The sequence below is a fragment of the Halichoerus grypus genome, chromosome 2, assembly GCF_964656455.1.
Source record: "Halichoerus grypus chromosome 2, mHalGry1.hap1.1, whole genome shotgun sequence".
NCBI classification, from domain to species: Eukaryota; Metazoa; Chordata; class Mammalia; order Carnivora; family Phocidae; genus Halichoerus; species Halichoerus grypus.
The window spans coordinates 117,915,405-117,985,587 of NC_135713.1; the positions used below are offsets into that span (position 1 = coordinate 117,915,405).

Consider the following 70,183-nt stretch of genomic DNA (forward strand, 5'->3'; position numbering starts at 1 on the left):
TATGAAATATACAAGAGCCTTTCTTATCTTAGGGGGAAAATCCTTTATTTGATCCTCCTGCGCTTTTCAGCTACCATTCTGTTTCATTCTCTCTACTGCCAGATTTCTTAATTAAGTAGCGCACGTACTGTCCCATGACTTCAAGACTCCTTTGCTCTTCAGCTTTGTCTCCCAGCTTCCATCACTGTTCTTCTGACACAGCTGCCAGTGTGGTCATCAAAGACCACCTCGTTAACCACCAGTGGGCCTTTGCTCAATCAATCTCCTTGGCCCAGAGCACTTGACTCAGTTGACTGTCCACTCCTTGATTCCACATACAAAACCACCCCATCATCCCACTTCCTTATTTCTGTCAACTGTATCATTTCCCCAAGCCATTCAGGAAAGAAACCTTGAACTCAGGGTTGGCTCAACTCCCTTCTCTGCCCTCCCCCACATTAGTTTTGACTTTTATTGCAAATATTAGAAATTCACGGAAGCTGCCTTTTTGGAAAAGTTTTATCAGGATATGGTGGAGTGGGGGGACAGTTGTTTGGCTGCAGCCAGAACCCAGGAAAGACCGGGACTGTGGACTTAGGACTCAATCAAGTGAGTCTCCTCTCTCTAGCTTTTTTTCTGGTTTTCTCATGATCTGCACAGATACCCCAAAGGTGCTAAATACTCCCACACCTACCTAGTCCCCAGGACCCATAAAAAGTCACCATCTTTTGCATCAGGCCTTTGAATCTGTCTCCTCTCCAGCTTCCCTTGTACTTCATCTCCCGTGTTTGTTTACCTCCTGATCATTCTGTGTCTGCCATTGCCTCTTCCTCCTCCTGACCCGGAGTCTAAGCATTGCCCATGTTTCAGTTCTCTATCCATTGACCTCTTCTTGAACTCTCTTCTGTTGTTGACTCCTAAAGGAGAGTGGAGTGGTTAAGAGTTTGAATTCCAGAGTCCTAACGGCCTGGATTCAAATCCCCCACCACTTTCTAGCTGTGTGAACTTGGGAAAGTGACTTGAATTTTTTGAGCCTAAATTCCTCATCTGTGAAATGGGGATAGTACTGGTACCTTCCTGACAGGGTTGATGCGAGGATTCACTGAGCAATCACATGTAAAGTGCTTAGTTAGCACAGCGCCTGGCACACAGAAAGAACTCAATAAATTGCAACAATTATTAGCCTTACCCTTGTTCTTTTTCCTGAGTTCCAACCTGACATCATCTGCTAGACTTTTCCATTAGATGTCCTGCTGTGACCTCAGATCCACCTGTCAGAATTCACCAGATACTGCTGGAAGATGCAGACTTCTGAGAGCTGGAGGGTGGAGGGGACCAGAACAAAGAAGGGTGGTCTCATTGAATCTTTGAAGGAACCCCCACATCACTTCAGTCAGGCCTCGGCCGAGAAAACCCTGAAGAACAGTTCCCCTGTGAGCCTCCAAACCCTTGGCTGGCTGACTCTTGGAATCCAGGAGAGCAGGCAGGGCTGCCATTAAGAGAGCAAATGAAGGGTGAGAATCCAACCTTTAAAAAAAAAAAGCCCCAGGGGTAGTGAGAGGAGATGTAGCAGGATCAGTGGAGCTTTGAGGTGGGTGTGAAAGGTGAGAACAGCACCCTCAGGGCGCTGAGGCCGGCTTAGGCAGGGGCCTCCCTCCAGTGCTGGGGATTTGGCAGGGCAGAAGCCAGAGGAACTCCTGTTTTTAGCTGAGCTGTTGCAGGTCTCCTTTGCCGCCCTTGTGAACATTCCTCATTAAGCTCAACACGTGGAGCAGAGTGTACAGCTTTCACCTGCCCCTCAGCCCCTTGCTCCCACCTGCCTCTCTCCTTCTGGGTGGCAGGATTCCTACGGACAGCAATGTGGCCAGTTGCTCTTGCCCACTGCAGCAGGGGGGCGTGGGCAGGGAGGGTAACTTCAGAGCTGTTTGCTCTGAGCCAGGGTGGCCAAAGAGGTAAGAGCTTTGACTCTAAAGCAGAATGTGCCCCTGTTTGAATGCCACTGTTGGAAGGAGCTGGTGAAACAGTATAGAAGACTCAAGATTCCCTCTGGCCTCAGGGTCTCACCATGTGGGTCGTTCACAACAAATAGAGGACCCAGGCCAGTCACTGTTCTGGGGCTGGGGGATGCCAGATGAATGCAATAGATGGACTTCTGGCCTCACGGAGCAAGCTCTTCAGAGGGTGGTAGACATTAAACATGACAAAACTGATGATACATTTCAACTAGGAGCGCTGCTAGCAAGGAGAAGCCCAGGCTGCTATGAGAACATAAAACAGAGGCTACATCTAGGGGGAGGGGAAAATCAGGGAAAGTGTCCTGGATGATGTGACAAGTAAATTCAGGCTCAAAGAAAGGTTAGGCTGGTTTGGAGTGGAGGGTGGGAAAGAGCCTTCCAAACAGCTGAAACAGTAGGTGCAAAGGTCCTGAGGCTGAAGGGAACTAGGCTGTTGGGTGGTTAAATGCAGCCAGACAAGGTGAATGCAGCCAGAGCTCAGTGATGAAGGCAGGCCACAGAGCTAGCAGCACGGGTTATGCAGAGCCTTGCAGACTATGATGAGAATGTGAGCCTTTATCCTAATGATAATAGTGAACATTCAATGTTATGTATAGAAGGGCTATGCTAAGTACTTTACATGTGTTTTCTCATTTACTTTTCACAAGGCCCCTAGGAAGCTGGTGCTATCATTCCCATTTTACAGATAATGAAACCCTGACCCAGAGAAGTTAAATTGCTCACGGTCAAACAGTTGGCTTGGCAGAGCTGGGATCTGAACCCAAACCTCAGGATCCAGGGCTTGCCCTCATATTGCCCGCCTGGCCCCGTCTAAGAGCTGCGTGCGGCCTTTGATCTGAGCCGCAAGTTCCTCAGGCCTAGGTTCTTCTTTCACCAGATGCATGTGCGCGATCCTTCTCCCCGGAAACCCACGCAGACTGCCTGTGGCCACAGGAGCATCGGGCCGCGCGGCTGGTGGTGGCAGCCTCTGAGTCGCCTCCCCCGCCCGGCGCCGGGCCGGGCCCCCATCTACGCAGTGGGCGCGGAGAAGCCGAGCGCGGCCGCAGTGCGGAGGGCCGCGGCGTGTGCGCGCTCGCGCTGCCTGCGGCGGTGAAATCCGGAGGTGATGGACTCGGCAGAGGCGCGGGGCGCCCCTCCGCGTCCGGCAGGGGGCTCAGTGTGCCCGCGATCCCGGGGACCGAGCGCCGCAGCCCCGCCGCCCGGATCACGTTCCCTCCAGCCTTGGGGGGGGGGGAGCGCGCGACAGCGTTCATTCCTGATTAAAAAATGACTATTTCTTAAATGGGCTTCATTCTTTATTTCTTTCTGTCCTCTCCCAGGGCCAGAAAGAGGCGGAAAGCGACACTGAGAATCCATTCCGAGCGAGCAGCCAAGAGGAGACTCGGCAGCTCCCAGATGTTGATGTTTTGTTTTTGACATAAATCTTTGCACTCATATGGGCGTTTTCATTGATTCATGTTCCCATCAGCTGAATTTCCTTTTCGTTATTTAATATAGGTTTTTGGGGAAATCTTGCTCCGAAGCTCTGGACGAGCATAAACTGTGGCAGCCGCTGCACCCCATCCTCCCTCCTCCAAACCTTGGCTTGCGGGGGGGGGGGGGGGGAGAGTCAGTGGCACCCTGCAGAAAAGGCCTGCTGCCTTGGGGGACAGGCGCCCTAGGCACGTGCTAACGTGACTGTTCCCCTGCTTGGGGCCTGCCCGAGGCTGTAAACCCCTTAAAGAAACAGCATGAGACAGTCAAATCACATTGAGTCTCCATCCCTTCTCCTTCCTGCCCACCCACAATACCGCGTTCCCTTCAAGCTAAAACACTTATTCTCGGTTTAACAATTTGGAAACCAGGAAACATTTAACAGTGGAGGTCCGCATGAAATACCTTACAGTTTCTCCTCCTTCCACGACTCATCCTGCACACCCCCACCCCAGTAGTAATTCTTAGTTAGGAAGAGCTTCAACTTCAGAGTCAGACTACCTGAGTTTGAATCCTGAGTCTATGAATTCTTGAGCAAGTTAGCATCTCTGAGCCTCAGATCCCTCGTCGATAAAATGGGGATGACTTCTTTTTTGGAGACATTTTGCAAATGAGGAAACTGAGGCCGAGAGTAGTTAAGAGGTTTGCTCAAGTAGATCAGAACCAGAACACACTTCTAGGCCTTTTTCATCCTCATCCTATCTCACGCCCACCCCTTGTCCAGCTGCTCCTTCAAGCTTCCCAGGATAGGAAGCTTGGCAGAAAGGGGGTACCCTCTTTTCCATGAGGCAGAAGAAAAGACTAGAAATGAGTGGTTCAGAATGTCTGACACCTTGGAACAGTATCCATTTAAACTTAGAACATAGGTCCAGATATGGAAAGGATCTTGAGGTCCTCTCATCCTGTCTCCTATCCTAATCCCTGCAGACTTCCCTGACAGGTGCAGAGAATTCACCCCCTTACAGGGCTATCTGTTCTATTTGAGGATGTCTCTAGGTATTAGGAGACCCACAGACCACTGAATGTAAGAAACCATGATTACCACAGACCAAGCCCCATAAGACCTATTGTTGCTAAGGCCCAAGGCTTTATCTCCAGTCCAGAGTGGAATGGAGGGATTGCTCCAAGTATGAGATTTATCACAAGGCACCATCCCTTTGTGAAGCACATACTGAATACACATTCCTTCCTGATGTATATCCCATCCAGTCCAAGCTTCTCTGCACATGCTACCTGGGACTCTCCTCATGGCTGCATATCTAGGACTCCATGGTTTGTCTCTAAGCTCACCCTGGGAAATGCATATTCTCTTAACCCTTCATCCATACATGCTGTTTGCTGGAACTCCCACCTGTGGTAAGAAGATACGATGATATGATTGACAGTCATAAACTTAGTGCAGAGTCAGAAAACTTGACTGTCCTGCTCAAAGACACAAAGGGGAGGAGGACTCTGGGGACGCGGATGAAAGGGGTAAGAGCGGGGAGGAGACAATTGCATCTGTCCAGGCCCCATGTGGGAGGCCTAGGCATCAGGCTCCAGCCAGTCCCTGAGACATCTCACCTACACCCTCATGGCTACATCATGCTTCCTGCAGTGTGGATGTGGCCTCAGAAGTCAGCATAGGACACAGCAGGATGGCCCAGGCCCAGCTCAGTGACAGTGAGGGAAACCATTCTGCTGACTGTGCGCTCTAAGGAACCGTGGAAGCAGCCAAGAATAAGAGCTGTCACCCAGCCAAAAGGCACTGGGATTAACCAGGAAGCCAAGAAAACCTGGCCACGGTCTTCCAGCCAGAAGATGCTAACTGGGGTGTGCACCTCTGAATGCTATGTCCATAGGTCTCAGAACAGGGATTTGGTCCCAAGCTTGGCCAGGAGCTCCCTTCATGTACCCCCCATGAAGAGCCCAGTATGCGGTCCTGGGGAAGGCCTTTCCAAACCAGAGTGTGCTGATACACTTTGTCATGTGGTAGATGTCCCGGAGAGAAGGGAGTTCAAACATTGGACTCACCACACAGACTCTGGGTTCCTGGGCTAGAGACACCTTAGGATTTTCCCCCTTTACCCTCACCCCTTCCAGCTAATCCAATTGAGTAATTCAATTCACCCTCTATCTGCTGAGGACATTCAATGTCCAGGTGCTTTTCAAATGCTGGGGATCTTGTGGTAAATGAGGGAAACATGGGGAAAGAGGTACAAAATAATTACAATTATGAGGTGTGTTACAAAAGGAGAGACTCAGGGATCTATGGGAGAGGATCAAAGAAGTTTAGCATAATTTAGTAAAGTTTCTCAAAATATGATAGCTGGGCCCACTTGCATCAGAGGCACCTGAGGTACTTGTACAAAATTCAGATTCCTAGGCCTCATGCCAGATGTACTGAGTCAAAAGTTCTGAAGGTGGGGCCAGGAATATGCTTTTTTAAAAAATTGAAGCAAAATGCAATTAGCCATCTAAAAGTATATGCTTCATTGACATTTAGTACATTCCCAATGTTGTGCTGTCATTACCTCTATCTAATTCCAAAACATTTTCATAATCCCCCAAAGAAACCCTATGCCCATCAAGCAGTCACACCCCATTCCCCTCCCAACTTCTCCCAGTAACCACTAATCTGCTTTCTGTCTCTATGGATTTACCTATCTTGGACATTTCATACAAATGAAATCATATTGCATGACCTTTTGTGTCTTCCTTCTTTCACTTAGCATAATGTTTTTGAGGTTCATTCATGTTGTAGCATATATCAGTACTTCATCTCTTCTTATTGATGAATAATATTCCATTATATGGATATACCACATTTTGTTTATCCATTTATCCATCAGTAGAGATTTGTGTTGTTTCTATCTTTTGGCTAATGTGAGTATTGTTACTGCGAGCATTCTTGTACAAGCATTTGTTTGAGTACTAGTTCTCAATTATCTTGGATATATACCTAAGAGTGGAATTGCTGGGTCATATGGTAATTCCATGTTTAACTTTTTAAGAAACCACCAAACTGTTTTCCACAGCAGCTACACCATTTTACATGCTGACTAAGATTGTATGAGGACTCCAATGTTGCTACATCCTTGCCAACACTTGTTATTTTCCTATTATTATTATTATTTAAAGATTTTATTTTTACATAATCTCTACACCCATCATGGGGCTCAAACTTACAACCCTAAGATCACAAGTCGCATGCTTTATCATCTGAGCCAGCCAGCCAATATTATTTTTTATTATGGACATTCTAGTGGGTGTGAAGTGGTATCTCAATGTAGTTCTGCTTTGCATTTCCCTAATGACTAATAATGCTTAGCATCTTTTCATGTACTTATTGGCCATTTATATATGTTCTTTGGAGAAATGTCTATGCAAGTTCTTGGCCCATTTTTAGGTTGGGTTGTCTTTTGTCATTGAGTTGTAACAGTTCTTCATATATTCTGTATATGAGAACTTTATTGAATATATGATTTGGGAGGAAAGAAAGAAGGAAAGAAAGAGAAAAATGTCTTCTTTTTTTTTGATGGTGTCCTTTGATGCACAAAAGTTTTAAATTTTGGTAAGTCCAATTTATCCATTTTTTCTTTTGTTGCTTGTGCTTTTGATGTTATACTCAGGAAGCCATTGCCAAACCCAAGGTCATAAAGACTTGCCCTTAAGTTTTCTCCTAAGAGTTTTACAGTTTTAGCTCTGATATTTAGGCCTTCTGTTCAAATGGAGTTAATTTTTGTATATAATGTGAGGTAGGGATCCAACTTCATTTTTTTGCTTTTTGTTTTTCTGTTTTGTTTTGTTTGTTCATTTTGTTGTGTGGATTTCCAGTCGTTCTAGTATTATTTGTTGAAGAGACTATTCTTTTCCCATTGGGTGGTCGTGTCAGTCTTGTTGAAATCAGTTGACCATTGATGTATGAGTTTATTTCTGGATTCCTAATTCCATTCCATTGATCTATATGTCTATCTTTATGCCAGTGTCACACTATTTTGATTACTATAGCTTTGTAGTAAGTTTTGAAATCAGGAAATGTGAGTGGTCCAACTTTGTTCTTTTTTGAGATTGTTTTGCTATTCAGGGTCTCTTGTGATTCCATATGCATTTTAGGATCAGCTTTTCCATTTTTTCACTGAGACAAAAGCTCTGAAGTTGAAGCCCAGAAATCTGCTGTTTAAATTTTTTTTAAGATTTTATATTTTTAAGTAATCTCTATATCCACTGTGGGGCTTGAACTTACAACCATGAGGTCAAGAGTCAGATGCTCCACTGACTGTGCCAGCCAGGCACCCCTTTAAATTTCTTTTCATTACGGTAAACACATATAAAATTTATTATCTTAATCATTTTTAGGTTTGCAGTTCCATAGTGTTAAGTAAATTCACACTGTTGTGCAACTAATCTTTAGAATTTTTTCATCTTGCAAAACTAAGCAAAATCTCCCTATTTTCCCCTCCCCACGACCCCTGGCATCCATCCTTCTATTTTCAGTCTGTATAAATTCGACTACTCTAGGTACCTTATATATATAATAGCATACAGTATTCTTTGTTCTGTGACTGGCTTATTTTACTTAGGTTCATCCATGTTGTAGCATGCATCAGAATTTCCTTCCTTTTTAAGGTTGAATAATATTCCATCATATGTATAGACCATGTTTTGTTTAGTCATTCATCCATCAATGAACATTTGCTTCTACTTTTTTGGCTGTTGTGAATAGTGCTGCTATGAACATGGGTGTACAATGATCTCTGAGACCCTGTTTTCAATTCTTCTGGGTATATACCCAGAAGTGGAATTGCTGGATCACATGGTAATTCTATTTTTAATTTTTGGAGAAACCACCATACTATTTACCAAAGTGGCCATTTTACATTCCCACCAACAGTACACAAGGGTTCCAATTTCTCCTTATACTTGTCAGCGCTTGTTATTTTCTGTTTGTTGGTTGGTTTTAGAGTGTGAGGTGATATCTCATTGTTATTTTGATTTGCATAGGAATCTGCTTTTTTAAAATAAACTTTTTACTTCGGAGTAATCTTAGATTGGCAGAAAAGTTGCAAAGACAGTAGAGAGAGTTCCTGTATATCTTTCTTTTTTTTTAATTTTTTTTTTTATTGTTATGTTAATCCCCGTACATTACATCATTAGTTTTAGATGTAGTGTTCCATGATTCATTGTTTGTGCATAACGCCCAGTGCTCCATGCAGAACGTGCCCTCCTCAATACCCATCACCAGGCTGACCCATCCTCCCAACCCCCTCCCCTGAGAGTTCCTGTATATCTTTCATTCAGTTTTGGTTTCTCCTGATGTTATCATCTTATATTACCATGGTAGTTTGTCAAAACTAGGAATCTTCTTTGTAATAAGCATGCACGTGCACACACACACACACACACACACACACAGAGGATTCTTATATGCACTAAAGTTTGAGAGCCAGTGCTATAGGGGTCAGGAAAGTCCTTCCAGGAATACATTTCAGCTATTATTTGAAAGATGCGTATAAGTGAGTAAAGGGAATGGGGTGTGATCCAGGCAGAGGGAACAAATTTGTGCCAGAGCCTGGGGGTAATAATGAACTTGGAGCATCTGAGGATTATCAAAATAGCAATAATAGTAATTTATTGACACCATATGCCAAGCACTGATAAGCACTTTCGAACATTATTTAACTTAATTTTTCACAATAGTTCTATAAAGTGGGGGACATTATCATCTCCATTTTATAGATGAGATAACTGAGACTTGAAGGAGAGAAGTAACTTGCCCAAGGCAACCCAACTATAAAGTGGCAAAGGCAGAATCTGAATTCAGATCTTTCTTTTCCAATTTCTTTTCTCCCACCAGCCCCAGTAAAGTTTAATCATGTGCTTGCAGCAACAAGCAAAACATCAAACCCATGTCTTTTCCTCCCCCTGATCTAGTCTTTCCACATTCTTCCCCAGGCGATTCATTCTTTAGGGCCCAGAGAAGTCTTCCCATTCCGAAACTGTTCCTTATAGTTATTCTCGCTCATCGACTTGATGGTTGAATTAATGCATTAATAAAAATAAGTAGCAATAGGAACAATTTGCAATTACATACTTATTTGTGTATTTGTTTAATGCCTCTCTCTGCCACTAAACTGTCAACCCACGAAGGCAAGATTCCAGACTGTTTGGTTCACCTAGTGCTAGTAGGTGCTTACTAAGCATTTATTGAATAAAGGAAGAAAGATAGGAACTCAAATGTTTTGGGGCCATAAAATGAGTGAGTTTTACTTTTTTTTTTTTTTCAAAGATTTTATTTATTTATTTGACAGAGACATAGCGAGAGAGGGAACACAAGCAGGGGGAGTAGGAGAGGGAGAAGCAGGCTTCCCACGGTGCAGGGAGCCTGATGTGGGGCTCGATCCCAGGACCCTGGGATCACGACCTGAGCCGAAGGCAGACGCCCAACGACTGAGCCACCCAGGCACCCCGAGTGAGTTTTACTTTTGAGAAAGAAAATCAAGTGGGTTGTAAGATATCATTTAAGATATTAACCATACTTGATTTCAGGGTAGTGAGTTGAAGTCCCGTGTTGGCCTCCACAGTGGGCACGGAGCCTACTTAAAAAAAAAAAGAGAGAGAGATATTAACCATAGATTCCCTCTCTCTCTGGCAAAAACCTCAATCTCACTTTTCTGTTATACCCCATTGAAAGTGCCAGTGGTTTTGGTTCCTTGGAAGGAGATATAGAAGAGACATTGGTCTGATCTAAGAAACACCTCCTTCCCTGTTGGCAGGTTTGAATCCTGAGATGGAGATGAGAAAGTCTCTATTCAAGAATATCAGGGGCGGGGCGCCTGGGTGGCTCAGTTGGTTAAGCGCCTGCCTTCGGCTCAGGTCATAATCCCAGGGTCCTGGGATCGAGCCCCCCACATTGGGTTCCTTGCTCAGCTGGGAACCTGCTTCTTCCTCTGCCTGCCACTCCCCCTGTTTGTGCGCTCTCTCTCTCTGACAAATAAACCTTTAAAAAAAATATCATCGAGAAGAAAATAGAACACCATCCTAACAGCTTCAGATAGTCAACTGTCTGAAAAGAGAGAAGGGGGCAAGAGAGAGTGACCTCTCCGACCCTTTTCCCACTCTGGGATTCTGCTCTCCACCATGGCACCAGAGAGCTAGCAGAGGGTGCTGCAGGTGAAGGCATAATTGCTCCTTACCTCCCCTGGTTCTCCCAGTGTTAAATTAGCTTTATATCAATATCACATTGGCAGCTGGGATGAATTATTGAAGCTCATTCACTGCAATGGGCCCAGGTTCCACTTGCTTTATGGAATGGAGGTGAATGCGAGCATATTGTTTCTGTCTGCCTTGTTGCAGTCAGTACATTTTCAGACTGTTGTTAATACGAAGGTGCTCAGCCCTGACCAGCAGATAATCCCAGCCTCTCTTCCTCATGAGATCAGTGGAGACAGGCATAGTGGGAGAGAAGGAGTGCAGGAACATGTCTGCTGGCCCCAAACACACAGGGACTCCTAATTATCACAATTTACATTGCAGTCCCCAAACACCTATTTGTAAACACACACCTGGGGGCGCCTGGGTGGCTCAGTCGGTTGGGCTGAGTCCTGTCCTTCAGCTCAGGTCATGATCCCAGGGTCGTGGGATAGAGCCCCACGTCAGGCTCCCTTGCTCAGCGGGAGGCCCGCTTCTCCCTCTCCCTCTGCCTGCTGCTCCCCCTGCTTGTGCTCTCTCCCTCTCTCTCAAATAAAAAAAAAAACTTAAAAAAAAACACACACCTAATATACATATACACACATAAACACATACAATCAACGTTCACACACATATATATGCATATGTACATTCAAAGTCTCAATAAAGGTAAGCTCACCAGGAGCCCAGGAACAAAAATATAGAGGGTGCCAACATTTTTTTTTTTTTTAAGTTTCCTTTTCTTTTTTTTTTTTTAAAGATTTTATTTTTATTTATTGGACAGAGAGAGACATAGTGAGAGCAGGAACACAAGCGGGGGGAGTGGTAGAGGGAGAAGCAGGCTTCCCGCGGAGCAGGGAGCCCGATGTGGGACTCGATCCCAGGACCCTGGGACCATGACCTGAGCCGAAGGCAGATGCTTAACAACTGAGCCACCCAGGTGCCCCGAGGGTGCCAACATTTTAAATACTGACTTTCTAACAGCCTGTGGAAATTTAAAGCCTCTCCTCCTTCCCCACCTTTAACACCAATGTTTTCCTAGCAGGGCTGTCTATTTTGCCCTTGACACTTGGCAGAGATGGATGATCTGGGATGTCCAAAGTCATGGGCAGGGAACCCAACTGCTGGGGCTCCTGTGTGCACGTGGGGAAACAGTCTTCCTTCACTGCTCTCCCCCAATTCCACTATGAGCTGGAGCATACCTGGATTTAAAGATATATTTCTGCTGCTTGGCCCAGATCTCAAAATTATTAGTTACAGCTCTGCATTTATCCACAGACACCTGCACTGACATTTACAATCACAAACATGCATTTACACTCCTACACACACACACACACTCACACACACTTATTACCCAGAGATAGGCCTCCTGGCCACATGGTTTGGTTTGAATGCTGTTGAGAATGCCTCCTGACCCTATCAGCTGGTCACATGCTTCTCAAAAATCCTACCGTTAATTATTTATCCCTTTGGGAGTCCCCAGTTAAGAATCAAATGCCTCTGGTCAAGACAACACACCATAAGGTTATCATCTAACATTTTGGCAGGAAGTCACTTTGCCCAGGGCACTTCCCCATCCCTGACTGGCAGACTCTTAATCCTCAGGTCTGATCTGGCCTTCTTTTCTTGCTCCCTCTTCCCCCAGACTAACAAGGGAGGTTAATTTCCCCCATTATCCACTCTCATTACTCTCTGACATTTTCCTTGGATGTACCTATTACAACTATAATTAAGTGATTATTTGTGTAATTACATTTGTATAGTTTGTGACCCCACTCAACTGAGAGTTCCAGTTGGTTAAGGATTGCCTTTCTCTCTGTTCTTTACTGTACCAGCAGTACCTAGCATAGTGCCTGGTACACAGTAGATGCTCAATAAAACTGAAACGAAGCTGGAGGGTTTGGAGAAAGGAGAGCAGAGTAGGGAAAGGGGCACAAAAGTTCGGAGCAGATGTTCCAAACTGCTTTGATCTTGGGCCTCTGAATATCACCAGTCTCTCCCTTCCTCACCTGTCCAAGTGACACCATATTCCCCTCCTCCTGGGCTGTGTTAAGATGCTCAATGGAACCACACAGGGACACCACTAGGATTGAAGGTGACAGACTGCTCAGCTGGAGGGAACAGGCTTGTGGGGCATCCTGGCCTATCTGATTCCCCACTTTTCCAGAATGTGACTAAGAGCTCATATTTCTGGAGCAAGCTTTACATAAGGAACCTCTTCTTCTTCTTTTCTTTTCTTCTTTTTTTTTTTTTAAAGATTTTACTTATTTATTCAAGTAATCTCTACACTGAGCATGGGGCTCGAAATCATGACCCTGAGACCAAGAGTCACATCCTCCGCTGACTAAGCCAGCCAGGCACACCAAGAACTTCCTCTTCTATATGTTTCCTGGTAATTAAGATGGAAGATGTTTGTTGCTGAGAACATATGAGATTGACAGTAATAACAAAAATACTACCAGCTACCATTTATTTGAAACTTACTATATGCCAGGCACTGGGCTAAGCACTTTACACATATTTATGTATTATTATTTCAATTAATTATCCAACCATCTTGTGAGATAAGTACATATTATTCCTATTTTACAGAAGGGGAACAATCTCAGAGAGATGAGATCATTGGCCTAAGGTCATACAACTAGGAAATGGCTAATCCAGGACAGGACTCCTGAGGCCACACTTTTACCACCAGCATGTGCTACCTTCCACTTTAAGCCCATAAGGAGATGCCAGTCTAGTCCTTATCCCTAGACCTTCATACTCACTCAGTAGATATAAACTAAAGGCATTATGGACTTGAGATTGATTGGGGATCTTGGAAGCTGCCATTATTTCCTTGTCCCAGAACCTGGACCCGATTCTTGATTCCTGGAGTCATAGAAGAGGAGAGATGCCCAAACATCTGGAATTGCAGTAAGAAGCAGATAGAGTTAGCTGGAAGGTGCCAGTTCCGCAGAGTTGCCCAGCAAAACCCTCCTGGGCCAGGCACACCTGCTCAACAGATGAGCCCACTTTAGTCTTTTTCCTCCGTGCTTTTCTTCGTCCAGCAGTGATCCTGGGGGCTCATTTTAGAATGATGGTCTTGAATCAGGTGACAGGTGAGCCCAGTAAGGCCCCATAAACCAATCAGTGTGTGGGGGGGAGCTGCCACTGAATGTAGGCCCTCCTTTCTTGGGACTGCACTCAGGGCCCTAGATTACCATGTACAGCTCCTTGCTGGCAGTGAGAACTGTCTTGGACAATGGATCATGGTCTCTTCTTTTCCCCTCTCCTTAGTACACTGTCTTCAGCTTTGTTCCTCCAGTGATTAGCAGAGCCTGAGCTAAATTAGACCTGGAATCAGTTTAAGACTACTAAGGTCCCAGAGCTCATGTGGCTGAAGTTTGGTCTGTCACAGACACTTTCTGGCTCATCCTTTCAATTTGCATTGATCCCCGTGTTATCTCCTCTAGTTTGTGAACGCCTAAAGGGCAGAGTCCAGTTTAGTTGGAATATGGTCAACTGGCATGCATCCTGTGTTCCTACTTTCTTCTACTGTGTTACAGAGACTAGAAAGCTAGAATACATTTCTCTGACTCTCTTACAGTCACTTGTGTAACTGGAAGACAAAAAGGAGGAAGAGGCCTCCTTTCTGCTATTTTGGGCTTTCTGCTGGCAAGCAGGATCCTGTAGACATGGGGTTCTCCTGTAACAGCCATTCCAACTCCCTGTCTCTTCTAATTCCTAGATGGCAAATCTCTGGCAATGTGTTCTTTAGTTGTTTCAGTGGTGACATGTTGAGCTCCATCTTCCTGATCATGGTACATACATAGCTCTCCTTGGTACAGTTACTAGGAGTCTATTCCACAACTGTTTACATTGTTTTTGTAAGCACTGAATTTTCTATATTAACTTCCTTTCAGTTTAAAATACATAGAGTAGGGGCACCTGGGTGGCTCAGTCAGTGAAGTGTCTGCCTTTGGCTCAGGTCGTGATCTCAGGGTCCTGGGATCAAGCCCTGCATCGGGCTCTCTGCTCAACTGGTAGTCTGCTTCTCCCTCTCACTCTCCCTCTGTGCTTTCCCTCTCTCTCTCTCTCAAATAAATAGATAATCTTTAAAAAAAAAATACATACAGTAGTTTCTGTTTTTGCACTGAACCAAGCCCTCAAAGAACTGGGAAATGACATCTTGGAAACCCTGGGCAAAAAAGCCAGTATGGTGAAAGGGAGGAAGCCAGGTGAGCAGAGACAAAAATTCATTATCATAAATCAGCTTCTCTTACTGACAAACAGCAGGCTTTCCCATTCAGAGCAGAAAGATAGGTAGGCAAAGAAATAGACTTCTATTGTAAGCGTCGTATAGCTTACACACAGGGGATAGGCAAGCAAATAAGCACACAGTTCAAATATGACAGTTCAGGGATGCCTGGGTGGCTCAGTAGGTTAAGTGCTTGCCTTAGGCTCAGGTCATGAGCCCGGGGTCCTGGGATCGAGTCCTGCATCGGGCTTCTTGCTCAGCGAGAAACCTGCTTCTCCCTCTGCCTGCCACTCCCCCTGCTTGTGCTCTCTCTCTCTCTCTCTCTCTGACAAATAAATAAATAAAATCTTCAAATATGACAGTTCAGAAATCTGCTATAGACCAACTGCTGAATGTGAACTCGTATGTGATGTGTGACCCTTAGACACATACGCACAAACACACACACATGAGTATAACTCAGGATTCTCTCTCCTCATTTGAAAATTCAACCCCTTTATTCCCTATGATGGCCCCAAATGGGGTTAAGAATCATGTAGAAGGTGAAAGATGCATATGTGTTAGGAGGATAAGAATCAAGATGAGGTGATAGGACTGCAGTGAAAGAAGGAAGAATGGAGTGGGAATAATGAAGGAAGAGCTAGAAGTAGGTGGGAGGGTATAATGAGAGCGAACTTAAATTGAAAGGAGGGATGGAGGTGAATGAAGGGGTGTTTTAGGGAAGATAAGCAAGCAAACCAACCTCCTCACTCCTGGATAACTTCATCTCTATTGCACAGTGGCCTGGAAAATACTAGGCATTAGATATACATTTACTGAACTGGAGAACAAAATTAGGGAAGATGGAGGAGGCAGGATCACACAGGATGGGTTATGTGTATATTAATAACCACTAACATTTACTAAGTTTTACCATGAGCCAGGCACTCTGCAAAGCACTTACATGCATCATCTTAAATCCACACAAGCACTCTATGAATCAATTATTAAATTATCCCCCATTAGTAGATGAAGAAACTGAGGCTCAGATTGTTGAAGTAACTCATCCAAGGTCACACAGGTAGTAAACAACAGAGTTAGGATTTGAATTCTAACTTGTCTGACCTCAAAACCAGTGTTTCTCACCACTACATCATATGTATTCCCCTTTAAGTCAGGGGTAGGTCCATGCCCCCCAGCCCGGCCAAAAGTTTAGTGGGGACCCCAAAGGACATGGTCCCAGACCTGGCCTATAAGAGAGAAGAGGGCTAGCAAAGGAGGGATGGGGGCAGGTGGCTGGGGCAGGGCCAGGCCCCCTGTCTGGGGAGGGGCCATATTAAAGCCTCATCTACACAACACAAAGAAAAACAATTTGAAATTTAATCATCTCCCAGAATTATGATCCCTCCCCGCAGCAGGGAGCACATTAGCAGAGCTGAGAAATGATAATTCAGCAGCCCCCAACCCAGCAGGGAGGGAAAGAGAGGAGGGGGGAGAGAGCGGGAGGAAAACTGAAACAGAGGCATGGGGAGAGACTGGGGGCAGGGAGAGGCAGGGCCTGACCTCTCATGGTTGTTTCTTCTGCCAGGGTTGGAGACAGAAATTCCAGGGGAGTCGCCTGGTGGCACTTAACCCTTCAATTCTGCTAAGATAGGGCAGGGGTCAAGCTGCTCCTCAGGTCAGTTCTCAGCACTGATGGATCCCCATGTCCAGAGCTTCACCCAAGCCCACCCAGGCCAGGTGTGGTTTGTGGTCTTGGCCTGGGTGGAGGAGAGCTCCCAAGCCCCCAGAGTCCTGAGCACCCTCCTGTCCCATCAAGGCGAGTCTGCAGTCTGTCAGGACCCGAGGTGCTGGACAGCTCCCAGCCCCAGAAAAGGTTCTCTGGAAGAGAGCAGGAGGGATGGGGCAGTTCCCACTCTGAGGAAAAGCGTGAAGGCTGCTGGGAGCTAATGCGGGAAAGGGCTCGGGGTCGTGAAGGGGTCCCGGTGGAGATCTGGTGGCGATCTGGAGACTGGAGCCCTGGGGGCAACTTCTCCAGACACATTCCTTCCTTCTGAGTCGAGACCCCCCACTGCCCCACCACCCCCCCAGCCCCAGACAATGGCGCCTTCAGCCCCCAGAGATGAATGGGGCCTTTGAGAGCTGCACGCCATGGGGTCAGCAGCGGCCACTGGTCCCGGGGCTGCCCAGCCTCCAGAGCTTGGAGCCACTAGGCTTGAGCTAGTGTGGAGCTCTTAAAGGAAGGAAGGTATCCTATGATCCCTGTCTTACAGAGTGGTGGCTCTGGGAAAGAGTTGCATCCTGGATCAGGCAGTTCCCATTAAAGAAGGATTTTAGGGGATTGGGGAGAGAGGAATCTCCCTTCCCTTGCCAGGGGAGAACACAGTTGGATGTCCCCTCTTCAGGAGGCAGCAGAGCAAGCTGTGTTGGGGACAGAACCTACCAAGCTTTTGCTACCTCCTTTCTCTTTTTCCCAAATCAGGGTCCCATCTTCCCTTTGGACAGGGCTGGCCCTGGGTCTGGTCCCTCCTCCCTGCTCCTGTCTCCCCTCCCCTTCCCACACTGCACAGACTACCCAGTTTCTATGGAGACAGGCCCAGGATGGCTCTGCTGGGAGGGCAAGGCCAGTACTGCTGGGAGTGGAGGAGGAGGGGGTGGAAGGGAATAGGAATTGAAAGTAAGGAGCAAGAGGTGAGTTCTAGCTATTCCCAGGTGGGGACACAGACCTGTTGAAAAACCAAACTTTCACTGTTGGGGGAGAGGACATCAAGAAGAGCAGCCAGAGATATAACTGCACGATGTGATTGAGGCAGAGTCGAGGAGCTCCTTGTTCCTCCGGTTCTCAGTGCTGCAGACATCTAGAAGGCCCCCTCAGAGAGGAAATGAGTGGGTGAAGGAAGGGAGACGGGTAATACCAAGACCTCTGCCCCTTCCTATTTCACATGAGGCCCTATCATTTTACCTCTCTCTGGGGACATGTTCACTTGAGAGAAGGCCCCCAGGAAACCAGAAGGCAGGAAAGAGGAGTAGAAATGGAACTGGTGTGGGTGTTCAGGGCTGCTCAGGAATCACCTTTAGGCAGCTGGACCTAGAGGTGGCCAGAGGCCTAGGAGTGTCAGATACTTTTGTGGGATCCCTCCCTAGCACCTCCACTGAGGTGTTGGGCAGCAGGCCTGAAAGCTGCAGCTCCCTCCCTCCATCCATCCAGTCAGGATGCTGGGGTATGAAGAGAAGAAAGTAGAGGTGGCCAAGTAGGGGTTGGGTGCAGAGACGTGGATGAAGCCTAAGGCAGGAGGGGCCAGGAGAAGGGTGGGTCAGTGGGTGTACATGTGTGTGGCCAGGGCAAGCAAGGAACTTCTTAGGGGCTTGACTGTCAGCTCCTGGGAAGAGAGCCCCAGCCCTCACCCCCTCCCCATGCTCCTACCTCAGGCAAAGCTGCCTACTGGGGAGAGACCACTGGAAGTCTCAGAGTCCTGGGAGAACGTGTTGTTGGGGGTCTCTTGGGAAGGGGCCTCCCAGGTTATCAGGAGTTTCAGCAAAGCTTCCCTGGAGAAGAGGGGGGAGTAAAAGGGGTCCCTTGGGAGCCTCGGGTTTCCTGGACCTGCGCCATGGGCTCTCTCTTGGCCATAGCCCCTAGCACAGCCGGTTTGGTGTTTGCTTATTTTGGTTATTTTTTGATCAGATATTTTGGCGCTGTGCACACTGCCTCCTGTTGCCATGGCAGCCGTGACAGGGGCTGAGGCACCGTGAGAAAAATACCAAAATTAATGAGTGAGCGAAAGTGCAGCCGAGAGAAAAACAAGGTTAAAAAAAGAGTTAAAACAGTAATGAAAACAGGCTTCCCAGCTCCACAGCAGAGCAGCTGCTGAAGCCTCCCCAGAGCGGCAGCCCCCGCCCAGCCTCAGGCTCCTGGCATCTCCCAGACCTCAAGGCAGAACTCGCTTGCCTTCCCCTACCCAGCCATCCACCAGTGCAGCAACAGACACTCAGAACCATCCCAAGCACAACAGTAGATCAGCTCCAACAGCAGATCAGTCCCATCTCAGGTTGCATGCTGCCTCCCAGAACAGCATCCCAGGGAACAGCTTCTCATCTCCTAGGCAACAGAGTCTGGGCTACAGCCCCCACACAACAGTGGTCCAGCTATATTACTAGGAAATGGCCTCCCGGCTACACGTGAGCTTCAGAGCTATGGCTGCGGGCATAACAGCCTCCCAGCTAGACTCCTGCACACAGTAACAGCACAGCCACCCTTCTGGGCAACAGCATCTTAGTATAGCCAATCCCTGGTACGCTGTCATCACAGCTATAGCTTCGGGACCAATAGCGTCCCAGCTACAGTCGTATACACAACAGTGGCTTTGCTCTGATCCCAGGTAACAGACTTCCTCCCAGGTACAGGCTCCTAGCAACAGCCTCTCATCTCCTAGCACCCAGGCAATGGCTCCAGCTACAGCTCTACCTACGTCATATTTTCGGAGAACTGCTTCTTTGCTGTGGCCATTCTCATGGGTGCCAGCCTTACACCTAGAGCTCCAGACCCAGTGGCATTCCAGTTACAGCCCTCCCCTCAAAATGCACACGTGAACACACACATGTACACACACACATGGCTTGGCGACAGACTCTTCAGTAATCTGGTTGTTGTTCTGACTATAGCCTATGCACACCAGGTGAGTAGCATTGCCACAGTATGTGAGCTGCCATCAGAAACAACCCCCTTTCTGTTACAGCGCCTGGCCCTACAGCACCCTAGTCCTCTTAGCCATAGCCCATCCCAGGTACACATATATCACAGCAAGAACCTAAAGCCACAAGAATATCAACCACTTCCACACGTAGCATCCCCCAGGCTCCAATCCCTGGCAAGAGTCTCGGCTGGAATCTCAGGCACCATCAGTTTCGGGAGCCCCCCAGTGCTCAGTGCTCTACTTGCCAACCAGGTCCCAGTTTGGTATGAGGCCAGGAGCCTGGCTTCTCTCCTCTTCAGATGCCTCCTCTTAGTCCCTGCCCTTTGCCTGCCCTCCTTTCTGGGGGAGATGGTACCATTCCCATATCTTCATTGCCCCAGGCTCAGGCCCACTCCCCACCCAGAGCCCAGCCTGGCAGCTGGGGTAGGAGGAGATGGGGAGCAGGGAGAAGAGTAGACACACCCTGTGTTGCTCTGGCCCAGTTCTGCTCCTACCACTTGGTGCAGGATTTGGGTTTGATGGTGGTGGAGCAGGGAGGATGGAGGAGAACATCTGGGAAATTAGCATTTCCTGCCCAGCTCTGCGGCTGCCTATCTTGTTCAGCCCTGAGCAAGGAATGAGAACAGAGGAGCCTTTGAATGGCTCCAAGCAAGCCGACTGGGGAGGGTTTGCTGCAGTGGGCAGTGGGCACATGCTGGGGGCAGGGAGGATGGGGCCGCTCCTCTGTGGAAGATTTCTTCTCCCTGGGCCACTGATTTCTTCCTTGGAGCTGTGCTCAATGATGAGGAGAGTGTGAGTTTTGCAGGGGACAGAGATCCAGAAGCCACTTACAAGACGGATCCTCCTTTCACTAGCGCACCCCATCTCCCATCCAGAGCCTCCCACCTGGGCTCCTGGGGTTGAGGGCTGGGAGTAGGGACTAGAACAAGGCCCAGGTCAGAAAGGGAGGCTGGCTGAGGGGGGCTGCTCTGTAAGAGATCTTGGGCAGTCCTTGCTTGCCCCCTTAGCTGGCCAGAGATCCCACCTTACCCTGAAGAGTGTTCCACAGAGAGGTGGGGGGTAGGGGAGAAAAAGGAAAGAGGGAATGAAAGAGTGGTAGGGATGGGAAAATGGGGGAGGACAGGAAAGAGACAGAGGCTATGACAAATAGAGGCCCAGCAACCAGTCATCCCGTAATAGGCCTTTCCAAACCCAGTGCCAGGCCTTGCCAGGGATAGCCTTCCTCATTCTTCCGTCCTAGAACACCCTGGCTAGGCCTATATGTGGTAAAAGGCAGGGGGTCATATGGAAGTGGGGCACTTTGGAGCCTGGGGTACCAAACCCTGAGCGCAGGAAAGGGAGTTCCCAAGCTGCTCAGAGGCCTCTAGATGGCGCCAGAGAGCCAGAGCTGAGCTGGAGAAACTGAGAATCGGAGTGTGTAAGACACTGCGTGTGACACCGTGTGTGACTCGGTGAGTGTGAGTGTGACAGGGAGCGTGTGGCACTGTGAGGGCGTGTGACACAGGCCGTGACACTGCGCGGCCTCGTGGGGCAGGGACCCGTATGAGTCTGTGAATGTGTGTATGTCACTGGTAAATATGGGGGGGCCACAGCTCCATCCCGCCCTGAGGGCAGGTGACAGGGGGACCCTCGAAAAGCCCGAGCTCTGGCGTGTCACCTCATTCTCACTCTTGTATATTTCCCCCATCCTCATTCTAGAGGAGCCCCCGAGTCCCATTACCCTCCTCCTCCCAAGGTCCCCTCCACAGCCCCACCCCCACGGCTTGCTGCGGCCACCGAGGCTGACCGCTCTGCGGCTTCGGCCAGAGGGGGAGGGGTGGACTGCCCCGGAGCGCAGTGGGGAGGGAGGGCCACACGGGGTGATCTGGGGGTCTGCGCGGGAAGAAGGTGGATGTGGAGAAGCAGATGCCCTCCAGGGAAGAAGGCACAGGGGAAGACATTTCCCCTGCCCGACTTCCCAAGAGGCAGGGTAGGGGACAGGTGTTTGAGTGAGGTTAGGAACGGAATTCAGGAGGGTCCCAGATGGAGGCTCGGGTGGGATAAGTGCAAGGTGAAGACCCAGGGAGGGGGACGGCCCGTGTATCCGGGTCCCGGGGAGTGAGGGGATAGCGAAGGGGGGTCGTGGCTTTGGGGAGCGGTGCTCGGGGTCCCCTCCCAGAGGGACCAGAGCGGTCCCGAGCTCCACCTCCCGGCCGGGAGGGTGGGGGGAGGGCGGGGAGGCGGGAGGGAGGAGGGCAGGCGGGCCAGGAGGGAGGGGGGAGGGAGGGGGCGGGCCGGGCTGTGCGCTCCGCTCGCTGCTGGCTCCGCCGCCGCCGCCGCCGCCGCCGCTGCCGCCGCCGCCGCCTCACACACTCGGGGAGCGGGAGCGCGGCGCGGACGCGAAGCCGCCGGGGCTGCTGTGCCCAGAGCCAGCCGGAGCCGGAGCCGGAGCCTGAACCGCAGCGCCAGCCCGAGCCGTGCCGAGCCGCAGCCCGGGCCGGGGCCGGTGGCGGCTCATGGACAGCAGGGCCGGCGGCCGGCGCTGCCCCGAGGCGGGTAAGGATCCGGTGGCGGTGGAGGCAGCGGCGGCGGCTCCGGGTCGGGAGCGGCCATAGCCGGCGGGAGCTGAGGGAGGGGCGCTCAGCCGAGCGAGGCCACGGGGGCCCAGGCGGTGCTCCGCGCGCCGGGGCTGAGGTGGGGGTGGCTGGGAGCTCGGACCGGGGGTTGAGGTCGGGTCATCCCGGCCTCCAAAGTCCGCGGCGAGAAGCGGAGCGAGGAGAGGGGCTGCTGACCCGGACCTCTGCCTCGGCGTCCCGCACCGCTGCGCGTTTGGAGCCGCGGGGAATAAGGGGACTCTAGGAGCGCGCCGAATGGAGGTGGTTGGGGGAAGCGCGCAGCCCCCACTTTGAGGTGGGGGGGCTCCCCGAGGACGAAGCAGGCAAGGACCCTCATACACAGCGTACACACACACTTGTTGGGCGACCAGCTCGGATCACTCGGGCGCTTCCAGCTCCCCGCGGGCACCCGGAGGGCCAGACCACGGACATATGTACACGCATACATACAGCCGTACATACGTGCGCACACACATACCTCCCGCACACCAGCGCCCACTGGGGTACCGTCACTAGCTCACCATCCGCTTCAGCGTCTGCACGCTCGGCAGCACCGACACACAGCCCGTGGCCATAACAGCAACAGAACACAACCGGGTGTGACATTCGGCGACATGAGCACACAAACACAATCCCGTGCCCTCATGGACGAGTGTCGCGGCCACAGTTCGCAAATGAACACTCAAAACCTAACCTCGCACGTACATATTCCTTTAAGGAACACACCCTAACGTAAATTATGTTACCCACTCCTTGGCCAGAGCACAGATGCACAGCACAGGTCTCGCTTGCCCCCCTCGACTGCACCCACAGAAACACAACCCCAGTGTCTCAGCACACGCCTTGACGGCACACACCCTAACACAGAAAGTAGAACCTACAGCGGCGCCTCACGGGCGCCAACACAGAATCCACTGCTTCACACAGCTTAACACGGGGTGTCACACACACCTTGCACCAACACTGTCACGTTACACCTGCAGCCTATACACACAAACACACACACTCAGTCTCTCTCTGCCTCGGAGGCCAGATTCCGTCCGGGGAAGCCGAGGGGCGGTCCGGCGAGCCCCTAGCGTCCCTTCATCTTAATCACGACATTGTTATTGTGACTATCAGCACCGCGGGAACCCTAGGGGCTGGCCGGACCGGCTTCCCCGCCTGCGTCTCCCCCACCCCCACTCCGGGGCCGGGCCGGCCGGGTATTCCCGGAACAGGCTGGACTGGCAGGCCGCGCCATCCCGGCTCCCCTGGGCTTCAAGGCCCTAGGTCCCTTTGCAGAGGGTGCAAGCCTGGGGCGGTGTTTGTGACCCCCTTCGGGCCGTTTAGCTGCGTTCTGCGAGCCACCTGGGTCCCCAGCACACCTGGGTCCCGCACACCTGTGTCCCTCTCACACCTGGACGCCCTTTCCGCCGGGTGCCGGCTGCAGGCCAGAGTCGGGTGCGCGGGCAAGGCCCTGGGGCCCGAGGGGAGATCGCGGCACGCGCAGGAGCAGAACTGGTAGGCGAGATGGACTCAGCTACCCTCGGGAGCCCAGACTTCTGGCCTCAGTTTCCCCAGCAGTGATTGGCGACTGTTTTTTCTAGCTGGAAATATTCGGTGTAGCGTTGAGGTCTTTGAGGATTGAGCGCGGGGCAAAGACCCCTTTCCGCCAGCCGTGAGAGGGTCCGTTTCAGGAGAATGTCCCCACCCGGCCTGGCTCGCCACGCTTTGTGATTCCGGCTCCGGCTCCCTCCCCGCCCCCTCCTGGCGCCCGCTGCTCGGCTCCCGCCGACGCCCGCTTGCTGGGGACCCTAGGCAGAGGGCCGAGATGCGGAGGAGGAGGGATTCCCCGTGGCGGCCCTTGGGGCAGGGGGCGGAAGGGGCCCACTGGCCGAGGCACGTTCTCACCGCGCCCCCGCCTCGCCTTGAGCTCCCGGAGGCCCTGTGTCGCTGGGGTGGGGGTGGGGCCGCCCGAGTCCGAGGAGGGTGGAGGAACAGCCGTCCCCCCCGCCACACACACACTGCTGCGTCCTCTGGGAGGAGACGCCCGCGCTCTGGGTGTGTGCGGGGAGCACCCGCTGACCACAGCGGTGCAGACAGGGGACCGCCGGGGCGGCGACGGAGTCCAGGACATCGTGCCGGAAGACGGAGGGAGCCTTCCATTACCCGCTCTGAGCCAACCTTCGGTAGCTGCCAGGAAAGAGGGCGCTCAGAAGGTGTTTGTGACAGCCTAGAGGTGGGGGCTACTTGCTTGATGGGGAGGTCTAGGAGGATTGAAATCTGTAATTACAATTAGACCAGGGCGTGGAACGGAATCAGGGAAGAGGAGTGAGAGGGGCCTCCAGAGACAGGCAGGGGTAATGTAGTAGGGGAGCAGATCTGGTTTCAGTTCTGGCAGCTTTTAGTTTCCCCTCTCTGCCCCAAGCCAGTTCCCAGAAGGACTTCAGCTGGAAGAGGGTGTCTTGCTGGTCTGGCATCTTCCTGGCGGAGGGGCTGCTGCTGTGGCTACTTGGTCAGGGGATCTGGGCTAGAGAGAGATGGGAGGAGAGGGGTGGAAGCATGGGAGAGGGCCTGGGGGTGGGGGTAGGAGATGGAGGAGGCCCTTCTGATATGGTAGGGCCCCCCCCCCTCCGCCGACCATGAGCAAGGATAGCTGGTGCTGCAGAGTGAGATTCTTTCCACAATGTATTGAGCACCTGCTAGCTGTATCTGCCAGGGCCCGTAGTGGGTGGTGAGGATGCAGTATAGTGGTGAGATCTACGCCAACCTTGTCTTCCTAGGTCTTCCCAACGAGCAGGGGATGGGTTCGTTTGTTTACTGAACAGAGGAGCACCTACTGTGTGCCTGGTGCTGGAAATAAAATGCTCTGTTCAGTTATTTTATACGTATACTGGTCCTTCACAATATAATAGACCTGAATGCCACAGATCTCATCTCCCAAATAACTTCCAAGAGCCAGAATTGGTTATTTCCATTTCACGATATGGAAATAGGTTCAGAGAGGTGAAGTCACCCGGCCAAGGCCACATGGCTAGGAAGTGGTGGAGCAAGGGTTTGAACCCCAACATTCTGACTCCAGAATGCAGGTGCCTGGAAGCCCTGCAGAGGCTAATAGAGGGTTGTGAGAGAGAGGGGAGAGGAGCCAAGGGCTGGGCACTTGCTCACTGTGGGAAGCCTCTGAACAGCCCCACCCCACACAGCCCTGCTAAGGCCTACCCTACTCTCCCAGAGGTTGGCTTTGTCCTTTGGTTTTTGTGCCCACAGTGGCAGTGGCTGCCGCGTAAGAGTGCAGGGGTAAGGCTGGGGGGTCAGAGCTGACTTGGTCAATGGGACACAGATGGCTGCCTCCGGGTGTTTTAGCATTCAGCAGAAAGTGGACCCTGGTCCCTGAGGTGGGCTGGAAATGAAGGCTCCAGGTGAACCCTCACTGCTATCCTCCCCCCCGCCCCCAGCGTGTGGACACAGATGGCGGTTTCCTTGGGCTTCCCTGGACTCTGCCCCCTCATACCTCACTGCTCTCCTCAGGCCTGAGAAGAATGAGTCACAGTTCGCCCTGCAGCTCTGCTTCTCAGGGTCCTGGGTGCCTATGTCACTGGGCAGAGGTGGGGACACCCTTGCCAGGAAGGCAGCAAGGGCAGATAAGGAGCTAATGGCTTCAGAAGCTGCCACCTGGGACTAATGACTCTCCATAACCAACCATACCTGGGCAAAGTTCAGGGATGGTGGGGGCAGGGGTGAGGAAGGGCTGCCTCACTGCTGCTCCTGGCCCCTCTGACTCTGTCCCTGCATCCCCAGGGCCTCTGGGTGAGGGGAGGGGACAGCTTCAGGCTGGGAGGCTTGGGGTTGTTCAGGCCTTGAACCCTAAGCCCTCTCTCTTTCTTTCCTTGCCAGGGAAGTTTGGCAGCCCAGGGATGGGGTGGGGTTAGGGGGGGCTACTCAGCCAACATATTCTAGCCTCTGAGACTTCTGTGGATTTTCCTTCCCCCCCCACCCCCCATCCAGCCTTTTCCCCAGACTGGGATGTGAAGAGGCATTCTTATTTCTCAAATCTTGACTGCTTAGTACTTCTGTGACCTGAGACAGTTCGTGGTTCTTTCTTAGCCTCAGTTTGATCATCTGTACGATGGGAGGCAGTGTGATAATAAACTACCTGTCTGGGAGGGTGGGGAGGATTAGATGGGATAATGTATGTAAATGCAGTAAGACCTCAGGGAGTGTTAGCTGGGATGATGACGACAACCGCAGTGATGATGATGGCAAAGATGACAGAATTTGCACTTCTTTCTCAACTCCAAGGACCTAGTACGTTTCCGAGGTAGTCTTTCCCTCATAGTGCATCCTGTTTCCTCCACCCTACTGCCTGGGGGTTTCTCCAGGTCCCTCCCCCAGAATCAGAATTCCGGGTGGGGGGGCAGATGATACTCATTTTAAAGGAATGTTCCAGGTGCTTCATGGGCCTTAAACCATCTTCAACTCTTGCCTTCACTCTGGGTAGCCACCCCTCCAAACCCATGTTCCCCTAAATTCCTACCTCCCAGAAACACCCTTTTCCCCATACCTTCCTGGCCTTGGATATTTCTCTGTGGTTCCCTTTCCAACTCTGAGGTTGTATACCATAATACCTTTCCTGATTTCTCTGCTGGCTGGAGGTCAGGGATCTTCTAAGGGTGACAGGGTGAATGAGTGAGACAGAAAAAGAATATGTATGGGGGGGGGGGCTTCCAGTGTCTATGCGGCCTGGGAGGCCTGAGGGGTCAGAGCCCTGGGTTTTGACCCTGAGAGGGGGAAGGACGGGCTTAATCTGTAGCTCTTCGAGCTGCTACAAATCAAAGTCACCCTGACTCTGTCAGACCACAGACCTCTGAATTTATAGCCAAAATTTGTGAGCATTCATTTTTCTTGAAAAAATCTGCCCCATAGTTTCATAAAATTCATGAAGGGGGCTGTGATCTAAAAAGGTTAGGAATCCCTGTTCTGGAGAGTGAGTGAGGCAAGCAGTCACTGCCTTATTTCTCCTCTGTGTCAGGTTTAGGGTAATTCCCATACAACCCCCACCCTGCCAAGACTTATGCGTGGAATTGGTGTGCAGAATGATCCACTGTGTGTGTGCCATGGGGGGAAGGCGGGCTAAGGTACCTAGAAGGGAATGAGGTTCTCTGGAGACAGTCCTCTGGGGGTGTTTGGGTTGGAGCTTGAAAGTAAGATGAGCCTTGTGCCAGGTCCATGCAGGTAGATGGGAAGTGGCTAGAGGGAAGGATCCTCCTTCCTTTAAAGAGTTAAGATTGCAACTAGGAACAAGCACACACACTAATCTGATAATAGCCTCATATACGTTGAGCACTTTACTGCCAAGGAGTGACCAGGGAGGAGGTGCGGTTTGGGAGTGCTACGTGAAGGAAGTGAAGTGTTTGACTTCTGTAAGGAATCTGCATTCACTGAGCATTTGCCGAGAGTCTACTATGGACCTAAACAGAGAAGGATTAAATTTGACACCAATAGGTTCTTGATGGAGTAAGGGAATTAGGCAAGGAAATAAGCAGTGACCACCCAGAAAGTGCCAGGATAGGCTAAACCTGGGAGCTAAAGTAGTCCTTCAGGAGCTCTTACTGAGTGCCTACTGTATGCCAAGTCCAGGGCAGGGTCCTGAGGATGTAGGAGCAAACAAAGCAGAGGCTCTCTTCTCTGCTCAGTCTTGTAGGAAAGACAATTGACAAATGATTTCTCATATAACAGCTACATAACTACAATTGTAAGTGCTGTAAGGGAGCATTTGTTGAGTACTTCATGTGTGTGCTAGGCATTTAGCCCACATGATCTCAAACTCCCTAGGAAATAGGTGGTGTTATTCCCATTTTACAGATAAGGAAACTGAGGCCCTAAACCATTTTTCTCCTGCTCAGCACCCAGGAAATGGATAGTTGGGGTTCTCCTCAGACTGTCTGATGTCTCCTCCACCCTGATTCCTTACATGTGCCAAATGATTACAACCAAACAAAAATGACAAACGGTCATTGAGTTTGAGCTGTTGTGAGCTCCACGATAGCAGATTGAGTCTATCTTGTATGCTGCTGTGTCCCAGTGCCCAGGACCGAGCCTCGCACATTGTAAGTGCACAGTAAACAGTTGTTGAATGCGTGGTGCCCAGCTCTGTGAACATGCGTGGGTCGGGGCAGGGGAACGAGTGTAGGGAGTCTGGCCCTACCTTCAGGAAGTCTGGCATTTGGCTGGGGAGCCAGAGAACACAGGAATAGGTGCACAGTACTGGGGCTGAACGACACAGGCAGGTGGGCGGGGTCCGGGCAGCTCAGTGATTCATTGCCTTGGGATTGGGGCAGACAATAGTGGCTGTGAGTTGGAGAAAGGAGAGGTCACCGTGGGCTGGAGAGGCCTGGGAAGGCTTCCTGGGGGACCAGAGCCTGCCTTCAGTGGGGTAGGTGTGGTCTATGACAAGGATGGGTAGGATTTCCAGGTGGGGGGGCAGGTATTTCAGATGCAAGTGGGGAGATGGGGAAAGGAGAGTGAGCCTGAGCCCTCTGCTGAAAATGCAGGGCCTGACTTTGGATTTGAATAGAGGGGCTGGCCATGGTTTTGTTGGAGAGAAGGAAGGGGTCAAGACTGGGACAGTAGCAGGTCTGGCTGGGGTCTGCAAATGCATAGCCTCAAAGCTGGTAAGGGGGGAGATGGGTGGAAGTGGGTTATTGGGGTGATGAGTGTGCAGCTTGTAGTTGCCTATGGCATACAGCACTCCAATTGGAAGGATTTGGGGGTGGGCACGGAGAAGCAGGTCAGAGATGGGACTGGACCCGTCAAAGGGGGAGGGGCCAGGTATGAAATAGGGGCCAGATGTTTGTGGGGAGAGGGGTCAAATAGGAGCCAGATGTTTACTGAGAGACTGGGAGCCGAGCCTGGAGGGGAGTGGTCAGGAACAGGCTGGTGGTGGCATTGGCAGCTCTGTCCCAGTTAGACCTGCTGGGCTCGCAGTTGCTAAGGACAGGCCAGGGCAGCTCCCAATGCCAATTCCAGGGCTAGTCAGCCCTGACCACAGTCCTGATCCCAATCTTGACCTCTACACTCTTCTGCCACACACCTGTCAGTGTCTCCCCTCCTCCCAGTGGAAACATCGGGAGGAAGGGAGGAGGAGGCCTGGGAACCGAGCCGGGGGCAGTGTGTGTTTGGGGGGAGGTGGGTGGCTAGCTCCTACTCTTCAGCTCTAGCTGTTTCCAAGCCTTGATGGGTGCCTAGTTTAATCTGGCCCTTCATGGGGATGGGGGCATTGGGCACTCTGGGTGATTACTGTCAGGAAAGAGGGACTTGACGTGTCGTATCTCATACGCATATACTGACTGGCATCTCAGAAGGAAGAGAAACGAGACATCTTCCCGCTCCCTCCAGCCATCCTGAGTGGCCCTCAGTGTGGGGTCCAGGGAACATAAGGGGTGCCTGTGTCTCCTTCCTACCATGTATATGGGGGGTGCTTCAGGGCTTACCCTTCCACTTGCTGTCTCTCCGTATCTCAGTATCAGGGTAATTACCATGGGTGACTAAGGCAGGGTGCTGGTGAGAAGGAGGTGTTGGGCAAAGCACAGAAGAGAGAGCAGGGAGGAGGGACTGTTAGGAGGGTTAGGGCGTTCCGTGGGCGGGAGCTGCTCTAGACCTGTTCCAGGCCCTTACCGGCTCCTCCAGCTGGGGCAGACGGCAGACGCTGCTGCTACACCCAGCTGTGGGGGTGAAACTCAGGGTTCTGGGTTCTGGCATCAGGGTTCTGGGCTGGGGCTGAGCTGTCTTCATGGGATAGCGTATAGATGGCAGGGGGAGAGTCAGGGCCTGGCTTGGGCAACCCTCAGGGCCAGGTCCCTTTTCCCAGCTGACCTCCTGTTTTGCCTCTTCTCCTTGCAGCCCTCCTGATTCTAGAGCCTGCCAGGATGGGGCCGCTGAGGCCCAGCCCAGGTCCCGGGGGGCAACGGGTGCTGCTGCCCCCCTTGCTGCTGGCGCTGCTGCTTCTGCTGGCGGCATCCCCAGGCCAGGCCACTCGGGTGGTGTACAAGGTGCTGGAGGAGCAGCCCCCCAACACCCTCATCGGGAGCCTCGCAGCTGACTACGGTTTTCCAGATGTGGGCCACCTGTACAAACTAGAGGTGGGCGCCCCATACCTGCGGGTGGACGGCAAGACGGGAGACATCTTCACCACTGAGACGTCTATCGACCGCGAGGGGCTCCGGGAATGCCAGAACCAGCTCCCTGGTGAGCCTTGCATCCTGGAGTTTGAGGTGTCTATTACAGACCTGGTGCAGAACGGCAGTCCCCGGCTGTTAGAGGGCCAGATAGAGGTACAGGACATCAATGACAACACGCCCAACTTCGCCTCGCCCGTCATCACGCTACCCATCCCTGAGAACACCAACATCGGCTCCCTCTTCCCCATCCCGGTGGCTTCTGACCGCGATGCTGGCCCCAACGGTGTGGCATCCTATGAGCTGCAGGCCGGGCCCGAGGCCCAGGAGCTATTTGGGCTTCAGGTGGCAGAGGACCAGGAGGGGAAGCAGCCACAGCTCATCGTGATGGGCAACCTGGACCGGGAGCGCTGGGATTCCTATGACCTCACCATCAAGGTGCAGGACGGTGGCAGCCCCCCACGTGCCAGCAGTGCCCTGCTGCGAGTCACTGTGCTTGACACCAATGACAACGCCCCCAAGTTCGAGCGGCCCTCCTACGAGGCTGAACTGTCCGAGAATAGCCCCATCGGCCACTCGGTCATCCAGGTGAGAGGTCCCTCCATCTAACTGTCAGGGTTCCCACCTTTAGAAACGGGAGCTCAGCCCCACCTGGTGAGAGTGCCCTTCACTTAGGGGTAAACTGCCAGGATACTGTGGCAAGAGCTCTTCTCCCCAGCCCCCAACCGGCGAGACCTTCCTATCCCAGCAGGTGATATTACTTTCCTCTATCAAGCTACTTAGTACAGGGGCGCCCGCGTGGCTCAGTGGGTTAAGCGTCTGCCTTCGGCTCGGGTCATGATCCCAGGGTCCTGGGACTGAGCCCCGCGTTGGGCTCCCTGCTCGGCAGGGAGCCTGCTTCTCCCTCTCCCTCTGCCCACCCTCCCCACCCATGTTCATACGCTCTCTCTCGCTCACTTTCAAATAAATAAATAAAATCTTAAAAAAAAAAAAAAAGGCTACTTCGTAAGAGTGACATAGCACAGGAACAGCAGTCCCCCCCTCCCCGAAGCAGACTCAAGTTGGAGAAACTTCGGAGAAGTGAAACCCCCTCCCAAGTCAAGTGATACCCTCCTCCCTAGCCAGGCGAGCCAAGTTGGAGCAAGAACAGTCTCTCCAGAGATGAGAATATCTTCCCAACCAGCGCCCTTTAGCCAGATGAGATTTTCCCGAAGCTAGAGGACAGAGCCTTTCTTTGCCTCTCCCTGACAGTCAGATGAGATTATTTTCACCAAGTGAGTCCGCAGAGTTCTAGAAAACTGCATTCAGATGTCTGTCTGCACACCAGCTTCCTTCCCTAGGCACAGGGTGCTCATGAGTATGGGGTGCTTGGCACAGTGCGGGGTCGGTTGCCTCTGCTGAAGTTCTCAGCACCCCTCTCCATGGGAACTGCCCCAGGGGCTGGGCAGCTTGGTGGGGCCAGGGCCAGGGAGGGAGCAAAGAAAGCGTCCCCGCAGACAGGTGGGCGTATCTCCCGCTGTCATCTCAGCCCTGGCCTCCTGCCAGCCCCAGCTCCTTTCTCCTTCCCCCTGGGCTGGAGCTGTCTGTCTTTGAAGTGAGGGAGCTGAGGAGGGCTCGGCCTGCCCTGCACACCGTTATGGTCCTGGGAAGCCCTTCCTTCTGTGTCCTTAAACTGAAGCGGGGCATGGGGAGGAGTGTTAGCCTTTTTTTTAGAGGCTGGTGGACTTGAACATGTAGAATAGAGTCTGAGGAAGAAAAGGGAGACAGACAGTCGGAGATGGTGAATAATAACAGCCTGGGTGCCAGGCACTGTTCTGAACACATTATGTATATTATGTCATGGAATCCTCACAGTACAAGGTAAGCATTATCCCCATTTCACCGATGGGAAACTGAGCCCACAGAGATTTGGAAACCTGCCTGATCTCACGCAGCTGATGTGTTCACATCCCACTCTGGCTATGTCCAACAGTCTGGCTTCAAAGCCTGTGCGTGTAATAGCTGTACCCCTTCCAGTGGGCCGAAGCAGGAGAGTGGGGCAGAGACGGGGCTCGAGAAGGGGCAGAAAAGAGAGGATGGGAAAGGGGCAGAAATTGCTGAGCAAGGCTGGGAGGGCAACAGGGACAGAAGTGAAGAGTCACAGAGACAAAGGGAGGTAAGATGGCAGGAGAGGTAGATAAGAAGCCGGGTGACCAGTCTAGAGACAGGGAGAAGTGGGAATCCTAACAAAAAGGTAGGTGACAGAGAGATAGACTGGGGGCAGGGCGAGTGATGAGAAGAAACAGAGTTTGGCTCTCACAGGGGTAAACAGGGCCGGGGATAGCTGGGATGCCCTGCCCAGGTGTCTCCACCGTCGAAAAGGTCCTGGTGCCCGACAGGAAGGAGAGAAGACTAGCAGTGGTTTGAGAACCCACTAGATGCAGTGCCCAGCACTGTGTTAGCACTGATTTAGCACTGAGATGGACAGGTGGATGGGCAGATGAAAAGAGGTATAAATGCTATTTAGGGAGCACTTGCCACGTACCAGGCAGTGTTAGGCATTTTTACAAGTATTATTTAATTCTCACCACAGCCCTGTGAAATAGGTTCTATTATTATCCCATTTTATACATTTGTAGACTGAGGCTTGGGGTGATTGAGTAATTGGCCTAAGGTCACATAGTTGGGAAGTGGTAGAGCTGGGATTTAAACCCAGGACTCTTCTGCAGTGCTCCTCAGAGATTCTGCCAAGTTATAGCTGTCCTGTCCTCCCCGTTTCCCCCCATACACCCACCCCTACTGCCAGCACATTCTGCCTGACTGTGACATAATTCCAACCCTCTGTTTCTCCCTGACCAGCGGTACCTCGTGGCCATTCCCACCAGGTTCCTGCTGCCCCATCACCACCCGTGTTTGTATAGACTTGGGCTGAGTGTGCGTCGGCGTTGGCGTGGGAGGGCGTGCCCACTGCAAAGGGACAGACAGTTCATTGTTTGATGCTGGGATCCCAGCCCGCTGCGAGCACGCTCTGGGGCCTGCACCAGCCCCTCCCTCTCGGCCGCAGGCTCAGCCGCCCAGATTCCTCAAGTTGGTGCCTAGCCAGCGCCAGCCAGGAGAGAAGAAGCTGCTGAAACAGGTTTCCCCGGTTTGAGAGAAGCAGTGGCCCGGGAGGCTCCTGCTGACCCCTATCCCTACCTGGCTGCTTTCAAAAGAAATCCCCTCACCTGTGGCCTCCAGGTGGGCCTGTGGGTCTCCACCCATGCACAAACACACACGTGCACAAACACCTACCTTCTCACGCATTAACATATACTCCCAGTCTCAGAACACATGTATATGCACGCATGCATATTATAACGCACACATGTCATGCAGACATGCCACTTCTACTCCTCACACCTTTGCAGCCCTTCGGAAGGGTTGAAGGCCAGTTTAATTGGGTGGAAAGGCTGCCTCAGTTGCTAGTTGGATCCTCATCCCCATGTTTGGGCACACTAGTACAGGAATGGTAAGCAGAGTCGAACTGTGCCCCGTCCCATCTCTACTAGTTGCTTGTAACACAGGGGAGGATCCGCAGGCTGCGTCTGTGCTCCTCAGGGAGAGATCAGTACTATCTGCCGCTTGTCGGGGTTGGGAAAAGGGCAGTCTATGTGCTGCTTTTGGGAAGGGTGCCGCATGAGATGAGTTCTGTCTGCCGTGCTCATGCAAAGGCAGCTCACGTGTCCCCTGATGTGCTATCCCGGGACTAACCCATCCCTGTTTTCCTTGTTTTCCTCCCCTGCCCTGTAGGTGAAGGCCAATGACTCGGACCAAGGTGCCAACGCGGAGATCGACTACACATTCCACCAGGCGCCCGAGGTGGTGAGGCGTCTTCTGCGACTGGACAAGAACACTGGACTTATCACTGTGCAGGGCCCTGTGGATCGTGAGGACCTAAGTACCCTGCGCTTCTCGGTGCTCGCCAAGGACCGAGGCACCAACGCCAAGAGTGCCCGTGCCCAAGTGGTGGTGACCGTGAAGGACATGAACGACAATGCCCCCACCATTGAGATCCGGGGCATAGGGTTGGTGACCCATCAAGACGGGATGGCTAATATCTCGGAGGACGTGGCAGAGGAGACAGCCGTGGCCCTGGTGCAGGTATCTGACCGAGATGAGGGAGAGAATGCAGCTGTCACCTGCGTGGTGGCAAATGACGTGCCCTTCCAGCTACGCCAGGCCAGTGAGACGGGAAGTGACAGCAAAAAGAAGTACTTCCTGCAGACCACCACTCCACTCGACTACGAGAAGGTCAAAGACTACACCATAGAGATTGTGGCTGTGGACTCTGGCAACCCCCCGCTCTCCAGCACCAACTCGCTCAAGGTTCAGGTGGTGGACGTCAATGACAACGCCCCTGTCTTCACCCAGAGCATCACTGAGGTCGCCTTCCCAGAGAACAACAAGCCGGGTGAAGTGGTCGCCGAAGTCACCGCCAGCGATGCCGACTCGGGCTCTAATGCGGAGCTGGTTTACTCTCTGGATCCTGAGCCAGCCGCCAAGGGCCTCTTCAGCATCTCGCCTGACACTGGAGAGATCCGGGTGAAGACATCCCTTGATCGGGAACAACGGGACAGCTATGAGTTAAAGGTGGTGGCAGCTGACCGGGGCAGCCCCAGCCTGCAGGGCACAGCCACCGTCCTTGTCAATGTGCTGGACTGCAATGACAATGACCCCAAGTTTATGCTGAGTGGCTACAACTTCTCAGTGATGGAGAACATGCCGGCGCTGAGTCCAGTGGGCATGGTGACTGTCATTGATGGGGACAAAGGGGACAATGCCCGGGTACAGCTCACAGTGGAGCAGGACAATGGTGACTTTGTTATCCAAAATGGTACGGGCACCATCCTCTCCAGCCTGAGCTTTGATCGGGAGCATCAAAGCACCTATACCTTCCAGCTAAAGGCGGTGGACGGTGGCGTCCCGCCTCGCTCAGCTTACGTCGGCGTCACCATCAATGTGCTGGATGAGAATGACAACGCGCCCTTTATCACCGCCCCTTCCAACACCTCCCACCAGCTGTTGACCCCCCAGACGCGTCTTGGTGAGACGGTCAGCCAGGTGACAGCTGAGGACATCGACTCCGGTGTCAATGCTGAGTTGACCTACAGCATCGCTGGCGGCAACCCTTACGGACTCTTCCAGATCGGGTCACACTCAGGAGCCATCACGCTTGAGAAGGAGATTGAGCGGCGCCACCACGGGCTGCACCGCCTGGTGGTGAAAGTCAGTGACCGTGGCAAGCCCCCGCGCTATGGCACGGCCTTGGTCCACCTGTATGTCAACGAGACCCTGGCCAACCGCACGCTTCTGGAGACCCTGCTGGGCCACAGCCTGGACACGCCACTGGACATCGACATCGCTGGGGATCCAGAATACGAGCGCTCCAAGCAACGTGGCAACATCCTCTTCGGTGTGGTGGCCGGTGTTGTGGCCGTGGCCTTGCTCATTGCCCTGGCAGTGCTTGTGCGCTACTGCCGGCAGCGGGAGGCCAAGAGCGGCTACCAGGCCGGTAAGAAGGAGACCAAGGACCTGTACGCCCCCAAGCCCAGCAGCAAAGCCTCCAAGGGAAACAAAAGCAAGGGCAAGAAGAGCAAGTCCCCGAAGGCTGTGAAGCCAGTAGAAGATGAGGACGAGGCCGGGCTGCAGAAATCCCTCAAGTTCAACCTGATGAGCGATGCCCCCGGAGACAGCCCCCGCATCCACCTGCCCCTCAACTACCCACCGGGCAGCCCTGACCTGGGCCGCCACTACCGCTCTAACTCCCCACTGCCTTCCATCCAGCTGCAGCCCCAGTCACCCTCGGCCTCCAAGAAGCACCAGGTGGTGCAGGACCTGCCACCCGCAAACACATTTGTGGGCACTGGTGACACCACGTCCACGGGCTCTGAGCAGTACTCCGACTACAGCTACCGCACCAACCCCCCCAAATACCCCAGCAAGCAGGTAGGCCAGCCCTTGCGGCTCAGCACACCCCGGCCCCTACCCCACCCCTACCATGGGGCCATCTGGACCGAGGTATGGGAGTGACAGAGCAGTTGCATCAGACCCGTGGGCTCACCAGCCCATAGGGGCCAACCCAAGCCAGTGGTGGGAGGTGGGACCAAAGATCTGGGGAGGCCGGGGCCTTGGTAATGACCCTTCTGCCTTGCCCAGGCACAGAGGGTTAGGCTGAGTGAAAATTGAGGGAGGGTGTGCTCTGTGGCATCCTCCTCCTTGCCCCCTCCCCACTGGGAGAGGCCTGTGACTGTCAGTTCCCGAGACACTAGACCAGCTGCTGGGTCTTGCCAGTGGGGGCTGATGGGCAGGTGAGCAGAAGGGGTGGAGGCAGAAAGGGGGAAGGGAAGTGAAGAAGAAGTATACTCCAAACCTGGGTCTCTAGCTGAGACCACCCATTGGTGCTTCTCTAGAAGGGAAACAGGGAGACCTAGGGTCCTATTGGGTAACCGGGTAGGAACTCTGTCAGGGAGGGGGGCCTCCCTATGCGTGCCTTCTGTGTGTGCTATGTTAGCCTCTTCCCCACCCCGGGCTCCTGGGGCTGGGCTCTGGTTCCCCTTCCCCAGTCCCAAACACTTACCCTGACAATAAAGTTCTCTATTTTTGGAGTTTTGGTTTCTTATTTTCCCGGAACTGAGAGAAGGAGTGAGAGAGACTGGAAACGGCCCTTTGTCCTTCGGTCCCTACCCAATTTCCCCATCCCTTCTCTTTGCCCCTTCCTACTTCCTAGACCTGCCCTGTACCCCAACCCTATCTTCATTTACCATCATCCCATCTACCCCCACATCTGGCAACACGTCCTCTCACTCTGTGTTTGTGAGGCCTTCTCCCTAGGAATGACATCCTTCACCAAGAAAGGGCAGGTGCACTCAAGTGAGAGGCACCCAGGTCCTGCCCTTTGTCCACTGGCTGGGACTTGACCCTTCCAATCTATTCACACTGAGCAGCCCCTGACAGAGCTTGGGCCAGAGCACCTGGTGAGGGTGAAATGCAGCCCGCCCACCTCAGGTGAAGGCAGAGAAGCCCTTGATTATACCAGCCACCTTCCCTTGGGGCAAGATCTTCCCAAGTCCCTTTCCCAGCTCCTTCATCCCAACATCACTCAATGCCCAGCAATTACTGGGCCCTGCCCTGCGTGTCCCCGCCATGATCACCAGCCTGGGCTACCGGGAGGGAGGGCCCAGGGAGGGGGAGGGAATCCTCAAGTTCTTTGGATTGGCCTGCTCTGGATCCCTACACTTAGGGTGCTCCCTTCTGACTGAGGCTGAGGGACCCTAGTCCTGCCCCTCCTCCCTTCCCTCCTTCAGCTCCTTGCACTGGCCGTCCTGGGCTGCTGGCTCTCATTCACTCTCTCTCTCTCCGTCTCTCACTTCTTGCTCTCCTGGGTCTGCCCTGTCTCTGGCTGTGCCTGAGGGGCACTGGGGCTAAAGCCTGGGTGAGGGGTCTCAGGTCATAGGGGAGTCTCTGAGGCCAGAGGCAGCGTGTCTCCATGGCGACAGAAGAGGCTTGAGACACTCCCAGGAGGTCCAAGGCGCCAGCTCTCTACTCTGATTCCATCCACAAACTCCCCAGTGCCCTGGGGGTACCCCCAAAGTAAACACTCCTGGGGGCTTTGGAGGGGTGGGGCGTGGGCAAGTGAAATCTAGTTGCTTCTCATTTCTCCTGGACAAATAAGCATCTCTAGGGGGACCGCCAGCAACTCCTGACCAACCATTCTTTCTCTTTTGTTCCCACCCTTGCTGCCGCCAAGTTGCTCTTCTATCCCTTTAGCCTCTTCATCTCTTTTTCTTTCCCAGGGTCTGAGGGATTATCCCTTACTCAGCTGCAACCCAACACATCCATGGAGCCACATTGAACACCTCCTCCCAACATTCAGACACAACCAAACCACAACACCATTGTCATCATCAAAACACATAGGCCAAGTTCCTACTGTGTGATCAGCATGGTACTAGACCCTGAGGGGAAATGGTCATATTCCTACGAGGTACACGGGTGAAAAGATGAGGCAATTGAGCATCTTAAACGTGGCGCGGGAAGTGCCATAGTGAAGCTTTTCCCAGCTGGTTCCACTATTCCTTCTGCTACTAGGTGCTTCTTTTTTTTTTTTTTTACTCCTTACACAAGGTGCAATGGACCATACTCAGCACTTTACGTGAATTAGCTCATTCGATGCTCATAACTCTTTGTGACATAAGTCATTATAATGCTCATTTTCCAGAAGTGAAAACTGGTTAGTGGTGGAGTCAGAATTCAAACACAAAGCATCAGGAAATGTGATTTCCAGAGTCTGCTGTTATCTATAATGCTTTGTAAGAGGGGTCGCCCGATTAAGTCAGTTTGGGGAGTAAGAGATGCACCATCACATTAGTCTATTAAAGGCTCTGCGAAGCCTGCAAGAAAGGGGGGAGACCTGTTAAACTTTGTATAACTCTGGGTTTTCCAAATTTATTTGACCATAGTGCCCCCTCCCTTTCTTTGAGGAACACAGTGTGGGGAAAACATGCATAGGACATGGGAGTGGGCTCCTGGAAGGAAAATGTCAAACTTGAGCCAGCTCTTCGTGATGAGCAGGAGTTGGGCAGGAGGATTCCCAGGTAGACATCCTTCTGTGTCTGGGTGATGGCATAGTGACGATATCATTGCCCATGCAGAAGCTGATTGAAGAAAAAGAAGAATTTGGTTTCAGACTTGTTGAATCTGAAGGGCCAGTAGGGACAGCCAATAGGAAATACCCAGCAAATGTGTAGAACTTCAGGAAAAGTTCAGAAGTCAGAGAAGGAGAAGGAGACATCAGAGAGATTTTGGATCTAGGCTTTTTAAGATCTGATAGTGATAGAATTATAGGGAATGTTTAGGGTTGAGTATGCCCCAACCCTCCATTTTACAGGAAAAAAAAAAAAAAAAACCACAGGAAAAAGGGCCCAAGTGACATGCTTAGTAGGCAGGACTGAAGCTTTAGATGACCAGGTGTAGGTTTTTGGGGGAGGGAGGGCTGCTGGCTACCATCTTGGAGAAAACTGGCAAGAGAAGCAACAGACTGCCCGGTGCCTCACAAACCCCTACTGGAGACTGTTCACTTCGACCAGGGGGACGATGCTCCTTTACCACATCCCAGCCCCAGGTCAGTTTTAGGGACCTCGTCTGTCATCACCCAGACCCTTTGGTGTTTTGGATCACAACATGGATCCCAAGAAGGGTTGCCTGTTCGTGAAGATGAGGTGGGAGCCAAGATGGGAAGGCACTTCTGAGCCACCTTCCCAACAGCTTAAGAGCTCCTCGTCCTGACAACCTCCCCCACCCCAGCTGCCTTGAATGGAATGAAGATTGTAATGGATCGGAAGGTATCAGGAGGATGGGTCTGCAAACCCAGGATCCCCTCTTCTGGCCTTCTTGATAACGTCCTATTGAGGGTTTTAGAGTAAAGACAAAGCACCCGCGAAGTCTTAGAGGATTGGAGGGAGCCTGGAGACTCAGCAGCAATAGGGCCTGGGCCTGAGCTGCTCCCACCCCAGGCTTCCAGGGGCCCTGGGTCTACACCTTCCACAACTCCTAATTTGTGGATGGCAGGAAAATCAGTGGCAGTCCCAGGTGGGTGTTTGGGTGACTGTTGGTTGTGCCAAGTGCAAGCTGAGGCTGCCAGGTTTCTGGGAGGATCGTTAACCCGTGGCAGGCACACAGGGCTGCTGGCTGGGAGCAGCTTGTCCCAGTTCTACTGCCCCTACCCCAACCCCCAGTCCAAGTTCTAAGTCCTGGCTCCACCAAGCTGCAGCGCCTCCCAGAAACTCCTTCCTATTTCCTAGAAGGAGTCTCCCTTTGAGGCCAGCCTTCCCAATTGCTGATGGATGCCAGGCCCCTCCCCCTATGCCCAGGTCCTCCTGGGCCCTGCCCTCTACAGTTAATACTCTGTTTCCTGATCTGGAGGATGGGGGACTTTCCATTGTTCTGCTTCCCCACCCCCAAGGGGCCCCGGTTTGTTATCTTGTTATCCTTGTTATCGGTTTGCTATCGGGCTCCCTTTCCTCCTTCCCTCCCACCTTTTTCCACTCCCAGGCCTCTCCGGAGGGGGATGAAGTGGGGACAAAGGGGCTCGAGTGGGAGGGGACGCAGCAGGGAGTCCTGAGGCTGCCTACAGCATCACGCAGCAGGGGTAGGAACAGAGGATCAGAAAGACATGGGGATCTCATTTGGATGGAGGCAATGGGAAGTTAAAGAGCAATGAGACAGGTGAGCAGCTGAAGTTCAGGGGTGCTATTTGGCAATTAGAGAACTGTACTGGTATTGGTGAGCTGTTTTGGAATGAGGAGTTCATACTGCTTTAAGGAAGCTGTTCTAGAAATCAGACGCCTGCTCGTGATTGAGGCTATGCTGGAATTAGGGGAGTTGGCTGGTATTGTGCTATTCTGGTGTGGGCTGTTCTGGAATTAAAGGCTGTGCCAATACTGGGAAGCTGTGCTATGACGAGTGGTTGTACTGGATTAGGCTTATTGTGGTGGCCTGGGGGCTATAATAAACCTGGGGCCTGTGCTGCGGTGGGACTTGCAGTGTGTGGCCTTGGCTCTCCGGGGAGCTGTCCCAGAATTAAGGGGCAGTCCTCCACTGGGGTCTGCGCTTTCTTGCGGGCTCTGCTGTGCTACGGGGCTGGGCCTCTTCTCCGTTGCTGCTGAGGCCTGGGGGCCCGGGAGCTCTGGGGCGGGCCTGGCTGGGGCTGGGGGTGGCTCTGGTGGTGGGCCCCCCCCCCCCGAACCCGGGGCAGGCTGGCCTTCCAGCGATGACACTCCTTCTCCCTACAGTTACCTCACCGCCGCGTCACCTTCTCCGCCACCAGTCAGGCCCAAGAGCTGCAGGACCCGTCCCAGCACAGTTACTATGACAGTGGCCTGGAGGAGTCTGAGACGCCATCCAGCAAGTCATCCTCGGGACCCCGACTCGGTCCCCTGGCTCTGCCTGAGGATCACTATGAGCGCACCACCCCCGATGGCAGCATAGGAGAGATGGAGCACCCCGAGAACGGTGAGGAGCTGCAGCATGGTCAGGGCACCCCGGGCACGGGTAGAAGCTGAGAATGGTGATGTGACTTTAACAATATCCTCCATTTATTGCGCTCTTGTGTGTTCAGCGGCGGTCACTGTGCTGAGTGCTTTCAGCTATGTATTCATTTAATCCTCACAACTACTCTCTGATCTGAGAACTTGACTGTTCTCTTTACAGTGCAGGAATGTGAGGCTCGGAGGTTGAGTCACTTACCCCAGGTAATACGCAGGAAGTGACAGAGCTGGGAGGGGTTCAAACCCAGGCTTCTCTGACTCCAAAGACCTTGCATTCAGCACCACATTATACCACCTTCCTGGGAACAGGGACGGGGAGAACCGTGGCCAGAGGCCTCAGGCAGTGGTGAGGGAAACTTGAGGGACCTTTGAGGTCATGAGGGTCCCTTAATGGGGTCAGAGGGCCTTGAGAAAAGGGAGGGGACCCTGGAAGCTATGAGGAGCTCAGAAAAGGGTCTGATGATCCCCTGAGGGGAGGAACCAGAGAGGGTCTGGCTGAGGAAAGGGAGTGGGGCGGTCTGGGGAGGGGAAAGGCTTGTCTGGGCGCTGTGAAGGGTGCTGGCAGAAGGAAGGTCTGGGCCAGAGCAGAGGTCAGTGTGGGATGGATAGTGGGTGTGCTTTCAAAATGTTTGTGTGGTGTAGTGCGTGTGTGTGTGTGTGTGTGTGTGTGTGTGTGAAGGCATCCATGGTAGCCTCTGGAGGGGGAGAGTGAATAAGCTTCCCCTGGGGACTGAAAGACTCCTGCTTGGAGCTGTCCTCGGGTCTTGCCCCCTCCCTCAGTCCAAACTGCCCCCCGCCCCCCGCAAAGCAGATGGAAAGTTCCACTCCCCACCCCTCAGGCACAGGGCCCTTGTGTAACATCCCAGGCCCTAGGTCTCAGAGTGCCTGCCACCCCACCCTGCCCCTCCATGCTCTATCTCATGCCCGTCTCGTCCTTTTTGTGCCCGCGCAGAGCCGGCTGGCCGGAGCAGGCCCTGAGGCGGAGTGCCAGGTATGTGGGAGCTGCTCTGGGGTCTGGGGTCTGTGGGACTTGGCCCAGCACCCAGCCCCGCCCACCCGGTGCCCCTGCTCTGCTCTATGCCACCTTGGGTCCCCCAACCCTGAGCTGAAGAGCCTTGGTGCTTTGAGGGTTAACGACAGAGCTGTCCCCTCCTCACCTTGCACTGGCAGGAGGCCAGGCCAGGGTGGGTGGTATCAGGGGAGCCCCTGCCCCAGGCAGTGCTGCTCAGTCATGTCCCTGAGGGAGGGTCACCGCCTGGTACTGTCCCTGAGCAAGGGCGGGACAGGGGCAACTATGACAGGAAGTGCTCATGGCCCAGCCGTTCCCATGGAGACCCCCGCTGCCCAGCAACCACACCGGCTACTGATGTCAAGCGGCCAACTCCTATTCCCATGGGGGTTCTGGGCAGGGAGCCGGGGCTAGGCCAGGGGTGGTGGTTGGCATAGGGGGCTGGAGTGAGGTGGGGAGGGGTTGCATGAGTGTGCTTGTGACTGTGTGGGTGTGTGCTTCTATGTGAACTCCCCACGCAGAAGCTCATCCCCTCTCCCTGGCTTTAAAAGCAGGGGTCACTGTGCTGGGGTAGGGTGGGGTTCCAAGATAGCTGCGAGCATGGTGAGGCTTGAGGGGGTTCAGAAGGAAGGTATTGGCCCACCTTCATCTGAGGATGGAGAAGCCCAGTGTAGATTTGTGTGTCCATGCCTATCTGAGGATAGGCGTGTGTGTGTGTGTGTTTGTGTATGTGTGTGTGTGTGCGCACGCGCGCGCGTGGCTGACAGAGATATTGTGCCCTTAAGTGAGGATGGGGGTTCCCTCACCCCCTAAGGATAGGTTTGCTTCTTTAAGGCTGTCTGGAGATAGATGAGGGAGTGCGTGGATGGATTGTGTGTTTGTGCACCTGTCTGAGGGTAGATTTGGTGGGTGTGTTGATAGGAGAGCTGGAGGGTGGCTGAGGATGGAGGAACGCATCTATTTAAGGATAGACTGTCTGAGAGAGAAGAGCCTGTGGTGGATGGCAGGAGGCTGAGTGTCTATTTGCAGGTGTGTATGCCCGCGAAGTCAGTGGGCAAAAGGGGCGTGCACCCCTGTTCTGAGGCAGGGCGTAGGTGCCTGTGGGAAGCCCTGGGGTGGAGCTGAAGACCGTCCTCCCCCTTGTCTCGTGCAGACCTGCGCCCTTTGCCTGATGTGGCCATGACGGGCACATGTACCCAGGAGTGCAGCGAGTTTGGCCACTCCGACACGTGCTGGATGCCTGGCCAGTCGTCTCCCAGCCGCCGGACCAAGAGCAGCGCCCTCAAACTCTCCACCTTCGTGCCTTACCAGGACCGAGGAGGGCAGGAGCCTGTGGGCGCCGGCAGCCCCAGCCCCCCGGAAGACCGGAACACCAAAACGGCCCCCGTGCGCCTCCTGCCCTCCTACAGTGCCTTCTCCCACAGTAGCCATGATTCCTGCAAGGACTCGGCCACCTTGGAGGAAATCCCCCTGACCCAGACCTCGGACTTCCCACCTGCAGCCACACCGGCATCTGCCCAGACAGCCAAGCGCGAGATCTACCTGTGAGCCCCCTTCTGGCCGGTGGCCATGCCCCTTCCCCAGCCACCGGCCGGGTCCCAGTTGGGCCCATTCCAGGGTCCTGCTCCTGACCCCTTCAGCGTGGACTTCCCGGCCAGGGCCCCAAGTGGGGGTGAGTACTGGCCTCATGACCACGCAGGCCATTCCCCCAAGCGGGGTCCAGGTCCTCTCTCCTCACTTCATCCCCCGGCCCCTGGGAGACTTTCTTCCCCTTTATGGGGCTCCCCCCAGCTGGTGCCCAAGAGGGCTCCTCTACAATGACTAGGCTCCCTTCCCTCGACTTCCAGGGAGAACCCCCCTCACTTGGGGCAGATGGTGGAGTCAAGGGTGGGCAACACACTTTTAACTCATTGTTTCCCACATGGCCGACCAGGGCGGAGACAGGATGTCCCCATTCCAGCCCTGCTTCAGGGCTGAACTGGGGAGCCCCTCTCCCTGGGAACTCCCAGAGGAAACTCTTGACCACCAGGGGCTCCCTGAAGGGCTTTTGTTACCAAAGGTGGGGTGGGGATGGGGGTGGGAGTGGGGCGGAGGCCTTGTCTTCCTATACTGCTCCTGGGCTGGCCCACCTGCCTGCCACATGCCCATGCCTGATCCCATCTGGGCAGCCCCCTTCCCTGCTGGTCATGCAGTGTCTGTATATAAGGACCTTGGAATGATGTCCCCATTTCTGCCTGATTTGCAACTTTTCTTGTTGATGTTGTGTTGTCTTGGGGGACCCCTCTGGGGGGGGAGGCTGCCCTGTGCCCCCTCCTCCCTGCCGCAGTGCCCCCCACCCCAGGCCTCTACTGTTCCATGTTGTAAATACCCCTGGGGCCGTAGTGGGATGGGGGTGCAGGCCAGGGAAACGATGGGTGGGTGGGGGTGGGGATGGGGGTAACATTCGCCTATCAGCAGAGCTGGGCTTTTATTTAATTTTTTTTAAAAATACAAATCTCTATTTTTTTGGAACTGTTGCGCTGTGCCCTGGGGGGGGAAATCCCTGCTCAGGCTGGCCCCCCCACATCCAGATGAGCATCACAGAGGGGCCCTGAGGCTGTGGGGGGCAGCTGGACAGGGGTGGGATGACTGTGCCTCTGGCCTGGTTGGGTGAGTTGGGAGCAGGAAGGTTTGCTCAAGGGGTGGCTGGCTGCTGCCTCTAATAGGGGGAACCTGCACCCTGCCCCCTCCCTGCCCCCCACCCCCCAGCCCCTGCCATGACTGACCCGTCAGCCTGTAAAACCACCATTGCCTTGATCTCAGGGGGTGGGAAGGGCTGCCTCAGGGCACCCTGGGCTCCAGGCCCCCTTCTTCCAGTTGGGCTTCCCTTTGCCAGGGTCAGGGGTCCCCTGGGGGAGGGGGTGGGCAGATTGGGGGGCAGAGAAGCCCAGTCAGCCATGATGAGGTGGGATTCCTTTCTGCACCTCAGGGGGCCAGGGTGTGAGGGGCATCCTGTGGAGCCCTCATCTCCCACTGTGGCCATCTCAAAGCCTCAGTCCCTCTTCCTTCCAGAAACCCCCACTGCCTTGGCCCATACCTCTCCAGCTCCCCAAGGGGCCCAGGCTGGGAGGCTGGAGACTCAGGGTATGGCCTTGCTTGACTTAGTCTAAGCTTGGGGGGCGGCCCAAGGGTGGGAGGGGTGAGTACAGGCTGCTGGGTCGTCGGGTGCCTTTGGGAGCTGTGCTGCTGGGCTCTTGGACTCCTGTAACCCCGGAGACCCCACTCCACCTCGGGAAAGCCAGGGGCCTGAAGAATCACCCTATTCTCTGCTCCTTGCCCCTAACTTGGCTTGGGGTAACAGTGCTGGGAAGGAGAGCATTGTTAGGCTGGTAGCCTCAGCATACACGGCCCTTCTATTGAGGGCAGAGGGTAGAGTGGGCTGGGGTGGCAGCAACCAGGTCTGGGGCTTGGCCAAAGGCTCCTTTCCCTGGGGGAGGCCCACAAGTGGGCTGGGGGCTTGATAAAGAGACAGCCCCCTTCCCCCCGCACAAACAGGGCAGGTGCAATAGTGGTAGAGTTGGTAACATGATGTGCCCAGCTGGTGGGGCAGTGGCCTCAAGGGCTGTCCTGGGTCCTGGAGGTCAGGGTTCTGGCAAGAAGATTGTATGAGGCCCATTTGCTTGGTGGAGAGGGTGGTCCAGAAAGGAGGCATTCCTGGAGTCAGTGGACTCCCCTGGAAGCCCCTGGTGGCCTGGGCACCCTGCCCTGGTCTTGGAGACCCCCGAGCACTGAGTGGAAGGGCAGAGGAGCATTTTGCACAATGGAGAAGCCAGAAGGAAGGGGGTAGCCCAGATGGCTGGGAGGGCTGAGAAGCACAGAGGAGGAGCCCTTCCTACAGGCGAAGGCAGAGTCCCAGCCCCCTGGTTGGGGTCAGGGCACTGAGTCTGTCACCAACTGGGCACTCGAGAGGTGAAACCAAAGGTGGGCAGGGGACGGGTGACAGCACTGGGGACCACCCCTATTGGTCCTAGGTCTGTGAAGCCCTTCCCCAATGCCTTGTGTCGCGTACAGTTTTATGTACAAATAGGCGACATTTGGCCAGAGGAGACCCCCCCTCAAACCCAGCCTGACCCAGTCAGTGTCTTCCTAGAGGGGACCTAGTTGGTCCCCAACTCCCTACTTCAGAGCATGTCTCTTGGTAGGGGGAGGGTACATGGGGACATTTCTCTCCTGGGGTCCCTGAAGCGTGTCTCACATCCCTGGGGGAGGGTCTCTGGGGCATCTCTCACCTCCGGGGGCTCCCTAGGCCCTTTCTCTCCCTTTGGGAGTCTCTGGAGGGACATGTATTCCCTCTGGGGACCATGGGAGCATGTCTCCCCCCTATCCAGGCTCTCTGGGGAGCCTGTTTTCCTCCCAGGGTTCCTGGGAGTACTTAAGGCATGTCAGTCTTGGGCCATCTCTCTTCCCAGGGAAGGGGGCTATCTCTGAAGCATGTCTGGGAAGGGATGTTTCTGGCCCTCCCTGCATCTCTCCTCTGGGGGTGTCTCTGACCTGCAGCACTTTGGGATGAGACTGGGCAGCTCTGAGTTGTCTTTTCTCCTGGAGGCTCTGGGAAACCTCTCTCCTGGGGATCCGGCCCCTGGAGCCATTTCCTCCCTGGGTGTGGGCTATCTCCTGGTGTTGGGAAGGCTTATGTTGGCCATGAGAAAGTCTCTTAGGGGGCGTCTCCACGCGGGACTTCTCTGGGAGGGGGGGACTGTGTCTCGCCCATGGGGTTCCCGGGCGGGTGTGTCTGCCCGTGGGGAGAGGGAGACTGTGTCTCCTCGGGTTATCTGAGTGGGGAGGGGGGCCGTGTCTCTCTCGTGTGTTGGGGGGTGGGGTTCGGGGAGGGGGGTTTTGGGCTCGTCGGGTGCCCACACTGGGGTCGTGTTTCTCTTGGTTCGTGCCACTTCCCACCGCCTCGCTCCTCCCGGGAAGGGCCCCCGCCCCGCCGCCACTCTCCCCCACCCCGCCCCATCCCTGGCGCTGCGAGCACAATCCCGTTGATTTGTAATGATTTCTGTCTCTTTCTGTCTTTCTCTTTCTCTGACCTCCCCCTCCCCCGCCGCGAGCATGCGCAGGCACCGCCCCTACCCCCTCCGGTTCGGTTCGTTTCCGGTTTGTTTGCTGAGCTGTCAATGGAAGACCCGTGTAATTATTCCCGAGCTTTACAATAAAAGTGTGAAAACCGGACCCCACCTCACTTCTTCCGGGCCCTCAGGCCTGCGTCCCGGGGAGATGGGGGGGCTAAGTCTGGGGTAGAGGCCTTGGAGGGGGCCAGGGGACGCGGCCGAGAGAAGAGGGACCGAGACCCATTGGGATTAATCGGTGCCACTCCGGAATGGGGGGGGGCAAAAGGACGCAGAGCGAGGACAGACACCTACTCCGTGCATGTCAAAGTGCCTCCCTCCCCCAGCCGCTGCGCTGTGCCCGCCCTGCAGGGCCCCACGCGGAGCGGAGGTGCGGACTAGGGATGGGGAGGGGGGGGCGATGAGGAGCGCTGGGGAAGGGTACGCTGTGCGGCTGCCTTCTTCCAGGGGGCTGGTATCCTTCCCCGTTCCCCTTTCATTTGGCAACAAGTATGAACTGCGGACTGAAAGGAGAAGGGGCGGGAGACATCTGTCGGTCGCTCTCTCCCACGCTCAGGAACCAGGGTTGGAGGTCGATTTAGGGGACCTGAAAAGGTCTCACCCTCGTCTCCGACTGCGCTCCCCTCCCCCTGCTTCCGGGCCCGAGCGGCCCCGGCCACCTCCGTCCGGCTCCCGGGTAAACACCGGCTGGGGAGAGGTCGAAGGACAGAGTCCGGATCAGCCGGTTTCCCGGCCCCGCCTCCCGGGGCGCCCCTCCCCCCTCCTCCCTCCGCGTGCTTCCGCTCCGCCCGCGTTCCCCCTACCCCCGCCAGCACCGAGTAGGCCCGGCTCCTCGACCCCGGGGTCGGTTCAGCGGCTGGGATTAGCCGAGCGCAGGGACTAATCCTGGATGAGCCTCCGTGTAAACCCGGATCGACCGCGGGTACAGCGGAGGCCGCAGACGCCCCTGCATCCATTCATATACGCGGGGCTTCGCAGGGCCTGACGCCCCTTCTCCCCCCCACCCCGCGCAGGTCCCCTTACTACATTCAGAGACATGTGGTTGGATCTGCTGTGAGGGACGGCTGGGGGTGGGGTGGGGGGCGGTGTAAGAAGAAGACGCCACCAAGATCAGTCTTGAATCTGGTGTTCCAGAGCCTGGGGTCCCGGGGAGGCGAGGAAGGGCTGAGGCCCCTTTGGCAGCCTCTGAATCAGGTCAGCTCTCCAGTTCAGTGAGCAACCCACGGGCCCCCCACCAATCCTCCAGTTAAAGAATCACAAACCCTCCCACCTGACAGGGGTGACCAGCCCCTGACCTTGAGGCCTCACTTGATAGGACCTCGCCTCATCCCCACCCCTGACTTGGCCAGACAGCTGGGGGTAAGGAACTCCTGTTAAGGCCTAGCCCTGAAAAAGATGTCAGGGGTCAAGAGACGTGGGTATCCTGCCCCCGGTTGGTTCACTCCTTCTGTAAACAATTCCTGAGCCTCTCCCTTGTGCCTGCCCAGCACAGGGTACTGGGACACCCCAAGAATGACACACTGTCTCTCTGAGAAAGGCAGACAGGTAAATAATAACCAGATCAGGTGTTCAGCCCGGCCCTGAGCTGTAAATTCAGGCTGGAGAGCTAAAGGAGGTGCCTCCTCCAGTAGAGTCCGGAAGGCTTCCTGGAAGGGGTGGTGCCAGAGCTGAGTTACCAAGGACAGATCTGGCCCGAGGCAGTTGTGTGTGCAAGGGCCTGGGGTAGGAGGAGGAGAAAGTGATGTCGCTCAGGAGGGCAGGTAAAATTGGAGGGGGGGTGCAGAACTAGAAGGGCCTGCTAGGCAACCTACGGAGCGAAAGAAAGCGGAGCCATTGAATCCAAGCGGAAAGATTCTAAGCCTCTGAAAGAAGAGGTCACATTCACATTCTTCTCAGGTTTTAACTGTCCTCCCCGCTTCTCCGCACAGGTTTCTCTGGGGATGCCTAGGTTGGGAGTGGAGACACACCCACAGACAAACAGGAAGGGGAGCCCGTGCTTGCAGGTTAGGAAAGATGGTCCCCACCTCCTTCCCTCACACCTGGCATCAGAGACCTACTTTAGAAGTCTGGCTCGACTGCTTCCTAGTGGTCGTACCTTGGGCAGGTGACTGCCCCTTTGTTTCTCCATCTATAAAATGGGGATAATAATGCTGACCGTCACGGAAGATCCTTGTGGGGCTTCAGCGAAACAACGTGTCCATTCTTTGATTGAACACATACCTAACAGCTACGATGTGGTAGGCCCCGTGCCAGGTGCCGGCCTTGCGGCTCTGAATCAGACAGGCATGATCCCTACTGTCTCTTGGAACTTCCATTCCAGTAGAGAAGACAGACAATAAACAAACAAACAAATGAGATAATTACAGATTATGTTAAAGTGCTGTGAAGGAAACAAACAGTGGGACATGAAGGAAGATGACTGGAGGTGGGGGAAAGGAAGGGGCTGCCTTACTCAGTGAGGCCTGGGAAGCTTCTCTGACGACACCTGAAGATGTAGAGCTCAGAACAGAGCATTCCAGGTTCAGGAAAGTGGGGCTGCCAAAGCCCTGGGATAGGAGACATGAAAGGAGTTAGCCTGATTCCTCTAAGATGTTAAGCTTCCTGAGGGCAGGAACCTAGGTCTCTTACTTCTCCCACTCTTCTGGACAAATACAGGGTAAGGTAAATAGAAATGGAGGGGATTATTCAGCTTGATGGGCCAACCTTCCCCCGCTCCGAGGCCCTGGAGTGGTGTTGGGGGCTTGCTGGCCTCATCAGTAGGTTCATCTGCATAGCTTAATCTGCCCTCCAGCTGTTCTGTATGGGGGGGGGAGGGGGGCGGAGGGGAAGGCCTCTCTGCCCACCCTGATCCTTTCCTTGGACAGGAGGGGCAGGTTGGGGCCTCTCCAGAATCTGCCAATCCAGAGCCTGGACTGAACAGAGTTTAGTATCTGCCCCTGCAGGGGCTGAGGGAGAGGATGTGTCCCTGATGAATATGGCCCAGTGTTTTAGGATCATTGGGGCCTTTTGGGGTCTCCCCCTTGGCCTGGGTCTCCCTTCAGGGAGACCTGGAAGAAAGATTTCTTGCACATGGATACGTTTCACGCACAGCCCCCCCCCTCCGTGCTGCAGAGCACACACAGCTCCTCTCACACACTCACCACCCAGCTGCACACTGCGTCTCCATGGCAACCAGTAGGCCTGGTCCATGGATGTTAGAAATAAGTGCCAGAGGAAGAGAAGAGAGAGAGGCAGAGACAGAGGAGAAACATCAGAAATAAAGAGACTCAGAAAGACAGCCTCCCAAGGAGGATCCCACGCTTTCCTTGCAACCCCTGCCAGGGAGGCTTGAACGGACTCAGGGCCTGAGGATGGAGGGGCTCAAGGTAGGGACTAGAGAGTGGGCCGGGGGCTGTCTGGCCACAGGTAATGGGGACACAAGTGGGCAATGGGGGGAGGAGCAGAATCAGGGAAACTTGAGTGACAGTCCGGAGTCTTGGGCGCAGAATACTGGGTCTGGGTAAAAGACATATGAGGGGGGTGGATGGAGGTGGGAGACTTCGGGGGAGCTCCTTTCCCTTCCTCCCGGCCTAATTGGCTGTTCAGGCTGAAACCGCCTCTTAGTCACTTAGTCTAATTAGAATTGTTCTCGAGAAGACAGTGGGGGAGGGGAAGGAGAAGCTGGGGTGTGAAGGGGGAAGGGTGGGTGGAGACAGAGCTGGGGGTGGGGGGAGGGGAGTAGGAGTTCCTTCTGTGACCTTCCATCCATTCCCTCACCATCCAGTGGATGGGCTGTGCTCTGACTGTCCAGGTTGTGGGTCAGTGTCCATCCGGGCCCTCTGTCCCCAGTACTCTCTCAAATGCCCCTGCTTTCTGCTCCGCCCCTGTGTCTCTGGCTGTCTCTTGCTCTACCTCTCACTCTCTCTCTCTGGCTCTCCCTCTATCTCCTCACCTTCCTTTTCCCATTTCCTCAGGGTCTCCCAATCTCTGGCCAACAATATTTGCCTAATAAACAGGTAAAGTATTTAGGAATTCTGGCTGGGGCTGAATCAGGGGGAGGACGGAGCAGGGGGAGGGAATTATATTGAGAGCAGTTTCATCTTCTGGGAGTAAGAGGGAATGGGGCACACACTGCCTGACGTGCCTCTCCTGTCTCTCTCTCTTTCTCTCTGTCTCTCTCACACACACACACACACACACAACACACACCCTGTCTTCCCACCCCTAACTAAGGTGAGACGTTTTTGGAGTATGTAGGAGCTTGGCTTCTGGAGCTGGACTGTCTGGGCTGCCTTAGACAAGTTACTTAACCTCTCTGAGCATCAGCTTCTCTAGCTATGAAATGGGGATAAGAAATCCTAAATTTTAGTGTGGATTTAAGGCGATGGTGCATGTAACCGGCTTAGCACAATAAATTATAAGTGCTCAATAAATGCAGCTTTTCTCATCGCTCCCAGACTCCTTTCCTCTCCCTTCTGGAGCCAGGACGTCTGCATCTTCTACACTTCCTCCTTATTCCGCTTCCCCAGTCTTCCAGGCTGAAAATGACCTCTCAGTTCCTAGATTCACCCTCCTGGCCTGCTCCCCGGGCTACACAGGGCGGGGGGTGGGGTGTGAGAAGGTAGGCTTAGATCCTGCCTCCTGGCCACAGGGTTAGGACAGACCCTCCTCCAGTCTGGGGTCCAGCCTTCCCTTCTCTGCAGTACTCCAAGAGGAGGAAAGGGGACAGCCATAAATGATGTAGGGGAAGTGTACTTGCTGAGGGGGACAATAAGGGATGAGCCATGTCCAGAAACCTAAATATTTCATGGGGCTGCAGCACTGGGAAGGGCAAAGTCCCCGAGCTGTGTTTGTGAATGTGCTCTGCTCGCAGCTCCACGTGGCTTGGAGCTCTTCCACATGCCCAGCGCCCTCTGCACGTGCTCCAACCCTCAAAGTGCTGCACCCACAGAAAATTGCCCCCGATGAACCCTTTCCTGGCCATGACCTCTCCAAACCCCCCTCAGCACATGCACATTTTATTTCTTACAGCTCTAACAGTTTGTGCAAGTTTGAGGCCGTATTGTGACATGGTCATGCTTTTCTCACCCATTCAATTTCCCCTTTAGATCCCCCAAGGATGGGTGCCCTTGCCTCTCATCTCCTCAGCATGATCAGGAAGACCCAGTAGTTGGAAAAAGCTGGTGGGGTGGGAGCAGGGGCAGAGGGGGCTGGGAGTGGCCGGGAGGAGGTCTGAGGAGGTTGACGGAGGAAGAAGGTATCTATTAGAGCAGGTGGGAATGGGTGGATAGCAGCAGGGTCTCCTGGCTTCAGTGTTCACTGCTTACGGATGAGCTAGGAGACTCTCCCCCTGCCAAATCTCTGCCTCCAGGTGGCCCCTGTTCGCCACTCTCTCTGACCCTTCTCCTGACTCCATATCTAAGTCGGGGATTAGAAGGTGCCCTTGGAGTCTCTGTCACAGCTCCCCCTTTGTTCCTTTCCTTGACCTTATCCCAGTCTATCATCATTTCATTTATTTGTTTACGTGTTCAATTTCTGTCTCTTCGACTAGAATAAAAGCTTGCAGGGGCAAGCATCTTGTTTAACTTATTTATCACCACTCAAAATGTTTGCTGAATAAATGAATGAATGAATGAGAGGAAATCTTCTTGGGGATCCTGTAGCAACAGCATGGAAAGGGAGCCAGAGGGTGGGAGGGTGGGCCACAGGTGAGTAGGGATATGGGCCACAAGGACTGAGCAGCAGAGGGGGGAAGGAGGTGTGGAAGGTGGAAGGGGTAGGGGGGATGGGGGATGAGAGGGAGGTGGGGGCGGGGCCGAGGGAAAGAGGTGGGTGTGAGGAGGGAGCTTGGGATGGAGGGAGATGGAACTACAGCCAAGGTGCATGGGATTTGGGGGAAGGCATCCAGACTCCCAGAGGGGCTAGAGGCAGGGGCTTTGGGGCAGGAGAAGGTCAAGCTTGGAATAGGGAGCCAAGGACAGGGGGTGCTCTCAGCAAGGCTGTGCTTGGAATTTGGGTCTGGGGCGTGATTGGGTGGAGTGCAGAAACTCACCAGGAACAGCTGAGCCTGGCAGTTTCCCAGGGCCTGCTGGTGCCATCGCTGTCCCTCTGACCCACCCTCACTCCCAAATCTGGCCCGGATGCCCAGCCTCACTTCCCCTCCCCATACTCTTCTAGGCCCATAAACAGGAAATGCCCCAGGGTGGGCTGGCCAGTGCTTCCCTCGGAGACCAGCCTGGGATACTCCTGAGTGGGGGCGGGGTGCACAGAGCCAGCAGAGAAGTCTTAACCCTTTGATTACCCACGTTATACCCAGGGAGGCCCCTTCAGAAGCCTCCGTCCTCCCAAACCAAAGGTGACAGCAAAATTCACTCATGAGCTTTAAGCCCCCACAGGAAGCTGGGGATGCACGGCTCTGCCTGGTCCCTTGGCCCTCCCCCCAGCTCAGGGGCTTCGTGAGAATGCCGGCTGGGGACAGCGGTCATAGCCGGGGTGAGGATGGGGAGACTCCCATCAGAATGATAGCGTCTCCCCCAGAATTGGCCAGAGTGGCTGTGTGTTGGGGGGGCAGTGGAGGAGATCGGAGGTGCACACCTGCAGTGGTTGTCATGGCAACCTGTCTTGGATCCCAAGAGGGTGGCCTCTCCCCCAAAGCCCTGTGCAGCCTGGAACTCAAGAATGGAGACACACACACACACACACACACACACACACACACACACACACACTCTGGGCTTTGCAGAACTCTATTTCTGAGAGGCCTATCAGCCTCCTCTCTCTTCTCTCTGCTTCCCTGGGTGAGGCTGAGACCAGGGATGGAGCCAAGAGAAGGGGATGTGTAGGGGCCTGGCAGGGGGAGGCCCCCCGCTACGGCTGTGTGCGCTCCGAGTGCGGTACTGTAGGGTTGTGTGTGCAGTGTCCCTGGGCTGCTGTCCCAGCGTGTGCAGAGGACATGCGTCTACTCAACTGACCCACGCCCAGTCCCGAAGCCAGACCACACAGAAGAGGGATTTGGGAGGGAGATGATTATTAACAAAGACAACAATAAGCACAGTTGGGGCGCCTGGGTGGCTCAGTCGTTAAGCGTCTGCCTTCGGCTCAGGTCGTGGTCCCGGGACCCTGGGATCGAGCCCCACATCGGGCTCCCTGCTCCGCAGGGAGGTCTGCTTCTCCCTCTCCTACTCTCCCTGCTTGTGTTCCCTCTCACTGTGTCTCTCTCTGTCAAATAAATAAATAAAATCTTTAAAAAAAAAACAAAACAAAACAATAAGCACAGTTAACCTTAACCGAGAGCTTATTAAATCCCAGCCATGTGACCGTGGTGAGCATTTTTCGAGGCAGTGTCTCATGTGATCCTCACAGCTACTCTACAAGGTAGGAATTATCAGCCCCCATTTACAGATAAGGAAACTGAGATTCTAAGAGGTTAAGTAAATTGCTCCGGGTCCAGGAGCCGGAAAGACGGCAAGATTCTGCAGGAGGGGAGGAGCAGAAGCGAGGGCTCCAGCCACGGAGGCCATTAGTCCTGTCCCTGGGCTCCACGGGACACTCCTGCTCACGTGCTCCCGTGCTCCTCGGCAGGGCTGCTCTGGTGCCACACCAAGAAGCAGGACCTGGGGACCCCAGACCGTGGTGCCTGCCTGGCCTGGGCTGGGGCAGCTGAGGGCACCTGCGAGGGCGTGGGGACACCGAGCAGGGGGCGTAGTGATCGGCACGAGCCAGGGGTGCGGCTGGCAGCCTTGCTCCTGGTAAACACGAGGAGAGGTTACTTCACAAGGAAACAGTAATTAACTTTAATTAGCACCTTGCATCTCGGAATATTATTAACATCTCAATTTTTCTAATCAAGGCAGCAGGAGAGGGGCGGCATCTGCCTTGCGGACTCCTTCCTGGCCGTGCTCCCTGCCTTGGCATGTTTCCTGCCAGGCCCCCACCCGCTGGGTGGCACCCCGGAGCACCTCCTCAGAGGCAGGTTGCCAAGGGGAGCTGGGTAGTGAGGGGACCTGGACTGAGAGGGCAGAGAGAGCAGATCCAGGCCAGGTGGGAGCTGGTGCTGGCAGCAACAGGGCAGGAGGACGGGGGGAGGGCAGGGCTCTTTTATTTTTTTCTTTTAAAGATTTTATTTATTTGACAGAGAGACACAGCGAGAGAGGGAACACAAGCAGGGGGAGTGGGAGAGGGAGAAGCAGGCTTCCCGAGGAGCAGGGAGCCCGATGTGGGGCTCGATCCCAGGACCCTGGGACCATGACCTGAGCCGAAGGTACAGGCTTAACTGACTGAGCCACCCGGGCGCCCCAGGGGCGGGGCTCTTTGTCTGGCCTCCTTATCTTTCCAAGAAGACCATCCGCACCAAACCCAGGCTAGGCTGGTGTCCCCTGATCCAGAGAGCAGACATGGCCGCCTTGTCCATGCTTCTCTTTCCCTCCCCCTTTGAGCTAGCCTGTCCTCCCTGTCCCTCAGTGTCTTTCTCTCCCTTCTCTCTAATTCCCTTTCTCCTTCTCCTTGTTACAAGAGGGGTGGGAGGGTGCTGACTTCCACCACTGGGGGCACAGCAATGGGGACAGGATAAATCCTGTCCCCAGGGAGTTTAGAATCCCGCAGAGGAGATAAGCCTTGGGTATAAAAAACTCTAATTGGCCTCCATACAGATAGGCATCATAATGGAGCTAGAGATAAGGGGCTGTGGGGGTTCCAGAAAGGAGGCAGGAATGGGAATGGCAGGGGCCCCCAGTGGGGGGCACCAAGACAGAGACCATCTCCAGCACCATGAAAGCAGGAGATCCTGAGGCAGCGAGGGCGCTTGGTGCTGATGGCCCTTGTCAGCCCTCTTCAGGAGGCCATCATGGACAGAAGGCCCTGAGGGCACAGGAGGTGACTCTCTCTTCATTATAGCCACCCTCGGTGGCTGTTAACCCTGCCGCGTGTCTGATATTAATAACCAACTATCCTCCTTGGGCTAATTACAGTGGCCTGCTGCTTGCACAATTTGGTATTTATTTGGCAGCGTTCTCATGGCTGTCACCCCATCCATCTAATTTGTATTTATTGAGCACCTATTATGTCTTGAGGACAGGGCCTGCCCTTGAGTGGACTCCAAGTGCCGGAGTTCCTCTCTACAGGGACTGGAGGGTCATGGTGGAACTGCCTCCAGGCTTGGACATCTCAGCAAAACGAGGGCAGCGTTCGCAGGCGTTCCCCATCCGGAAGAGGCTGGTTCCACATTGCCTTGTCAGCACCCCTCGCCTGCTGCCGTAGCTGGGCGTACAGCTTCATCTTCGCACAAGGCCTCGCATCTCTATTTTTATACCATCCAGAGGACAGCATCAGAAGACTAGGGTTCAACTGTAAGTCTTGTCCAACACTAACTCCGAGGGCAGGTTAAATGTTCAGTGGCGACTGCGATCTCAAATCCACCTAGGTGGGGAGGGCACACATCATTTGATGTTATTATTTACCTTGGTTCAGAAAACTGATCACACATCCCGTTGCCAGGTGGAAGGTGGGACCAGTTTCGTTTGACCACCCAAATGTGGGCCACGGAGCAGGGATGGGCACTGGCTTGTCCTTGGCTATGACTCTGTTTGCTAGTTAGGATCATCTATCACTGAGGCCTATGGGATCTCATTTAGTTCTTGCAAGAACCTGGAGAAACAGGATGGCCATCTTAGAGCTGGGGAAATCGGACAAAGAGGTGAAGCCACACAGCTGGTAAGAAAGTGAAAGCGGAACAAGACCAGAACCACACAGCTGGTAAGAAAGTGAAAGCGGAACAAGACCAGAACCACCGGTGGGGGCAGACTCAGGATCACTTTCTTTTTTTTTTTTTTTTTTTAAAGATTTTATTTATTTATTTGAGAGAGAGAATGAGATAGAGAGAGCATGAGAGTGGGGAGGGTCAGAGGGAGAAGCAGACTCCCCGCTGAGCAGGGAGCCCGAGATGCGGGACTTGATCCCTCCCGGGACTCCAGGATCATGACCTGAGCCGGAGGCAGTCGCTTAATCAACTGAGCCACCCAGGCGCCCCTCAGGATCACTTTCTTACTTACGGTCTCCCTGTCAGAAGCTGGGGCACTGGGGGAGGCCCGAGGGAGGCCCCTGCCCTCAAGGACAATAAGAGAATGGCCACTTGTCTCTTAGCAGACCCTAGCTCTCCCCTCCCTCCTCTAACTCCCCCTCGCCACCCCACCCCCCACCCCAGCTCCCCAGGGCCCGAAGCTGGGCCTCAGTAATTGTAGAGTAGTCCGCACAAGGCGGGGAAGAATCTGACGTTTCCAAAGGCCTTTTTGATGTTGATGATTATGGCGATGATGAGGCTGTCCGTCTCCTACCAAGACTGGGGCCTTTCTTTGTTTCTCTTACCATCAGGGTCTTTCTGTCTGCCTCTCCCCCTCTCTTTGCCCTGAGGACTGGTGTTGTCAGGGCCCCAGCATTTGCCCCTCTTTGGGGGAGGAAGAGGACAGACTGGGCCAAAGTGAAACCTGGGGAATCAACCCACCCTTCACCTTCCCCAGGCTGGGCCCAGGGGTGCGCTGACGTGTCATTAGCATAACATTTGCATAAGGAACAATTGAGGAGATTGGAGTCTCGCCTCAGAGGAAACACCTGCAAGCAACTGTGAATGAAAGCTTCTCCCGCCCCCACTCTGAGATCCCGCGCACCCCCCCCACCTCCCACCAGGAGGGGGGAAGTGGCTGGAGCCCGCTCCATCCGATGAGGATGACTGTGCTCACGGTCATCATTCATCATTCACACGGTGCCTGCTCAGTACCAGGCACCGAAGTGCATGTTCTGTTTCTCTTCAGCTTCACAACCCCCCTCGGTGGTACGTTTTATTATTTTCTAATACAATTTACGGAGGAGGAAGCTGAGGCATATCAGCCGCCTCAAAGCCACACAGATTATGTGAGTGGCAGAGCTGGGCTTTGGAATAGGGTGGTGCACTCAGTGCCCGCGCCCTCGGCCTCTCAACCACTCGCAGCAGGTGGGGGTACCCTGGGCTTACCTCAGGCACCCAAACCCAGCCTCCCGGGACCCAGGGGATCCCGGGAGGCTTAGAACACAGGCTCCAGGACAGGCTCCTACCCACAGGCCCACAGGCTTACACACACACACGCACACAAGCACAGCCGCTCTGCCCTGCCCCCACTGGTGCTTCTGGAGGCAGAGGAGCTGGGCTGACTTGGCCCATAACCAGGTTAGCCAAGATCCAATTAACTAGTTAGCGCAGGCAGAGCTGGGGGCAGGCGGGCGCGCAGGAGAGCGGGACGGATGGGTTGGGTAATGTGCAGAGACAGCCAGAGACAGCGGCTCCGCTCTAACCTGAGAAGCAGCTCCCAACATCACTGCCGCCCAGTCTGGCAGGCGGAGTGGCCTCAATCCTGGGGTGCTGGGGGGGATGCTGGGCCAGTCTCCCACCCTCCCCCCGCCCCCGTTCCTCCCCTCCACGCACACACCGCCCTCATCCTCTGGCCTCTCCTCAGCAACGCTCTCTCCTGCCCTGCCTCCTCTAAGGACTATGAGGAAGGCAGCTTCTGCCAGATATTTCCATCCACTCTCCGTAGTCATGCATGGAAGGTAAGGGTGAAACGACCACTTCCTCCAGGCCAGAGGCTGGGGGCGAGGCAGCTGGGAGAATTCATGGGGAAGGGAGGTGAAAATAATAGTAGCCACTAGTTTTGTTTTAAAGATTTTATTTTTAAGTAATCTCTAAACCCAATGCGGGGCTCGAACTCACGACCCCGAGATCAAGAGTCGCACACTCTACTGAGCCAGCCAGGTGCCCCAATGGTGGCTGCTATTTATGGAGTTTTCCATGTGCCGGAGACTGCAAACCATTTATGTGTACTCTCTCAGGGACACGCACAACCCGTTGCTGTAGGTGCTATTATAATCCCCATTTTGCAGATGGGAAAATTGAGGCTTAGAGAGGTTAAGAAACCTACCTGACTATCAAGATAGCTCAGGCTTAAAACCACCATCCCTTATAGTACCTCTGAACCAGGTCTAGGGTTAACAACAATCTGACTGATAACAATATTTCTTGCTTTCATGTATCACTTTAGAATTTACAAAGCCTCTTTGGATTTACGCTGACAAGTCCATAAGGTAAATGTTTTACTTCTGGCCCCTACTTTACAGATCAATGAACTTGAGGCTTGGAGGGCTTGTACCCCCAAGCCTCATAGCTGGTGAGTAAGAGTCAGAATTAGAAGCCAGGCCAGGTCTTTCTGACTCCTAGTCTAATGCTGTAGAAGAGACAGTGGAAAAAAGTCCCTAAGTCAAGGGTGGGTCATTTCTCTATTTACTTGTTTGTCATGGCTAGTTGGAAGAGTCTGTGCAGGGCACCATGCTGGGCAGGCTTATTCAGGGCTGGAGAAAGCAAAGGGCTTCCTGGCTTCAAGGAGCAGGTGGAGAGGGAGGCCCCCGAAGTTTCCGGTGTCTGGGGACTTGGGGCTGCCTCGGTCAGGGGACTCAGACCATTCTGGTCTGCTTTCCTCATGTTTTTCAGAGGCCACATCTGAAGCCCAAGGGAGTTAAGTGACTACCCAAGGTCACGCAGAAACAGGCGGACACAGCAGATCTGACTTGAAGCTTCCTCTCAGCCCTGGGGCCTCCCATTCATTGCAGGATGGGGACTTACTAACCCTGTAAGCTCTGAGTTCTGTCTGGCATCCACCCACTACCCACTAGTGAGGGAGAAGATGCTGTGCCAACCATCCCTAGGGGAGGCGCCCCCTTTTCCCTCTGTCGGTGCTCTCGGGGAGAAGAGAATCAGCTGGATTCTGGCCGTGGTCAGGCAGTTTGGAGCTTTGGGGTCAGGACTCAGGGATGAGCTGAGCGTATTGAGCAGGACAGCGCGGACACAGCATTTGGGCCATGTGTGTAAGAAGACGTATGTGCCTTCCTGAATAGCAGCACCAGAAGGGTTAAGCTGTCCGCAGCCAGTCCCCAGCCCCCGGGCCTGAGGAGTCAGTGCAGGAAGCTGCTCTCCCAGTCCCAAAGGCCTGGGAGGGAGGGGAGCGACTTTCTCAGTCTCTTTCCCAGGCTCCTCAGCCTCCCTGGGGATCCAGCTACATGCCGTAGAGGTGACCCTTGACCCATCCCCCTCCACACGACGGCCCTCCCTAGCCCAGCCAGTTAAGCCTCTGCTCCTTGCTCGGGGGCGTTGGGACAGTGGAATCCCCCTACTGCCTCACCTCATTTCCCCCACCATCTCATCCATTCCCCTTAGTGCCTGACTCCGCTTTGGTCCCACAGTCACTATATTCAGACCCCTGAACTTCTTCCCCCACCCTGGCTCTGGGCCCCCAGGCCTCTCCTCCCAGCCCCCGCATGTGTAATCAAAATCTTCTAAAAATAAAAGCTTGGGATTCAAGTAGGCAACTCCGGAAATATACAGTCCAGCCCCGGCCTCCACCCCTGTGGGATAAGGAAGGACCTGTGTACAGAGAAATACAGACACGGCCACCCCCTACCCCCTCAGGTAAACACAGGAACCCAGTCTGTTCCTGAAGAGAAGGATGACAGAGGAGGAGGATGGGCCCTAACAGACAGGGTTTGGGGGCTCCTCTTGGCCTCCCCTGTCTGAAATCATAAGCGAGTGCTCCCCTCCTACTTTCTCAGCCATTGCTTGGAGAAGTGGTGGGCTGTCTCCCACCATGGCCAGCCCTGATGTCCTGTCAGGACTGAAATCCAGGGAAATTCCAGCAGGTTTGGGGCCCTCTTTCCTGCTCTGCTTCCCAGGAGCAGGCAGACAGCCACTCTGGACAGCACCGTTCAGAGACATCTGTTCTTCAGCCCTCTGCCTCCTCCTGGACCCTGGCCAGGACAGAAGCCAAAGGGATCAGGAGTGGCATCACTGAGATCCCTTTCTCTTTCCCAGATGTGTGATAAGGTGGCCAGAGGAAAAGCGTTTTCACAGGGTCCTGCAGGGATATTCCAGCCCCTCTGTGGCTGGCCCCAGCCACTTCCTCAGGGTGGCAGAAGGACCAGAACCAGATCACACTGGATTTGATAAGATCCATCCCCACACTGGGCCTTATGAACTGCCCAGCTGGAATTTGTGTAACTGCTCGACAACAGCACACCTTGGGACCTCATGAACAATGGTAGCAATTAGAATAATAGCTAACGTTTTTCAAGCCCTTGCTATGTGCCAGACCTGGGCCAATTACCACACATGCATCATTCTCACTTAATCCTGTCAGGAGCCCATCTTTATCATCCATAACTTGTAGGTGAGGAAACTGAGGCACAGGTTGCTCACAGAGATGGCCCTAGCCCTAGGTCACACTAGTTAATGGCAAAGCTGGGACGTGAACTCATGGCTGTGTGACTTCCCGGCTTTTCCTCTTTGCCTCTGTGTCTTGGCCTGAGGGTATGGTGCCTGCTGAAGGGGCATCTTCAAGGTAACTGTGGTCTCAGGGCTCAGGTGGGCACCACTCACATCCTGCGGGTAGAGGCCTGCTGGGAGGCCGGGCTTTCTTCCCATCTAGCCTGGGTATCCTTTCTGCACGGGGCAGAGACATGGGCCAAACACAGGGGGTTAGATGATCCCTGGCTCATTCCATTCCTGCCACCTTCCGGTCAAGCCTCAGCAAAGTGGCAGAGACCAGCTTCGGGGATCTGGGGAGTTCTGGCCCCATCAGCTTCATCCTGGGGTCTCGGTGCCCAGCATTCCCACTGCTGGCCTGCAGCCTGGCAGGCCCTTGCTCACCCCAGCCAGGCTGACTCCTGAGGCAGCCTCTCGCCTGCTTGCCTTCCCATTTCCTTTAGTGAGGGATGGGGTCCTGAGCAGCCTGGCAGCCTGGACCGGGACGCCCACAGCACGACTGTGAAGGAGACATCCTTTGTCAGCATCTTGGGGCCTCTTCCCTGCCTGCCACCCAGGCCATTGTAATTCCCCACACCAGGCTTTCCCATGTTGGGAAGAATCAGCCCTTCCTCTTGGGCCGAGGGGAGCTGTCCAGCTCTCCCGACACCATTTGTGATCCCCACCCAAAAGCAGGCATTTTGAATTGCAGGCTTTTTGGTTCAGACAAGATTTATCTGTCATAGGGGAATTAGATGGTGTGCCTGGGAGAATCACACCAGTAAAGTGGGTAACACAGGTCAACAGGCCAGCACCCGTCATATACAGAATGAGTGAATTGGGGGGGTCACTCATGGGACCCCTTAGATGTGTCATCACCCAAGATAATAAGGATGCTATAGCATCACCAACTTACCAGCTACTGTTTTTTTTTTTTTTTTTTTTTAAAGATTTTACTTATTTGACAGAGAGAGAGATAGCCAGAGCAGGAACACAAGCAGGGGAAGTGGGAGAGGGAGAAGCAGGCTTCCCGCCGAGCAGGGAGCCCGATGTGGGACTCGATCCTGGGACCCCGGGATCATGACCTGAGCCGAAGGCAGACGCTTAACGACTGAGCCACCCAGGCACCCTCCAGCTACTGTTTATTATCAGTCACAAGCCTGACGCTGTGCTGGGCACTTCACACACATTCTTTTTTTTTTAAAGTTTATTTATTTATGTAATATCTGCACCCAACATGGGGCTCGAACTCACGACCCTGAGATCAAGACTGCTCGCTCCTCTAACTGAGCCCAGCCAGGCATCCCGACACACATTCTTATTTAACATTCACAATGACCCTGTGACTTAGATGTTTGCTACTTGGGATTCAAGTAGGCAACTCCGGAAATATACAGTCCAGCCCCATCATTTTATAGATGAGAAGACTGAGGCCAAAGTCTCACAGTTACTGAGTAAACGAGTTGAGCCCAGGCCTGCAGATACGTGGTTTTCTTGTGGTCACTCTGCTCCTGGCTGATTGGCCTTGTGCATGTTCATATGCTCTTCGGATAAAGATGGCAGTACTTCCTGAAATTCTAAAACTGCTCTAAGCAGTTCTGATGGAACAGACATGTCCTGCCACTTAGGTGAGGCTTTGCTTTAAGCCGCTGATTGGCTGCTGGCCAGCACTCACCGCCTGGTACCAAACTCTTCTGATCAACACCTAGTGGATGCTTTTATGTGCAGGAAGCCCCCACCAAAAATCCATGTCATTATCACAGTTCTTGATAGCTTCTCCCCAGCAGAGAATCCCTTGGCCCAACTTAATGTTTGTCAGCTGAGCTACTAATTTCTATGCTCCCTTTGACCTTCTCTTTTAGATGCTACCTGATCCTCCCTCCCACTGTGACCTTAGGGGTCCAGGATAAATTCCATTCAAACTGCCCCTCCCCATTCCTACCAGTGTGGTCTTGATACATAACTTTAACTCCAGCCCCTCTGTCTGCCCACCCTTTATCTCTTTCTTAATATTTCTCTGGTCACGTCACTCCCGCTCCTCCTCTGACTGTCTTTGGTGTCTCTATCACTACCTCCCTCCCCGCAGCCAATGCCACGGAGCCGCCCAACATGTGTAAGTGTGACTCCTTGGAAAATGTAACTTTCAAGGCGCCTGAAATTGAGTGACAGTAAACAGAACCTTGGAGACCCAGACATCATCTTGGGTTTACATGGACTCAGCAGCAGGAACTTAGAAATAAGGCAAGAAGGGAGAGAGGGGGGGGGATGGGGATGATCAAAAGAATGAGCTGGAGGGAGAAATGGGAAATGAGGAGTGATATTGATTCAACCAGGCCAACAGCATCCTTGACTGTCAGTGTTGGAAGGGCCCTTAGAGATCAGCCAGGCCGGAATGGCAAAGAAGTTTCAAGTCAGGAGTTAATGCTGAATGATGAGCAGCAGCTGCCTATAGTGTGTCCTGAGAAGAGAGTGCTACTATCGATTAGCAATGTCTGCCATGGGCGCTGGATTGGAAATGGTGGTATGTGTGCCAGAATTTACAATCTCTTCACTGTGGAGCAGCCAAGGAGCCCAGAAGGCAAGAGAATTGTCCAAGGTTTCCACAGTGAATTGGAGGCAGATCTCACTCAGGGCCCTCGCTGTCTCCTAAACCACAGGCAAAAGTTGTACAATTAGATGAAGACAAGGGACCCAGGGAAAGTGGGTCCTCCGTAGCAGATAACCAGTAAGGGAGCAGCTAATCTGAAGCTGCGGGGAAGACCGCGGATATCATGGTCTAGACGCTGGGTGAATGCTCACTTCTCACTGGGTGACCAGTTGACTGGATGTGCCCAGAAGCCTGGTTGTGCCTCGTCTGACCTCTGGCTTCCCCACCATTGCCTCCCAGGGGACAAGGAGGCTCCGTGGAGCAGGGGTCTTGGCTCTCTCTCTCTCTCTCTAGTCAAAGAGTAGCCAGTCAGAAAGAGACAAGAAGACGGAAAGTGGGCTTGGAGCAGGGGTGGCACCCATCGGGGCAAAAGCACCGACTGTGCAGCAGTGGAGAGGGCTCCAAAGTGGCAATTCGGAAGAGCCAGGCAGGAGGCAAACACAGAGGCACCAGTGTGCAGGTTTGGTGTGTGGGCCACAGGAGAAGAAAGAACCTCCTGGTGACAAGGGCTGCAGAATGGGGGTAATGATACCCTGGCAAAGCAGTGGGGGCTTGGGGCCCAGCCTGGCCAGGGTGCTGGCACAGCTAAGCCATGACACACCACTCACAGGCTGGGGGATGTGGGCAGGGAGGAGGACGGGGGCTGAGGTGCCCAGCACCAGCACAGCTTTGGGAGTTTGCTCTTGAGCTCCTGTCTCTCTCTCTTCCTCTGTCTCTATTGCTCTTCCTTTCTCTTCCCCCTGTCCCCGCCTTGTCTGCACCACAGAGTCTCCACTGGCAGCAGAAATGGGGAAGGGAGTGGTGAGAATGGTGATGACATAGAAAGATCTGGGGGCTGCTTTAACCCAGATCACCTGTCCAAGGCCACGAAAAGAAACCAGGCTGCGAGATGTCCAAGAGCAGAGAATCCATCTGGACACCACACCCAGTTTTTCAAGAGAGACAACTAAGCACGAGAGAAGTGAAGCCTTCCTCTAAGTCAGTGTCATGTTGATTGGCCATCCCACTCTCCCATCTTCCTTCTGCTGCTAAGCTCGCCCACGTTTTCCCTAGGGAACCACCCCTTTCCTATCTCTGTCCATGTGGTTTAAGAAGGGCTGACTTTACCTGACCAGCCACAATCTCAGGGTGGGCTACAGGATGGGAGCTGGCCCATCTGTGCCTTTAATCCCTGGGCCACATGATTCGATAAAAGTTGATCCAGGATGGATCAACACTAAACTACTAGAAAAGGTGTGCTTTCTATGGGGTTTGCCACATTGGTAGGTTTAAGCCTGGAGCTGCTTAAAACACTTGGGAAATAGATGGGGCACCTGGGTGGCTCAGTCGGTTCAGCGTCTGAGTCTTCGTTTTGGCTCAGGTCATGATCTTTGGGTGGTGAGATCGAGCCCCACCTTGGACTCCTTGCTCAGTGGGGAGTCTGCTTGAGATTCTCTCCCTCTCCCTCTCCCTCTGCCCCTATCTTTGTTCATGCATGTGCTCTCTCTCTCTCTCTCTCAAAATAAATAAATAAATCTTAAAACAAAAACAAAAACACTTGGAGAAAAGCTGCCAGAGTGTAAATCTAACACAAAGGAGAACAGACCTGAGAGTTGGAGAGAGACGATTGCCAAATGACCAAGTGCCTGGATCCAACTATGCCTGAAGTCTACCTCTGGGCTTTTCAGTTATGTGTGCAAAAAAGCTCAAGCCATTTTGAGTTGGATTTTTATCCAAGAGACTCTAAGTCAGCTTAGAGAAACAAAGAGAGGCAGAGAGACAACCGCAGGAATGAGGACCACATCTGATGGGAAAGCAAGGGTATAGTGTCGGGGGTGGGGACTGGTGCATTAGGATCACTGAACCTACATGCAACAGTGAAGCAGGATACAGAATTTACTGGAGAGAACACACAGCCAAAGTTGATTCTCCATGTGGGCCAATCTGAGGTGGGCTGAAAACTTTTGTACCACTATATATGTTATCTATCTGTGTCATGACGGAAGTCCATCTGACCCCCAGTCTGCATGGGTTCACATGGCGTGGGGAGGAAGGCATGGTCAGGTGGAGTTTATCTTGACAGTCAGCATGCAGTTGCCACGGATGTCCCTCCTAACAGCTCTTATGATGTAAACCTCATTCCAAGACAGATATTTAAAGACAAATGAAAACATTCAACCAATCCCTGCTTATCACATGCACTCAGCACCTTCCCAACCTCTTCCTTATCAGATGTCCCCAGATTTCATCTAATTTACAGAATACTAAACTTTGTGATAAACAAGAGAGACAAGAGGAACAAAGTCACAAGCTTGACCCGTACACGGTCCAGATTGCACAACTCCGGCACATCCCCGGATGACGCCGGCCTTCCTCCTCAGCCTGGAGTGGCAAGATACGTGGAAACCCTACTGGTTATAACCTCAGGGATGATCTCCTTGGGCCTTGTCTGCACCAGCTTGTAGGTGGTGCCAGGTGGGGAGGGGCTGGGAGGAGGAAGCCATGCCCGGCACAGATACAAGACTCTCTTCCCTTGTCACAAGCACACTGATGTCTGGGCTGGGAGCTCTCCGGGCTGAGAGGGGGGACACGGCCTTAAAAAAAGACGGAGAGGGTGGAGGGTCTGATTCCTGGTGCTTGGGACTTACTTAACTCTTCACACTTCCCCACCTTTTCCCACATCCCCTTGCTGGGAAAGAATCGATGCCTTAAGAAAAAAAACTACCCACGGGGCGCCTGGGTGGCTCAGATGGTTAAGCGTCTGCCTTCGGCTCAGGTCATGATCCCAGGGTCCTGGGATCGAGCCCCGCATCGGGCTCCCTGCTCCTTGGGAGCCTGCTTCTCCCTCTGCCTCTCTCTCTCTCTCTCTCTCTCTCATGAATTAAAACAAAACAAAACAAAACTACACAAACAAAATACATATATATAATATATGTATGTGTATACACTACAGTGTACATAACTATATACAGAATTCAAATATTGTGTTTCCCCTCTCTTACCTCTGTTTTTTTTAGAGAGATTTCCCTACCTGTTCAGTTAAGGACTGCCTCGTCCCTTCTTACACCTTCGTGGTCATTCTGTTTATTTATCTACTCCCTTACTGATGGACATTTAGGTTGTTTTGGATTTTTTTAAGATTTTATTTTTTGGGGACGCTTGGGTGGCTCAGTCGGTTAAGCATCTGCCTTCGGCTCAGGTCATGATCTCAGGGTCCTGGGATCGAGTCCCGCATCGGGCTCCCTGCTGAGCAGGGAGCCTGCTTCTCCCTCTGCCTGCAGCTCCCCCTGCTTGTGTGCTTTCTCTCTCTGGCAAATAAATAAATAAAATCTTTAAAAATATATTTTATTTTTTAAATTATTTTCTTAAGTTTACTTAAGTAATCTCTACACCCAACATGGGGCTTGAACTCACGATCCCAAGATCAAGAGCTGTCCGCTCCTCCAACAGAGCCAGCCAGGTGCCCCTGTTTTGGATTTTTTTCTGTTGCATATCTAATCTAAACATCTAATGTATTTTGTGCAGTGAATACCTAATACACCTTGTGCACATATATGAGTGTTTCTTGAGGATTCATCCTAGGAGAGAGATTGTTGGCTCAAAGCGTATATGAGTTTTTCACTCTGAAAGATACTGTCAAGTTGGAATGGAGACCTTTTTCCTGTGAAGGAGCCCTCCCTGGGGCTGAACCAGAGATTCAAGGCACCTGGGGTGGAAAGAACATGGGCTTTCAAATCAGACATGTTCAAGTCCAAATCTTGGCTCTGCCATCTTCTTCCTGTGTGACCTTGGATAAGTCACTTAACCTGTCTGAGCTGCTGTGTCCTTAACTGCAGAGTGGGGGACGGTAAGAGCTGCCTCGTGAGGCTGTTGCAAGGATCAAATGGCATCCTCTAGGTCAAGCCTCTAGTATGGGCCTGGTGCACAGTAAGCTCTTGGGCAATGTTAGCGCCCTTCCCTTGCATAGACCCCCTACTTCATTCGGCTGGCTCTGGGGAGAGGCTGAGAAGGTGATTTATTAGTGAATGTCATGCAGAAGTCAGGACTCCATGGTGGCTTCTTCTAAAGGTCACCCAGGCAACACTTGGAGCTAGGAACCGTTTCAAGTAGAGCCTAAAGATCTGCTTTTGAGCACACAGCCTGGGGGCCATCTGCTGGAGGACCTTTCACTAAATGATCCCTTCACCCCAGCCACTGCCCTCCAGGTTCTGTCTCTGCAGAAGAGCAGGAATAAAATCTTCCTCAAAAACAAGAGTGGGCTGGCTGGATGTTATCATAGGGAGTGGCTGGCTTGCTATGTGCACAGAGAACAGAACAAGGACGCAGAGAGCACGCAGGACGGAGGCTGGGCAGCAGAGTGAGCCCTCTGTCTCGGAGAGCCCATGTGCATGCTTGCGGAAAGCTGCAGGGCTGTCCTGCTGGAGACCCTCCCCCGGAAGGTGGCCCATCCATCTCAGTTCAGGGAAAGGGTGGTTCCACGAACGGGTCTGCAAAGCTGGCGGGGGTGGCCATCCTTTGGGGGTCATGGCCAGATTGTGTCCATAGTGCCAGTCAGATGCCAGCAATCTCAGAGCCGCTGGCTACAGGTCAATGTGCTCTGCTCTCTTGAGGCATCCTCCCCCGAGCTTTCAGGGCCATCGGCTCTTCCTTCTGGAGACTACATGGGCCGTAGAATCCAGGACTGGGCCGCCCTTCCTGGGAGAGGATGAGTGTGTGAGCCCAGAGACCGCTGCCACGGGGACTGCAGCAGTGACTTTGGCGAAAGAGGCAGAGGTGGGCAGCCTGGTGGCCGCAACAGTGAGGAGGGCTCCAGGAGATGTAGCCACGATGAGTGATGCGGCTTGCTTGGGGGGGCTGTGGGGGCCTGGTAAGAACGAGCTCTGTCACTGGAGTCTGAACACGTGGTTTTCAGTTCCAGATCCATCTATCACAAGCTGTGTGGTCTAGGGGAAATGGTTTACCCTTTCTGACTTCAGTTTCTTCATCAGTAAAATGGAAACGCTGATACCAACAGTCCTACCTTCCTCCATCTCTCCAACCAGCAGGAGTCTTTAACATGCCAAAGGGTGAGAGAGAATTCAGATGGAGTGACTTTGTTAAAAACAGCTTGGGAGGGGGGAAGATGACTGGGCAGAACTGGTCCCATTATTCCCGGAATAATTTCTTGTGTCCCCTCGAGGCTCCTCTTACCGTGACTATGTTTCCTGGTTCCCAATTCCTGGACTCTGGGGTAGCGAAGATCTCTGGCTCTCTCCTCACTTAGCCTTTCGCAGTGATGTCCTGGCGTCTTGCCCAGGCCCCACTCATGGATGCTGGTGCTGACCCTGCAGGCCCCCGGCTCCCTCTGCCCGGCCTAGAGACAGGGCCTGGGCTCTTTGGAAGGAGCTAAGAGGAGACTTGCCCCAAAAGCCAAATGCTGTGCCTAAGAAAAGCCGATAATGGTGGCTGACGGCTGGGCCTGAGCAGTCTCACCCAAGGAACACTTCACCCAAGGGGCCCAGAGACTTTCGGCTCTATGCCTAAGCATGATCCTGGGCTGAGTGGGTGGGGGATCAGGGACGAGGCAGGGAGATGTGTCCTCCAGGTGGTCCCTTAGCCCATAATGGAAATAGGTTCCAGAGCATGTGGCTTCCCTGCTTTGTCCATGTCCTATTCATGCTCTAGAGAGGTGGGCAAAGGACAAAGTATGAGACTCTGTCCAGGAGAACAAGCTCCCCACATTGAGATGGGAGATGAAGGCCACTCAGTCCCCACCACTGCAAAAAGAATAAAAAAAAAAGGAATAGCATT

At 53.5% G+C, this 70,183-nt stretch overlaps 1 protein-coding gene across 4 annotated transcripts; it reads left to right on the forward strand.

The window, feature by feature from the left end:
• The first annotated feature begins 21,876 nt into the window (after positions 1 to 21,876).
• Positions 21,877 to 44,593, forward strand: PCDH1 (protocadherin 1). Of its 4 annotated transcripts, XM_036116395.2 has the most exons (6): positions 21,877 to 22,085; positions 30,023 to 30,885; positions 34,066 to 36,261; positions 41,106 to 41,325; positions 42,313 to 42,351; positions 43,523 to 43,661. In XM_036116395.2, the coding sequence occupies exons 1-5, from the start codon at positions 22,046 to 22,048 to the stop codon at positions 42,336 to 42,338; spliced, it is 3,345 nt and encodes a 1,114-aa protein (XP_035972288.2). In that variant the 5' UTR covers positions 21,877 to 22,045; the 3' UTR covers positions 42,339 to 42,351; positions 43,523 to 43,661. The 4 variants fall into 4 exon arrangements, with proteins under 4 accessions (XP_035972288.2, XP_035972287.1, XP_077923500.1 ...); XM_036116394.2 differs by lacking the exon at positions 42,313 to 42,351 and having other exon boundaries at positions 21,878 to 22,085; positions 43,523 to 44,593; XM_078067374.1 differs by lacking the exons at positions 21,877 to 22,085; positions 42,313 to 42,351 and adding an exon at positions 24,343 to 24,362 and having other exon boundaries at positions 43,523 to 44,593.
• The last annotated feature ends 25,590 nt before the right edge of the window (positions 44,594 to 70,183 follow it).

What these genes read in the sequence shown, in the direction of transcription:
- PCDH1 (XM_036116394.2), top strand. Translation starts at nt 22,046, where the DNA reads ATGGACAGCAGGGCCGGCGGCCGGCGCTGCCCCGAGGCGG. An exon ending in CCGGCGCTGCCCCGAGGCGG is followed by an intron (nt 22,086 to 30,022) that starts GTAAGGATCCGG and finishes TTCTCCTTGCAG; the next exon opens with CCCTCCTGATTCTAGAGCCT. An exon ending in GATGGAGCACCCCGAGAACG is followed by an intron (nt 41,326 to 43,522) that starts GTGAGGAGCTGC and finishes TGTCTCGTGCAG; the next exon opens with ACCTGCGCCCTTTGCCTGAT.